Source organism: Ixodes scapularis, unplaced genomic scaffold, assembly GCF_016920785.2.
Source record: "Ixodes scapularis isolate PalLabHiFi unplaced genomic scaffold, ASM1692078v2 PGA_scaffold0__279_contigs__length_252992795, whole genome shotgun sequence".
Classification (NCBI taxonomy): Eukaryota; Metazoa; Arthropoda; class Arachnida; order Ixodida; family Ixodidae; genus Ixodes; species Ixodes scapularis.
Genome location: NW_024609835.1, coordinates 47,996,908 through 48,068,996, shown reverse-complemented (window position 1 = coordinate 48,068,996; position 72,089 = coordinate 47,996,908). Strand labels below are relative to the sequence as shown.

Below are 72,089 nucleotides of genomic sequence, written 5' to 3'. Positions count from 1 at the left end.
GCACTTGTGTATCGCTATTACATGCATTGTGATCGTTGAAGACTCCAAGCTAGCACTAGTACTGCACTGGCTACATTTCTCACCTCCTAAACCTGAACAAAGAATCACGTCAGAAAAAGACTGAGTGCACGCTGTCTAAGCACGAACGTCTAATTTGCTTTTACAAAACTTGTTTTCTCGGGGTTTATTTTCTTCTATATTGAGGGGACCGCTCTGTCGCACCAAAACAGTGCCCTACGTACAAATAGATTTTCAAATCGTCTGGTCAGCAAAAAATAGGGGAACCGTTCTTTGTAAGAAAATCTCACATTTCGTTTCAATAAGATTGAACTCAGTTTCACATCAACAAACCCAGCATCCGTGATAGTAACCGCTTGACGGCAGCATCAGTGATTCGCTGAACGTAAAAACATTATTGTATATACTGATGAATTATAACCTGGCCTGGTTGGGTGTCTGTGCGTTTTTTTTTTCCTTCTCTATTTTTAGGGGTACTAAGTTAATCGTGCTCCAGCGATGGAAGTCTCACATGATTAATAGCGGCGTAGGCACGACGTGCTCGCCCTGCGAGATAGATGGACGCGACTGTGCTCTACCCGCGCCCATGTATACACAGACAGGCCTCGTCGATACGATTGAAATCCAATTCCCGCAGCACGAGTGCTACCGTCCGGCCATCCAGCATGTATCCTACCAGGTCGGCAGTATAAATGGGGTGAGCCGGTGACCCGGTCAGTCTTGTTGGCTCGGAGAATTGGGAGGCAGAAAACTAGCGCAGGTCACGCATAATACGCTCAGCTTCGCGACCGTCTTTAAATATTTAATTCTCTTCGCATTCGCGTCGCTGGACTATATGACAAAGCTGCGAGTTTCACCAAAAAGGGATGAAAAAAAAAAAATAGAAACAAAAGCAAAAAAAAAAAAAGCGCAAGAAAAAAAAAGAACGATGAATAGCGTCTCCGCCGCGCCGAACATGTAAACACTGGTCGCCTAGGGACGCGAAACACACGCACAAACACGACACGTATGCGCCGGCCGCACTAATGATGACTGCCGCTCGCGAAAGCGCGACATGTATTTCGGCGGCGCTGTCTCCCGACGATCAGAAGGGCCGATAAAGGAAATAGGGACGGACGGGGAAGAAACCGCCGCCGCTAGTTTCGCCCGACTCATCTTGTATCGGCGGTTGCAGCGGCTCCGCTTTTTATCTCGACGACGAAAAGCGACTAAATGCGCCTTATCGACGATTGGGCCTTCCGCGACAGCTCTCGGTCTTGACGGTGCGGTGTATTTTTTAGCTGCGCCGCGCGGTTCGTAGTCGTCCAGACCGCGGTGATCTATGTTCGTGCTTCGTGGAAGGTTTGTTTGGGCCGTTGCTCGTGAACTGCGGCGGCGTTTCTTATCTGTTCCGTTGTTCGGTCGACGACAAGCCTGCGTATAGAGGTAGTCGGGTACTTTAGATTGCCTAAACGGGAACAGAGCGACGAGAAGTCGCAGCGATTTGGCTGCTGACTGAAAGGGCCCTGTTCTCGGGGGAAGGAACCTGTTCTCACCGTGCCGTTTGCTGTGGCTGTTATGGGAGAGAAGAATCAAGCGTAATCAGGAATAGTAACCGGAGCTTAACATTACAGACGCAGTGTTTTGAAGCAGTATACATGCCTAGTATACACGCTGCTATTTTTTGTTGCGCGTTTTTAGTGTAGGCATTGTCGGCCTAAGCGCGAGAAACTATATTTGAAATCACGAGATGCGCGACCAACAGCACAGTAACATGGATATCCAGTGCGCTTTTTGGGGGTCAGAACTCGCTCCCCTGTCTTTAATACTGCTGCGTAGCATTCTTAAAACATGCAAGATATATATATATATATATATTTAAACCAAGGAGCAGCTTTAGGACCCGATTTGTAACAGCTTGTTGCATTTTGATATTCAAAATAGTGTGCACTTTGCTGTGGTTTGTTTCGCGTATTAAAAACACACGCACACACACACACACACGCACACACTGCATGCAGTTACAGCGAGATACATAAAGATAATGAAATCACTCGAAAAGATACGTTTATGAATTACTTATTCGGTTTTAGGGATTTGTCGTTTCTCTGTCGTATACGTCACAGGTAGGCGAGCCGGTAGATGTGGCGTCTCTCGCGACTGGTAATCTCTCGCTAATCTGTTACATGTGTTATGTAAAAGCTGTCGTGCTCCCAAAAGATTCCCAGTGGCAGACAGATAAATATACAAACTAAAACGTGAGACCGCACATTCTCCGTGCCGACGCGCCCTGGCTGCTCGGTAGAACCAGAAATCGCAACGACGAGAAAACACAAACACAAAAACAAACAAAAATAGAACTGAAGTAATCAGCACAGCAACGAAAAGTGCAGGCTCGCTCGCTGCATGCATGCATGCAGCGTGGCCAAGCAAGCAAGCAGGCAGGCAAGCCGACGCCAAAAAAGTACCCGCACAAAAGACGAGGCACATAATATGCCCTTGCACTTTCAGGTTTTTGCGACGTCCAAAGCTGCGCTCACACGCAGCAGCTAGGAACACACACACGCACGCACGCAGGCTCATGCACACATATCCGCGCAGCGCAGCACACACACACGAAGCAACACAAACGCACAGGCACGGGCACAATGTCTGTCGAAGCTCCGCCTCCGAAAAGCCATTTATCATCGGCGAGACAGTCTCCGACAGGGCCTGGGAGGAGAGCGTCGGGGAAGCAGCGAGGGCGATCGTGTGGGCGAGGGTGGACTGCACTTTTGTTTGTATCCGGGCCCTGCGGCAAGCAGGCAGGCCCCACCGCTGCGCAAGCCCGACGCTGGGGCTCCGGTCGGCCCGCCTGCACACGCGCCCGAGGTTCGAGCCCTTTTCCCCGAGCGACGCCGCGGCTTGTGGAGCGGATGCCTGCGGCGTGGGCTAGGCTCCATAGAGCAGGGGGTCTCTGAACGTTTTGGCACAGGGGCCGGATCGGGAATATGCCGCGCTATCGAGGATCAGAAAATAAATAAGTAAATGCATATAAGAAAACGCTATAATAATCTTAGATAATCATTTAAAAACGGAACTGAAAGTTAGGGTAACCGTAAAAAAGTGTCAGCGACGTTCACCTTCAAAGTCTAATGCATGAAATGCATTATAAGGAATCGGTGTTGGAATTCGTGTGTCACGTGACGCATATTTTCCCGCTGAATTTAGCGGGGAAACTGGATTGCTGTCTAGGTCAGAAGTCGTGAATTTTCCCGCTAAATTCAGCGGGTTACTGAATTGGTGCATAGTTCACGTGACGTCGATTTTCCGCAAAATGTAGCGGGGAAATTAAATTGATGTGTCGGCCTCAAGACATGAATCTTCCGGCTAAATTTAGCGGGGAAACTAAATTAACGTATAGGTCACGTGGCGTCAATTCTCCCAAGGTGTATAGGTCATGTGACGTCAGGTGACGTCACGTGGCGCCCTTTCTTCCCAAATGTTGAGGGCAAACCGAATTGATCTTTATGTCCGGTGACCTCAGGTCACGTGACACCAATTTTTCCGCTAAATTTAGCTGAGAAACTGAATTCGTGTATATGTCTGGTGATATCTATTTCATCGCTAACTTTAGCAGGAAATGCACGGACAAACAGACAGACCAAGAAAATTTTTGGAGGATGAATAATGAATGCATGTACTCTAAAATTCGAGATCTGGCTAAGTATAACTTCACACAATATATGGGACACAGGAAACTCGCCATGAATAAATCAAAGCGCATGGAAACTTTGGTATGTCTGCAACGGGAAGAGGCAGAACACCAATGAGAATGGTAGAACTGACGCTGAGAATGTATACAATAGTCACGACACAAGACATTATGCACAATACACTTGGAAACACAAAGGAATTGTAGCATACGTATTTACACGGATCTGCGTCATGGGAGTAGGAATAGTGATGCTGGTGATAACAATGTCCAATGAATAATATGGGGAGAGGACCTGCGTTACGATCTAGGCAGATTGCTCTCGTTCTTTGTTGTATCTTGGGCGCGGTTGGTGGCGCGGCGCGGCGCTCGTTTCTTTAACTCGCACTGTTCCACCGGTAGCAGCGGGCCTGCTGGACTCGGATTACGGGACGGGCTTCATTGAAAAGGTAGCGGCCACCCACGGGCCCATCGAAAATCCCCGCGGGCTGGAATTGGGAGACCCCTGGGCTAGTCTCTGGACCACTACCACATAGTAGACGAGACCTGCGCAGGGGATCGTCATCATCCACGCTGGAATGAGCCGCCTCATTCGAATCTTGTCACTGCACCGCCCAAACACACAAAAAAAAAGAAAAAAAAAAAGAAACAGAAACAACTCAATTTGAAAATGAAATATTTACACTATTCTTTATATCTACGATTCTCTCTAAATTACAAAAGCCCTATGAGCGCTGAAATGTTTTACCGTAAATAGAACAGCGATCCCTCCTCCTAAAATGCATAAATGCACACCAGTATATAAAGAAAGGCTTTTACTTTTCTCAGTAATTTCTAACTGAAAACTCGACCGGCAAACCGGTTAAAAAGTTTGATCGCGATTATAACATTCATCAATTGAACGGTTAATTGAAAAAGTGTCCAGCTCTAATTAAAACGTGTCCCTTCTTGACATTAAGAAAACGAAAAAAAATAAAAGTAAAAAAGTAACAGTGTTCCCTGAAGAGCAGAGGAACGAGCAACGTGTCTTGTTACCTTTCGAGTTTGTTAAATACCGAAAAGTGACGTCTTCAAAGTCAATGACGAGTTCAAGCTTCACGTGGCCAACCGTGTCTCAAAACGTATTTGGTGAATCGTTGATGGTTAAGACATAAATTTACCAGTGCTACCTTTTTTATATTTTATATTTTAATTTAATGTTGTTGCTAGGAACAGGCACATGTTTTACTTGAGCGGTTCTTGACCCTATTAAACCCTATTCAATTTGAGATGCATGTTCATGCAGCTCAAAAAACTAAATTAATTGTCCCGTTTTTTAAGAGAGCACGTTTAAATTAATACTGTTGTACCATGCTTCCTAAACTGGGGAAGTGTGACTGCGTGACCTGTATCTGAATACAAACTTGCCGTGTACTCTACTAACATTTTGAAGATACAATAAACTCGTTTTTGTCGGTAGGCCTGAATGACGATAACTCGCTGAAAACCGTCACCCAATGTTGTTAAGAAAAATGTGAAGTATTAATGCTATACTGGATATTAGTTTGGCTGCGGGCAGCATACTCTCACTTTTTTTATTGGGGACACCCGTATGTCGGTGCATGTATGTGCGTGGGCATGTGCGTGTTTGCGTGTGTGTGCGTGTGTGTGTGTGCGTGTGTGCCTGGCGCGAGCGTACATGAATAAAAACAAGTAATTTTTTACGTATTTTTTACTCTTAGGTAAACGGTACAATAAGAAATTGTGGACGCTAATTGGGTTCATTTCGTAAATAAATACTCCCCAATATCACTACGTTTCGGGCGCCGAGCTCCACTGAGCGCTTCGACTTTTTTGTGATCTCCACTAGGGGCACATTTTAAATTAATTGCACTTTTAATGTTCAATTGAGAAATTAAAAAGATCTCTAATGACGGTTATCAGCAGTGCACCTCGGCTTAAGCTCCCTGGTTTGTCTTATGTACGGAGCTGTTTATTCATAAGCTTTAGGTTAACGGAACGATGTTTTGTGCAATTTACTCACACACACCGACATATATATATAGAGAGAAATTGAGCTGAATGGGGAAAATAATGAGGTATCAAGTTTTTGTTTTGATGCCATGAAACTCGCTGTTTGCGTTATCTGTTTGCATTCATTAACTGAATGGTCATTCCTACATGTACTTTACGTATTTAGTTTGTATTGTTTTAATCGTATTAATATATCTTATGGTATGTGAAGACGCCAATCATGGTGCTTGTAGCTTTCAGATGAATGTATGTTTCCTGCCATTTAGGTACTTATGTACACTGTAAAGGACCACTGACAGTGACTGACTCGACAAAGTTGTTAGCCTTTCGCACTCACCCTTTATTCGGACGCTGCCCAAAAGAAAACAACACAAAATAAAAAAAACGTGTGTATGCACTATGAAAGCTAAAAAAAGGGTAAAAGCAACAACTCACTTCATAATTGAGAAATACACGCTGTCGTAAAGCTGTTAAGTAAATTTCCTTAATTCAATCTGAATTCACGTCGGTTAGGGTAAATTTTTTAGAAAAAGAATAACTTACATAATTGGATGTATTTCCTGCTCAACAAAACTGCCGCTATGAGAGAGGTAATTGTTTTGATGATACACCACCTGTGCTGTTTTATGGATAATTGAGATGTTTCGGTGCCTGCTCTTTTGCCGCCATGCAGCTATGTCAATCTGCCGAGTTTTCGTGTGATATAGATCCTCGTCCGATATAGAAGGCCGAAGGACGAATCACGAGGCAGGAAGCGGGAACGTAACCTGCGTTTCTTGAGCAGGCAAACCAGGCCCACTGAAACTTCGACGTCATGACACTACAATCAAGCACGGGGCATCGAGGGGACGCAAGTGCTGTGTCAGCAGCATTAGGGTGGGGGCTCGCGTTCGGTCGATGCATCGAACGACGCTCGACGTCGGAATCCTGTTGAGTCACCGAGTTGACCGCCAGTCGCTGAAGTAGTGGGAAAAGAGGTGACAGTTCACGGGCTTTAAATATTATATAAACGGCGTTGCTCGGGCGCAGAAACGAGTAAGCACACTCCGCGATTTATGAGCACAGGTGTCTGCATCAGTGACTCCGCATAATTAACGTTCTGATTCATAATGAAACGCGTTATCTGTTGACGCCGTAAATTTTACTCATCCGACAAGTTCGTTAACATCCAGAGAAGCGATTTTTAATTTTTCCGTCCATTCTTATAGCGTTGCGATTTCGCAAACGAGCTCGAAGCCGGGCTTTTGAAAAAAAAACAAAAAAACCAAACATATCCAAAACAAAACATGGAAAGTGCTCTTTGCCAAACGGCAGGTGATCATTTAGAAGTACGTGTTTTTCGATAAGGCGGTATCGGTGTTTGGTGTTCTTCCGGCTTTCGACCGTCCTCATTACCAACAAAAAGGTGAGTTGCAGAAACATGAACAAGAAAGGGGGAGTGGGGGTTCTTGATTTCGTATGCAATAAACGCTCCACTGGAAGAGCCCCCGGGCGATATATATGTGCGGCACACCTAGCCTCGAAGCTGAAAAAGCTTGAAATGGCAGGGTGTGGGCTTATGAAATCTTGAGCTGCACAGATGGTGTCGTTTTCATTGAAGCACACGTGTCAATCGTTGGGCTAAATCAGAGGTCTCCAAACCCCGGCCCGCGGGCCAAATCCGGTCCGCGGAAGTCTTCTCGGCCAGTGACTTGCCGTGGACCTCCCAATGATGCCCAGCCCGCGGCCTTCTTTTAGCAGGCCCGCTGCTAACAGGGCAAAAATAAGCGTGCGCAAGGAAAAGGGGGCGCGATGCGGTACCAAGCGCGCAAACCAAGATACCAGAAAAAACGAAAAGAAAACTGCCTCGAAAGGTGTCATTCTAAGCCATGGCTCCGAAACAACCTCCTTTTGTTTTGTCTTTCTTTTTACAATACACTAATCAGAAAACTGCCTGTCGTAAAGCGGGCCCTCTCGCCATATTAATAGTTGTATATTGTCAACACCAGCATCACCATCCTTAGTCTCAGTTGTATATCTAGCAACGTATGCGAAAATTCCTTTGCTTTCTCACTATATTGTGCTTTTAGTGTCCTGTGTCGTAACTATTGCGTATTGTTAGCATCGGTTCTACCATTCTTATTGGTCATCTGAATTGTGTAAGTATGCCAAATTTTCATTGCGCTTTGTTTTTTTTATGCTTCGTGAGTTTCAGGGGTCCCAATTATTCTGTAGTATCACAATTAGCTTAACATTTCATTTCAAAACAAAGTACACGTATTATCTGCCTTAAATTCCTTTTTATTTATTAGTGCTTTAAAGTTATATAATAATTTAAATGCTTATATGGGATTATCTATTTGCTAGTTCCTCATTTATATATATGTAATTATATACATTTTTTTTCCGTCCTTCGAAAATGCGAAAGAGCCACAATTAGTCCCATTTGTTAAGAACTTTTGAGATCCCTGGGCTAAATGATTTGTTGCTCTCTGTATTTAAGGTTACGAGATCAGTGCGCTCAGCTTTGTCTTTTCTAGAAGTGTCATCGTGGCAAACTATAGGCTGGTGAACATAGATTAGAACTCAGCGAACCAATAACTGTATTTTAACAACATCGCAAATAGGTTTTTAGGTTGCTATAGGAATCGTTTACAGCCTCCCTTTGCTTAGGTACTTTTCTGCATCTCCATCCCCATCTACCAAGCACTCGGGTCCCTCGCCTCGTTAAACCAACAAAAATGCTTTTTTTGTGTGTGGCTTCGGCATCTGTGTTTACGCAGATGCGAATAAAATTATTTGATTAGATTTGATTTATGTTTAAAATAAAAGTTGTCAGCGTAGAATCAAAACACGTTTTATACACAGATTCGGTTTTGCAGAAATCTTTCCGAGTATATGTATATCTAATATATCTAAACCCTAGAACTAAATTCTAAAAAAGCCTGGTCGTCAAGGCAGTCTTAGGGATTCTTCCGGTTGTCTATATTTTTCACTTTAAAAAGCTCTTTTAAACAGCCCCTAAAAGGGATCTTCATGAAAAATCTATATGAGGTTCTTTTAAGCTCTTATTTTGAGGCGAAATTGTTCTTCATCACCCATAGAAAAATATCGTAAGGGTGCAGGCGAGCTGGTGAATATTAACCATGTTGAATTAACCTGAGACTGGGGTAGAGAAGATGTTTCTTCTCTACCCCAGTATCAGGTTAATTCAACATGGTTCATGACCCAGTTGCCTTTCTAGTGCGCCAGGGGGGATAGTGCTTGAGGCGAAAACGTTCTTCATGAGCTGAAAGAAGTCTTGGAGCGTCGAGGAAACTTTCAAGGCGGATTTTTTTATAGTGATGAACGTCACGAAGGTACCAAATATCTAGTGTATGTATGGATATTTAAAACATACTGAAGCCGTCTGGTGTAAAAGCGGCTGTAGGCCTCTATCGGATTGTCTTGGGGATGGATAGAGGGTGGTACCTTTAAAACACGTACGTATTTTCGAACTACATTCAGAAATACGCTGCGAATATATCCACGAGTGCTAGTCTAAGAATATTAAACACGCCTTAGTTGAAAGGAGGATTAAGCAGTTCACGGTAGAAGGACTGCTTTCAAAGTAAGTCTATCAAGCTCTGGTTCACTTTACTGAAGATTGTATTCTTGTGTGTTTTAATTAGCTTTTTGCGGTTTTATAATTACTTATTGGAGTAATGGGGTACAACTCAAGCGGATGACGACCTCGCTTTCCCTTAAAAATTATCCTAATCTTTTTTTCTTTTGGGGAGGGGGGGGGGAAATCAATTGGAGTATGGAGCTGCGTTTTGGGCATGAAAATGTCTTCCAATGAACCATGCAAATAACGTAAGCAATGAAAGGAACAAAGCGTTATGGTGCGAATGCCTGATGAAGGTGGCAATAATTGACCTACTTGTGACTGCGGCACTAATTTGTTTTCCTTTAATATAGTGAAAGAAGAAAAGACGCTGTGAACCGTGATACTGAATTGATTTGTTTCATGATGTAATTAAAATCGGATTACCAGATTTATTTTCTAATAAAACCAGATCGATGCCCCGAAATGTTCTTAAATGTAGATATGACTTACTGTTCCTGAAGAAACGTCACCCAGTTAGTAAAACCCTCTGCAAAAGCACGTGTCTCTTACCGTGGTAGAGATCAGACTCAGTAGTAAGCTATCATTACTGAATGTGAAACAAGGCGACCTATTGAGGGGAATAGATATTTCAATATTGTAAATTGCTTTCCTCTCTTTCTGAAAACCGGACACCAAACTGGCGCAGCAGTCGATGTTTATTTCATGGCAGATTTGAGAGATTTTCTTAACATGCCTAAAATATATCACCAGTTTATTCTTTGGTCCTTCTTGAAAGGCTGAATGTTTATTTATTTCACACGTGTTTTCAATCGCCGCACAAAAAGGTTCACATTAGGCCCATACATGTGACATATAAGATTAATCAAATTAAGAAGTTCAAGAAGAACTAAATCAAATCTACTTTCGACAAAATGTAAACATGTAGCCAGGTAGCATTGCCGTTGGAATAAATTAGAGCTCTGGAAAGGAAAAATTAGAGAAAACATTAATCTAGTATCAGATGCCAGTAAAATATTGTGCGTGTTCTCATAGTGCGAACTTCTAGTTCTGTGTGTAGTTAATTGTTTTGTATCAGGGAAGAGCAGGTCACGGCATGTCTATTTTGCGTGAAAAAGCAACAAATACGAGAAAATAGAGGGAGACAAATGTTTCTTTGACGAGAAGCTTTTTTTTATTGGCATTCCTTCCAAATGATCTCGTTTCGTTTGTACAACATTCACAGCGAAAAGTGAAAGAAACATGTTTCTAATAACATTGCTACAACACGTACATTATACATAATACCACAAGCACTCGATGCCGGCCAGAAGGCTCGTGCTCATTCGCTCTGTCCAAATACATTATAAAATGCCCGCCCAGACAAAATATACGTCCGACGTACCGATTGCTGTGCATCGCTTTGATAATCTTGAACCTTCCGCGATTTCTCTCTCTATCCATTTACAACGAATAATGTTCAGCTTTGTCCCATTCCCTGATCATTTTAGTTTTATTTCTCTCCTGCGTGTTCTCCTCCTACACTCCTGCAGAATGACATGTCAATGTCATGTTTCATTAAAATAATTTGCATCGTTCCGGTGGTATATAGTTTGCTCGACTGACGCATTTCATTTATTGGCGCATACCAAAGCCATTTTCATTGTTTGTCTGACTCTCCTCATGTTAATCCATATCGGACCCTTTCTATTTGAGTTAACAGAAAACCGTTTGTGCCGCATGACTTTGATTGCGATTATTTAGGTAGGCTCTCTTGTACCACTTGAACCTAACCACAACAATGCGTAAGGACAGCAACATTCCCAGAAGGAGTGTAACTTTACTTTTGAGACGTCGTCCTGTCTATTTTCTGTCCCTTCTACGCTTTGATGCTTCTTCTCTACGCCAATCTCAGGTTATTTCAACATGGTTACTAAAATAGTTAATTAAAAGTGCCCTTTATGGGACACTTGCATGTGCCGTCAATATTTTTTGTTTTTAAACAAGGCTCTTCATGAAGCTTTTGTCGATCATGTATAATTTTTGTCTCAGGTAGAAAAATTGAGAATAAATGTCCTGTCATCGCCTCTTGCGTGCACTGCGCTTTACTTGGGATCTGTTGTCGTTCAGTGCTAATCTCTGTTTGAGCGGTTAGGAATTAGTCCCTCTTTATATCTGATAAATTATACACAAAACAAGGAACAGAATTCTCAGTGTTTTTCGTATAAGCACTGCTCGTAATTTACTTTGTTACTGCCTATGAAGTTATGTCGCTGTTTAATCTCTATAAAAATCGGCTAAGCGCACGATGCTGAAGCGAATATTACCAAAAGCGCTAAAATTTTAAAGTTCTAACCTGTTCACTTATTGATTCTAGTCGGAAACTTCAATGGTGACTATTCCAGTCTCAGTTTGAGTTTATCGCAACAATAAAAATTGAAAATATGTTAGCGTTCCCCTAATAGAAAATACGTACTATTAGCTTGGGTATCGTAGACCTCTGCGTTAAAAATAAGCTCCACTTTGGTTTCCACGAGGTAAAGTTTTAAAGGTGATAAAGGTTCAATAAGTGTTTCTGATCATTTACGCAAGACAAAACGAGGTTTGAGAAAATTTACAAAAATGTGTTAACGATGTAATTTTTTAAAATAAAATTGAAGGGCGGTACAGTTGTCCTCACATTAACGTTGATACCCCTCCTCAGTGTGATACACACACTTCTCTGATACAAATGGAAAGCATATGCACGTAAAATAGAACTTTAGACTTAAGGATGCACGCCCGATGAAATTTAATTTCTAGCATTCTGCCCGAAGGCACAAAGACTGACTCGACCAAGGTTTTTATTGTTGTTGTGTTTTGGCTGCAGTAATGCTCACTTGGGGTCATTCAAACAAAGATACTATAAGCAAAATTACTACTTGACCAGTGAACGACGAAAAAAGTTCACGCCGTGCTATCAGCTTGATAGTGGGGCAGTGTATGCATCCTGAAGATTTAATAATTCAAATGTCTTTACTCGTCAGCGTTTATTGAAATTATCGTCGTAATACACCATCACCTGGTGGTTCGCCAATAATTTCACATGTCGGGCACACTCCAATCACGGCAAACGGCTCAAAGATATAACTGCTTCCCGAGTACCACTTCTTCATACGTAATGCCTGACAGCGCACGCCAGCTACGCCAAAGTATAGCTATGATGTCGGACAGCCCGAGTCGTCGGCCCGTAATTTCACTCAGGCTCCCAAGCAATTTTCATGAATCTTGTGCCATCAGCCATAAGCGAGTTAGGTCCGCCTCCTTCGTGTCAAAAAATAGGATGGAAGCATCCGATGGCTCAGATAATTGTAATAATAAAACCCAGAAGGCTAGAACGGTCTTGCTCCGCTCAACGGCTGCAGATAGTGCTTTCTTATCAAGCACAATTAATCAGTGGTATTGGAGCTACCAATGTAAGAAACTCATTTGCAAGTTCTCAGCGTAACGAGAGCTGCGACCATTATGTCTCAAGAATGCAAAATGTAGGTCCGCCTATTGCGAGTCCAAATCCTAACCGTTCGTACGCAGGATGGTGATGCACGCTCAAAATAGTATTTAAGCAGCAACACATTACCAGGTAATCGTCCGATGGCGCTATACTTCCTTATTTTTCTACAACATATACCTTTCTGAACTGCTGCGTAGGACGTTTCCTGTGAACCATATTTGCGCCCAAGAAAAAAATAAAAAATAAAAAGCGCGAAAAACACTTCGAAAGAAGTCTTCGCAAAATGAAAACTTATTTTTCATGTGGGACATGCGAAATGTACAATCCTAACATGTACGAAGACACACAAAAAGGGAAACAAAGATAACAATGAACACGATGTAAAATATCACAGCTTTCCCAAAAAGGAGAACACTCGGTAAACCTAACACGTGTTTTATGTACGTATGTGTGTGTATTTTGCCTGCTAGTTGTACTTCGCCTTAAGTTAGTAGGTTTTGATATCTTGATACTCTCGTTTGTAGAACTGTGCCATTATCACAAACCGCAACCAAAAGGAAAAAAAAAGTAGAAAGAGGCGCTTTATTTTCACATGTGGGATCGAGAGATTTCAAAGGTCGCTACCAAAAACTGAACTTGGCCACCATGAATTTCGTCTGATTGTTACGCGAAACTACGCCCTGCAAATTATTTGTTCCCGAATAAGTCTCCGACGCTTAGGTCGCCTTTTTTCTTTTCCCCAGTCGCTTACAGTAGTTGATTTATACCTGTGGTTGCACCGAATCGTCTTCCAATCAAAAATAAGCGTACAAAGGACAAAGTCAGTATGTATACCATCATCCGGTTTATTCCTGCCGAGAAGTGTACGTCATGTCAGAAATCGAAACGCGTTGTCATGAGCTTTCCACAAGTTCTGTACATCTTACTCGTTGTGGCTTTTGTGTTGCGAGAGCATGCATGAGCGCGCCCGCGAGACTGTGCAAGGTACACGCGAGCGAGTTCTTCTTTTGTTGTTTTTTTGCGGGGATACGATCAACTGATTTACAAAATAGGTTGGGCTACGTTACCAGAACAGGCTAGATGCTTCTTCTTCCTTCTTCTTTGCTGAGGCCACCGGAGGCAAAGAGGGTTTGTGCGCGCACACAAGAGTCCCTCGGACAAGCGTCGCAGTTCAGATAAATAATTCCTCGGGAATGCAAGCAGTCACCCCACGCTCGAGTCTTCTCGCGTCATTCACTGCACTCGATTGAGAAGTCGGAGAGGAGCCTCGGCCGGTTCTTGTCGGTGGAGCCCCGTCCGAATCCGAGGAGAGCCTTCCGGCCAGCCTTTTGAGTAGGCACCCACTTGCGCGAAATGCCCCTGAGTATCAAATCACTTGATCCGTTTAAGAGGAGAATTCCTTCCGTCAGTGAGTCGGGCGTTTGAAGGCATTTCGATGGCTGCTCGGAGCCTGAGAATCGTGCCGAGCTCCTTTTTTTTATTTTTTGTCGCGACAAGTGATAGTGGTGAAACCGGCTGGCACGCGGATGTTTATCTCTCAGACCTGAGTATATTTACATGAACTACATGACACACTAACGGCGCTACCTATCGTAGAACAGTTCGCGCGCGCACACACACACACACACGCATCCACACACACACACCCGCACACACAGACACACATGCGCGCGCGAGTGCGCGCACGTGGCGGAACCCCCCCGGGCATGCAACGGCTCGGCGTGAGTCAGCAGTTCCTCGAGCTCCGGAGTCCATGACGCCTGCCGTGCCGGGGGGGCCTAACCCACAGGAGGAACTTTTTAGCGGAGGTGCCCGCGGGGCAGTGTCCACGGCACTCTGTCTGCGGTCGGACCGCGGGCACTCACAACACAGCACGCACTAGGGCACCACGCGCCTCACAGTTCCGTGAGTCCATAGTCCCCTTTGGTGTCGATGGAGGGAGGCGGTGGCAGCGGCGACATGATGTGCGTCTGAGGTGGGTGACTCAGCGGGTGGCTGTTCAGCAGGTGCGCGTGTTGGTGCGGCGTCAGCGCCAGGGGGTTCGACACCTGGAGCGACGGCGGCGTCTGTTGGTGCGGCGGAGGGTGCGAGTCCTGCGACGTGTTTTGTGACTGGGGCGGTTGCTGCTGCTGTTGCTGCTGTTGCTGTTGCTGCTGCTGAGCGGCGCGATTGGGATTGTTCTTCTTGACGTTTTTGGTGTTTGGTAATTTGTTGTCCTTCTTCCACTTCATGCGTCGATTTTGGAACCAAATCTTGATTTGTCGCTCGGAAAGGCAGAGCGAGTGGGCGATCTCGATTCGCCGCCGTCGCGTGAGGTAGCGGTTGAAGTGGAACTCTTTCTCCAGCTCAAGGATCTGGTGTCGGGTGTACGCTGTCCGCTGCCGCTTTGGTTCCATCCCCGTGAAGGTGCCATTCGCAGGATCGGAGGCGAACAGGAAGGACCGACCTGCGCAAAAAAACAAACATGGGAACTTCTATCAGTTACTGCTGACATTCACAAACGACACGTTCAAATAACTGCGCATACACGTTCAATGGAGGAGGAAACTCGGCGAATGAGGAAGCTAAAAAAAAATTATACTTAAAAAACAAAAACAAACTGCGCTGTCACGTTGACCATGACGTTTCACCACACGTAGGGCAACAGCGCAGTTTTTTTTTTATGTACAAACATATTTATGTTTTCTTCATTCGCCAAGTTTTTGTAGATTGTAGCGATTGGCTCCGCCAAGTGTGCAGTAAAGAAAACACTCCAGATTTTTAAGTCTTCACTGAACTCAAGGTAGAAGCGCACATAAGGAGGGTATGAGGCTGGCGTGTATGTTTTCGTCCTGGCGTCTCGATGAAATAACTGTGACCCGGAAGTGGTCACTGTTTTCATCCCTTTCCAACCAGGGCTCCCTAAGTACAGCCGCGCACGATATACCGTATTTACTCGAGTAGTAGCCGCACTATTTATGAAAAAAACATGAGGGTTCGCTTTTCCGCGGAGCACGCAGATTGCCAATCACCGCGATCGACACCATCATTCCAGCTGTCAGGGCAGAGATAACGTCTTTGAGCGAAGGTACCATCTGTGAAGATGCAAAATTGTGCTCTCGATTGGGTTATTCGCTGTGTAATTTACGCGTGACGCAATGATTGTCTGTATATATGTTCAATGGGAAAGTGGACGCAAGGGACTTGTTGATAAATGGTGCGGCTATTTTCGAGTAAATGTTAAAACCTTCGTTGTCAGTTCGCGACGATGAAACTCGCACGCGTGTTGAAGCGTATACTAGCTGAATGCGGAAGCACCACCTCCAATTCAGCATGGCTGATAGCACCTGGCTTTTACGTACATGTCGTCCTCGTTTAAACCCAAAATCTACGTGTCGCTGACCACGATGCATCGCTGCGCAATTGAAATAAGCTTGCCTCACGAGATTGATTTGAGACAAGCAAGTGTTGTGAGTCGGTGTCATAACCTTAACATATGCGGTGCAGCATTTGCTGATTTAAAGTCAATTTCGCAATAGTAGATTGTTTCCCTCATTGAATACCATATTGATCACTTCTCTAACTAACGACTGATGGCTTTAAACTGTTAGGGAATATAGGATTTTACTCATTGAGACGTCTGAACCTCGTGAGCATCGCAGATTCCTCGCAAAATCTGAATCAATTACATTAATCAATTTTAGTTTACTACATGTACTGTTACTAACACAAACACGAGAGACGTGCGATGGAGCATTCGGACCAGCTGTCACGTTCTGTATACAGAACGTGACAGCTGGTAAGCTTCATTTTAGCCCGATGTCTATAGACATCGGGCTAAAATGAAGCTTACCTCTTCTTTTTTCCTTTTTCGTGGTAAACGGTTTTTAAAATGGATATGCAGACTAACCGTCGGAGCGCGGGTAGACCAACGCTTAAAAAGTAAACAATCATTTTGTTAATAGGTAGGTGACAATTAAGTGTTAATTATGCAAAAAGTAATGAAAATGTGGTTAGGTTCTTTTCGAACAACTTCCTAGCGAGGACGGAAGCTTGGACCGATCATTATGTCGGGACTAAAAATAGTCTCCCTTTGTATGCGTTGAAAATTAACTCGCTGCAAAGAATGTCATAGAATTAGAGATCTCTTAATGACCTAAATGTTTCGTGATTGATACCCGGTGCTTTCATTATCTCAGCGTTTGGGCATACTTTCGGTCTTATGTTTCTGTCTTTACGGTTTATCACCAAGCTATATGTAGAAGCGAACCAAACAAGTAAGAATTCCCCTTATTGATTAAAGAAGTAAAATACACCGCGTGGGGAATGTATACCGCAGTCTGTGTGGGTTTCGAAGTAGCACAGATCTTTAAAGCAAAATTTGACTTTTGCCTTAAAATTAAGGCCTTCGAAAGCCTGAAGGAACGCAAGGTAGCGGGAAACTAGACCTTCTTTGACCAGTATGGGTATATCTTGACCCTAATTCGCGAAACAAGTGCAATAGTTAGGCTACACTTGTGGTTGTTCGGACGTTCTTGTAGTAATTTTGGCCTAAAACTATTAAAAACTGACAGGTTTAAGCTTAACTGCCGGCTGTTCGTTTCCTACACTGCACCTTTCACTCAATTTGGGCACTTTGGCAATTATGTGGCGAATCAGAGTAAGAATCATAGAAATGCCAAAGGAAAAGTACTCTGGCAGTGCACTAAATGACGCCTCGGAGCAAGAACTGTATTCGTCCCGAGTTAGGCCCCTATAGGATATGGCCAACTTTGTGCCAAGTCGGGCGTTTTTCTGGCGTGTTATCCTGAGTTTGTAGCCAGAGACTGACGTGAGATTAGCACTAAGCTGTCTATTTTTCATCTCTAAAGGTTTTATGACGTCCTCCAATGTCGGATTTTATAAACTTCCGGAGGACTGTCTTCGCAAAAAAAACTATCTACGTGCCCTTGATTTGATACTACTATACCACACAGAATTGCACGCTACACGTCAACAGTATATTTCCGGTAGTGAAAACCAGGGACCGTTTCAATCCTAAAAATAAAATTGGGGCGAGTAAGTAAAAATGAGGCGTGACTAATAATATTTTTTTCCTGGAATGGGGAGAGATGCGTGGAGCAGGACGACACACAAAGCAGGCTGGAAGCAGGTTCACGAACGATTGCAAAAGGTTTCACAATTATCGGGTGCAGATAGAGTGACATGTGTATTTTAAAATTGCCGATATGTTTTCCTTTCTGACACTTCCCCAAGCTAGATAAGCAAGTTAAAACAAGATAAGTCATACACTTAAAAAAAAAAAAATCTGCTCTTGAAAGGTTTTTTGTCGTCCCTAAAAACTCTTTCAGCAAGTGAGGAGCGGTTTCCCCTCAAACACTAATAACCCCTGGCGCACTAGAAAAGCAACTGGGTAATGAAGAGGTTATTCGCATAAATATGATCTTAAAATAACCCCTTATAGGCTTTTCACGAAGAACAATTTTGGGGGGTGCTTAAAGGCCGACGACCAGACACAAGATTCTGCAAGGCAGAAGATCCTTCTCACTCTGGGGGAGGAGAAAACAGGCAGCGGTGGACAAGGTGGAAGGAGGGAGAGGAGAAAGCGGTGAAAAAGTGGAAGGCGCGAACTGGTCGTCGGTCTTTAAAATAACTTTCTAGGGTGCAAAACATGGACAAGCCGAAGAAACTCTAGAAGTTTTTTTACGACCAGATTTTTTTAAGGTACACTGAAAAGAAAGAGAAAGAAAACAAAATCCGTTCCTGAAAGGTTTTTTTGACTCCTCAAGCACTCTTTCAGCTCGTGAAGCACGGTTTCGCCTCAAGCATTATCGCCCGCTGGTATACTAGCAAGGCAACTGGGCGATGAAGTACTCTTTCGCGTCAAAAAAGGAGCTTAGAAGAACCCCCATAACTTTTTTACGAGGAAACTTTTCAGGGGGTGCTTAACAGAACTTTTTAGGGTGCAATATATGGACAAGGCGAAGATCCCTTAAAAATTCGTTCAGAAACAAACTTTTTTTAAAGTATATGATGGCTTTAACGGTGGTGGAATTTTGTTATGACAAGTTCAGTACATAATACATAAAACAATTTTACGGCTGCGCAGATATACGTTAAAAGGAAATTGTGTTACGCCTTTTGTAAAAAGGAAGCTTCTTTCCTATGGCACTTTTTGCGGGGGTCTGAAGATATTTAATTGTATAATGTGAGAATTGGTAATAAAAAACGCTGTCAAAAATAACTTTTCCTATTATCTAACCGTGCATGTTACAATTTACTCGAAACTTACTAGTCGTTTTGTGTTAGTCGAACTTCTTAAATTTATTTAGCTTCGATTCTTCCTGGGAGGGTCAAGAAACACATGATTAATTTCCTGTAAAATGCTAAGATGAGCACGTTTCTTTTTAAGCGATTGACACGCTATACCTTGCTATCTTGACGTGCTAATGCAATTTTTATAAATACCGTTCGTCAATTAATGTTGTTCAGTGGCGCGCATATTGAGCTTAATTTCGCAGTTGTTATTCGTGCGCGCACTAAGTTATACGCGGGGTATGTAACCATGCACCGTGAAATCGGACAGCCTCCTGGGGTGTTCATGCCAATCATTCATTGTTCTACATTTTCGTATAAAAGTTGGCTGAATTTATTTAATTAAAAAAAACAGAAAACACAAATATACAGTTTCTGTACGCGAAATGCGAGTTCATAATAAAGCAGCGCGGCTGATGGTGCGCCGATACTCATAGAGTATGCGCATGCACTGGTCTTGAACATAAAATATGCTCAAAGAATTCAGGCTTTCAATATTAACGAGTCCTGAACGCTTTGCGCCGAGAAACTGACGGCGGAGACGGGAGCGCGCGAGGACTTCACAACACCGAGCTCTGATTGGAAGGATTAGTGGGTAGGCCTAAAGCTACTAGCCTTTGTCTCCACTGCACTCGTTGACCGCGTTGGAACGCGGAGCGCCGGCGTCCGGCGTTGGGCTTTCGGATTCGAACTCGCTCGATGAGTGCAGTGGAGATAAAGGCAGCTAGCTTTTGGGTCTACCCACTGACCGTTCGAATCAGAGTTCGGTGTTCTGACGCCCCCACGCGCTCGTGTGTCCTCCTCTTCCTCACTTTCTCGGCGCATAGCCATGCGATTATTTTGTTCGGGTACATCCGATGCAGAAACGAATTGTTCGACCTTCATATCTGCTTTTGTCGCCCATTTTATTGGCTGCAGAGCAAGAGTGAGGTGCTCGGAAAGCGCCCACACCCTGGCATTTCTTTAATTGACTGTGGCGAATTCCGATACCCCATACTGGATGAGGTGCCTGCATGCACACTATCAGGGTGTTTTCTAAGCTCTACGAGGCCGTAAATCAACCAGTGATCAGTGTGCACTGGCGCTTTTCACAGAGGCGTCTTTAGGTCGTGTATTTGTCATACACAAAGTTTGGGGGTGTTAGGTTTCGGGGGAACTCTTTAAGCCTGTACAAACTTATCTATTTGTAGACAAAAAAAAAACCATAAAAAAAACTGTTGACGCTTGAATACTCACAGATGGCGACACGCATGTTCGAATCTGATAGGTATGCGTTTGTGTGTTCATCTCAAAGGAGCTATTATGATTTTGCTTTAAGTTGTGCCATCCGTGAATCGGCAGCGTCAACAAGGGGGGCTATGTTCGACAAATCTTTCGTTTCTCCTAAAAAGAAACGGAAGTGACGCAACTGACGATACCGCGTCTGGTTCGTTAGAGGCTCAAATAACGGAAGTTCCCTCTTTCGTCATTTGGGCCTCTATCCAATCAGACGCAATATCGTCACTTCCGTAACTTCCGTTTCTTTTTAGGAGAAACGAAACATTTGCCGAACATAGCCCACGAGACGATTTTTTCAGTTTTTCCAGCTGTGTATATGGGAGAAAAAGAAATATTTTTATGCATATATTTGTTAACTTAAACCTACACTCATAAGCTTTGAGTATAATAAATGAGCCACATAAAGACTCGTTCGTGAAAAGTTTCATGGTACTCGGTTCATCGGCATATTTATACGAATTTTGTGTACACCAGAAGAGCACTTCGAAACACCCTGTATAATATTAGCCGTTACATTTTTTTTTATTGTTATTAAAGTTAAAGCAAGTTGCCAGGCGAGCTGATTAAGGATAGACATAAGATTGAGGGGATAAATAATGAACGGAAAGAAACGACGCTCCCAACTTTTGGACCCCTCGCTCTAGGGTTGCCATGTCTATTTTTGTTCCCGCTCTAAAATGCAGCATTGTTTTAAAGACGCGTCCTCACCGGGAAAGTTGTCGATAAAAACTCCACACACCCGCGCACCCGTGAAAAAAATGCACGTGTCCCTGCGGTTTTACACGCTCACATACACCTAATCGCAAGCGCGTGCGCGCGTACGCACACGAAACTTTATGCTGCCATCAGAAGAGGCGCCGACGTGTGAAGCGAACTGTCCAACTCCGGTGGGACTATTCATGCCGAATCATTTTTTCCCATGAGAGCGGCAGTGCTGAAAGGAATGTATCTGAATGCAGGTGCGTGCTGCGTGATTATGACGTGGCAATCACGGAATGTGGGACGCTCGGCGTGTACTCTCAATTGCTATGCACCTTGATGTCTTTTCGTTTTGCTGAAGGGCGAGACTGCGTTCTGCTGTAACCGCGATGGACCAGAGATTTAGGTGTACTTCCTCACTAAATATTTTGCTAAGTCTTTCGAAGTGGACACGCTTTGAACATTTTAAAAGTAAACAATACTTATATGGTACCAGTATGCAATCTTTGTTTAGGAAACGAAAGCACAAAATAGTGACGAGGACGTACATGCATATCCTGTGCACTCTTTGCTTCGTGCCTTTTGGTTCAGTGCTTTCAATGCACGCATGAAGAAATGTATTTTTATGCTAATAGATGGATCGTTATTGAAGTGCGTGACTTTTCATGATATCTCTTTGAACACACCAGAAACCAAAGGTCCCTATCCGAGGTAGCGACTATTGTTCACTTCTTTTTGTGACCGTCCTTCAACGCTTTCAGCAATTTTCAGCACACTTTTTGTTTTGCCATTTCACTGTGCTCTGGTTTATCGGCTGGGTCGCTTCTGTGGACACACCGCGTTCACCCCGCATTCCAAGAGAAGCAATTCATCATCAATCGATATCAAGTGTTATTTACGCTACCATTTTCGTGTTTCACTATCGCTCAGCGGAAGCGAAACATTTCCTCTTAGAGGGAAAGTAATAGGCTAGAAACACGCAAGTGAAAATGGTCCAAAATATTTTCTTATCATTCGCATACATAATTTTGTGCGCGCTCGATGAAAACGAACGTCAACACCTGCGAAATAAACGGCCCTTGTTATCGTTAACCAACATAGACGGCAACCAACTTTTGTTTGTTTGTTTGCTGTTGCTTTTCGCAAAGAGTTGGGGTACCTGCGCAATTCTTTGTGTAATATTTAAGGGTGAACGAAAGATGATAAGATGCGTATCGTTCGTCCTGATCGCAGTAGAGCATATACGGAACACGTGCTTTCCATAGCAAGCGCAGCGTTTAAAACATCTGGTCCCTTCGACATAAAACACACACACAAAAAAAGGAGCAGCACACCGCGCAACGCAATCCTGAATTCGAAAACGTGCAATGAATATTCGCGCGTTTGCACGAAATCATTATGTAAGATGCAATCGTCATGCACAGTGCGTTTACGAAAATCACGGACTGGCTCATTTCGCGCTTGTGAATTTTTCCGTTCTAGATAAAGCCCCGTTGCTTTTGGTCGCAATCTCTGCCTTTTCTAGAACGTGGTCGAAGTGAGAGCTCAGAATTAATTAGGCACAATTTCTCAAGACTGAAAGTGACAGTATTTTTTTTTATAGGATCTCTTACGTGCTCCTTTTGCTAGAATACGAAAGAAGCTCTTGCCTGGCTCTTGGTGGGTGTCCCTGAATACAGCGCTTCCATTGTTCTTCCCGTTCTTCAAGATGTTCTACTTTAGAAATAAATCTAGACCGGCGGAAATTTCTATTGCATCGAGTTTCTTGGATCTGCTGGCCCTTGCATCCAGCCGTTTCATATCAGAAAATAATGATGTAATGGGATATATGTAAAAACAAATAACACAATAAAGGTTAAAACGCAATGCAGGCAGGCTGGTGAACTATCTCCATAATCAAAAACCGGAGACTAGGAGCAGATAGAAAGACATCCAAACACATACACTCTCTGAAAATGCATCTACTTACTTTATTTCACATCGTCAGATCAATGGTTGTATGCTTGTCCGTTTTTTTTTATGCATTTTCAGATTCGGGTTCTCTATTATGAAATAAAGGCATCATTTTTGCTGTTACACTGACAAAACTAGACCAGTAACTTGATGCAGTTTTAGTCACCCAATATTTTAATTGTCACTTTACGGTTATTGACGAATTGTTGAATGCTAATCGAAAGCCGGAGGAAATATCAGTAAACGCGAAGCATGTCATCTTAGAAGAAAGAAACAAAATATGCAGTAGTTGCAGGCTGTTCTTTTGTCCCAAAGAAGCCTCGCTCTTGAGTAACCTTGACAACGTGTTCAACCATGCAAATTAAATAAATATTTTCATTCATACCTAGAAAAATATTTTTCCGTTATTTTCTCACTTCAAGATATAGCGTAAGTAGCGCTATGAAATTAATCATTTAAGCTAATGATAAATTTAAAGAAGCATTGATCGCAGTATAATGGCTTAAACGATCAATCAGTCAGAAGCGTGGAAAATGGAGTTGTCATTTGCATCACCTTCATCACTAACAAGCTCAAACATCCAGCAAATGATAATAAATTGATTTGCTTACGTCGCCGGGGAAACCAAAACCAAACTCAAATCAAATTGTTTGCAGAAATAAATGTCAGGCCTTTGCCTACGCTTTAATATAAAAAAGAGCTCAGTGACTTTGTGGAAGCCGAACGTTTGAAACTTTGTTTTTTGTTTTTTTTTCAGCTCCCTTTTTTTCTCGTTGGCGGACCCTTTAAAAATTAAGTATAAAATACCTTTCCGAATTTTTCACTTTATTGCTGTTTAACTCCCCGCTGAAGATGATTGCTTGTTATTGGCATTATGATTGGTTGTTTATGGTGCTGTTTACTGTGAGGAGGGTGACTGATCAGCAATGAGCTGTACTGTTTTTTCTTCTTTTCAAGGTCACTTGATGATATATCATAATCAATTAAATATGTTCTGTCAAATAACATACATTTGACACTGTTTAATTACCTCAATAACACTGAGCATATGGCAGACCAATGTCAAGAAATTGTGTATATCTCTTACTGGCTTCTTTACGTTTGCAATAAATTCATCGTATTTGAATGTACGCCAACTAAACCAAGAAATGAAATGGCTTCATTTGAACATGCTATGGACATGAGTCGCAAATGATATGCAAATCACAGATATAAACCCTCTCCGAAATTTCTGCTGGAAACCTTGAGACATAACGCGCGACATGTTTGAGGCTACGACTGACAACAGTGTTTACGATGGGTGACACGTCGCCCTGGTCATGTCCGCCGTCCCCGTAGCGAGTGTTGGTGACACCGCTGGCGACCATTTCCTATCGAGCAGGAGTTATGGCTGCAATTTTCGATCATTTCATGATGAACAAAATTTTCGAATACTATGTCTGCCCAAGACAACGTAAACGGCGACGCAGCTACAAATGGATTGGTCACCAAAAGCTATCCTCGTAACGCCATCGGTTGAAAGGGCGATATTTCGCTGTCGGTAAAATAGAAAGTTCTCGTTACCAATTATGGGAACTTACGCACTCTACGCCAACTGTTTTTATAGCATGTGTATTGTGTACTTACAATTTACTGTATTTTGTAACGGAAGCGTCTATCTTCGTTATGTTTCACGGCAATCACCAAATATATATTTTTGCTCAGAACCCGATTTCATGGAAGGCAAACAAGAATACCTGGAAAGAGAAATGTACCATACATCATAGTTCGTCAGAATAAAGCTTACGCAGAAGTTTTCTCGCGCTGATGGCATTCATTGGCCTGATAGCATTGTTTTGTAACACAGCAATGGTATAGTTAGGACCGCGTGTGTGCAAGAAGCTTTCGAAGGTTCTGCTGCGGCAGAACTGGTAGACACCCACACTTCAGAACATTTTTAAATCACGTACGACAGCAGCTGTACATTTTTTTCCTGAAATGTAGTGCATTCTAAAGTCCCGTTTGCAAGTGCAGCATCGTGTGCGTCTTTCCTCGCTCCTCAAAGTGGTAGGATCGCGCTCTTTAGACGGTTCGCAAAACATGCTTCTCTGCGTTATTACCATTCATACTTCTCCGCTCAGAGAGTGACGTGGCACGAAGCAACGACAAGGCACCTGGCGATCAGCATCGGGACCGCGGTAGGAACACAAGTGCTTGAAAAACACTTGAGATATCATTAGTAACTGACATTGGCCAGCCTCAGCGCAGGAGTGTAGCTTTGAGCAGCCCCCGCTAGATGTTACAGAATTCGTGAAAGGGTTTGCTTTGTTCCCAAATCGTGAAATTTATATTTATAAATCTTATAACTTTACCCTTTCACAATAAACTGATTAACCTCTTAAGGGACAGATTAAAGTTAATGGAATAATAGGCCAATATTCTTAATTGGTACATAGCCTCCTGAACCTCTAAACAATTTTCCCGTTCCTCGAAAATTTGTACGGCGATTTTATCTCAAGGGATTTCTTCTGCGCTAGTTCCACTAATCTTGATAGCCGTCTATCAATCGTGCTGCGAAGCTGTTGAATACCCAAGGTATGCTATAGCGGTACTTTTTACCTTTTCTTTACTCTCTTGTGCACGACTATCAGACCTTGACTTTAAATGTGCCGTTGCGGTTGCTGAACTCAAGAACTTTTTTCTTTCTGTTTAGGTAGACTATGCGCCACATGCTTTCACTCTTAGATTGTATCACGCCAACTTGCATAAAAAAACAGCAACCCGGACATTAAGCACCAATATATCAAACAACCGCGACAAGTTACTAGCAAGTCTAATAAAATGTTACTTTCTTAGAAGTTTGCTAAAAGTACCCATTAGAGTAAGAAAGCGAGATGGAGAAAAATAGCACTTTAGAAACTAAGGCGGTGACAAACACCAAGAGGCGCATGAAGCGACGCGCCACCATAGCCGTCATCAGCAAAGGGTTACCCTCTTTCAAGCCAAAAAGAGGGACTCTGCCATATCAGTGTGCACTTGGGTAACTGCAATAAACACGCACTTAAACAAAGTAAAGGGAAGGGCATCTCCCCCTCTCAGTGGTCGTCGCCTCGGCGCTCCCAGGCAAAGCGCCGGCTTAACAGATCTTTAGGGGTCAGGTTCGAATCCCGGCCCACAATCTGACGGCGGCCTATTGCGGATAATATGCCGTGTAACTGAGATTTCGATTACACCTCATAATATTCCAAGGTAATAAAAATTATTCCTCACTCCTCCGCTGGGGCGCGCCAAACGCCCTTCGTTGGTTTGACACGTAAAACCCCCAAAATTGACTGACTTGGGCTCTCACGTGACTAGAAGACTTTGGTGGCTTTTTCATACTGCTGCGCATAGTCGTGTCAGATTAATTTTGTTTTGCTCGATGAGATTTATTTATTTATAAATAAATCTTCATCAAATGCAAAACGTCACGCCCTTTCATTGCTTAATATCACAACTCAAACTGCGTTTTCTGGTCTAAACGTATGTTTCGGCGTTGTCATTCGGTGAGCTGTCTCCGTAAGGTGCGGTGATTGGCTCTCCGAGTGTTGTGCGGGAAAGTAGACGCACGGGCTTTTTTTAGAGTGTAACTGATCCTATCATAGTATAGTATGGCTAAAAACTAAAGGCTTATTCACACGATGCTATTTTTCAAAGCACAATGGTTTAGCGAAACCTGAATTTCGCGGAATCGGCCTGCTCACAGTAGTTTGAAGAGTGAAACCCGCGACGTATTGGCTCACAAGGATTTCGCCAAACCTTGTCATCTGCATCGGGAATATCAAGCCTTTCGCATCCAAATAATATGAAGTGCTCACAGTATAAAGAGACAGTCTGCTTTTTTAATATCACTCGATATATTTCGTCTGATTTGGATCTATGGGTTTAGTAGGTCTGGCAAACCTGAGAAAACCGCGAACGTCAAAGAGCAGGCGGATGATCTCTAAGAATTTCGGATATTTTTGCAGCTGTAAAGATCAGTTATACCGATAATCGCCCGTATACGCACCGCTCCTCCGCCTGTCCCTCGCTGCCATGTCTGTTTTCTAATTTCAACGTTGGTTATTTTGGTGACTTGGGCTTGAATACGGGATCGGTCAAAACTCATGGTGAATTCCGCTTGCAGATCTTTAGCGCTCCAAAAGCGCTCCATTTGGAGCGCGAATATTCCGCTCGCAGATCTGGCTCGAGCTGGTCATCTTCAGCTCGTAGATCTCTGGCAGCGCCCGCTCCACGGAGCGCATCAAACCTAGGGGTGTCGCGAACTTTTGTCGGACCGGATTTTTGGACCGAACTTTTGGGGTTCGACGAACCTTCGAACTTTTCACCAGATTCGACCGGTTCGTCTTTGCGGACAGTGTGGCCAGACCTTGATACAAGCATGTCTAGGTTTGGAGAATTTCTTTTTATGCACCGGGTTATTTTATTTTATGAACAGTTGCAATTAAAAGAAACCAATTCTAGTCACTGAAAAAGTTAATAACCTAAATTGTTTTGTACTGTATTAACTGAAATAACCAATCAGCGGTGCCCTTAATTCATGCCTTAGCCATCACCATCCAATCCGAAGCCAACTGGACAGCCTTTCGCGCATGCGCACAGGAGTCGAACATCAATACAAGGTTCGTCGAAATTTTCACTAAAAGTTCGAAAAAGTCGAACCTGGTCTAACTCGAACCTCGGCCGGTTCGCGACCCCCCTAATCAAACCCCGCCGAACTTGCTCTGCGGGATTTCACAGATCTCTCCGGAAGTTGACAGAGCGGCCCACGTGATTTCCGCCTAAATCGGCAGTGCGCATGCGCGGCAAGGTTGGAGAGGTCGGCGGGCCGGTCGGGCCGTCGAGTTAAATCTCTGCGGGTGCGTCGGTTGTTTACGCGGGATTGTGACGGCTCCAACGCTTCTACCTCGCGTAGATCAGAAATACAAAGTCGGGAAGCTTGGTAAATCGCAAGCGCTGATATCTGTGATCGTGAGAGGAAGAACGACAGAAAAGCCGGAGGCAGACGCAAGGTTAGACCTGTTCATTCTGCAGCCAATGATTGTTTACCTTTTTACACGGCATTCTGCCTGCGTTATCCCATGAAATAAAGCAAGAAGCGATTAGGCAACGACCGCGCAAGTGATGGTTTGTTACCTCCGTGTTTATTAAAGTCGTACCAGAAATCTGAACTCCACCGCAGGCTATCGCTGTCCGTGCCCCGCCGCTTCGAGGCGGCCGAAAGGTATGTGACGGTGCCGAACGCGGAGGTATTCGTGATTTGTAATATGGGCGTCGTAATGTGTATAATTTCGGCCGGCCCGTGTCGCGTGTTATTTCTGCAGCTAAGCATTGACAGTCGTCACTGGTCGTCGGAAAGATCAGTCGGCTGAGGCGTTGGTGGGCTTGTAAAGTTCGAGCAGCGGCCATTTTGAACGGTGGTGGGGAGGGGTGTAGTGGAGATCGCTTCAAAAATGCAAGTTTATCTTCCCCTCGTCTATTCGGACCGGGTCCCACGGAGCGGAATTCCGCCTCCCTCGCGGATTTCGGAAAGCGCTCCGGATCTACGAGTGAAATTCACCATCAGCCTGCTTCAAAATCTCGCCCACCTCGAAGGTGGCACGTTATAGTGATGTCGAGCGGCCATTGGCAGCGTCCCCGCGTTTCTCCTTCGGGTGATTGACAGGCAGTGGTTTCCCCAGGAATTGAAATTAGGGGGAGGGGGGGGGGGGTGTTTACATTTTTAGGGAGGGGGGGGGGGGTTACGTTTTTAGGGAGGGGGGGGCATAGATAATAGACGAGTCGTTGCGAATTAAGGGGGTGCTTCAGAAGGACAAAGGTTGGGGGTGTAAAGGGTGGGGGTGTACTTCCCACTTCTTGGCGAGGAGCGCGCACAACCTTTTTCGGAGGCGCGCCACTTTTCGGTCGCATTCACACCGCCCATCTGCTTCCAGAATCCTAGTTTCGCGATATAAGATTCTCCAACAAGATGCATCGTGTGAATAAACTTCTAGAAGTGTCGAAATCGCCAAGCCCCCATTTCTGTGCCTCAAAACAAATTAAAAATAAAACACTTTTATGAGCACCACCAGACTTAAAGGGCCATGAAATGATCGTTCAACTTCTTCCTCGTTAGCTTTGATCACCCCTCCAAAACAAAATCACAAAGGACGATGACTCCATGCTTCCACCGTGCTTTCTAAGCACACCATAGCACTTGTAATTCGCGAGTGATGAAAAGTGCCGTAACGGCACTTTGTTTGTTGGCCAGGAACGCGAATCTAAATACTCCTTGACGGACTGATTGTCGACGTGCGCATACAGTGACGCAGTGCTTGTGTCCAATGCGTAAGCTGCAGGGTCGGCTGACGTACTTTGGGTAACGCGGGTATATCGCAGTGAAAAGGCAGAGAGTTTCGGAGGAAAGAACGTACGAAACAGACCACACTATTTTCAAATTTCTGTAGCGAAAAGCAGGCATTTTACTTTCTGTCCCCTTCTTTGGGTCCGCTAAACGATATTCGAGCGCCTACTAAAATCCTTATCTAAAGTAATTTACGCCCGACCAAAATTGATTTCATGGCCCTATTAAGCGCGTGCGAACGTTTTTTTGTTTAAGTTATAAATCCTCGTATTCTGTGTCTGCGAAACAAAACAAAACAAAAAAGCATACGCGTCTACTTTCCACCAAAGCACTTGGGAGGACCAATCACTGCAATGTATGGAGGGAACTCGGTGAATAACGAGGCTTAAAACTATGTCTAGACCTAAATGAAAACAGTCTCCGTTGAGACACCATGCATGGCAAAGCATTTTTCGAAACGCCATGCTCACTGTCAAACATTATACCGTATTTTTTAATGTCTAAACATGTTTTCAGTTTTTTCATTCATCATCTCTAAGTTCCAGTGATTGGATCTCCCTAGAGCTTTGTGTCTAAGGAGACGCAGAAATTTCTTAAGGGGCACACTTTTACATCTACGACATGCCTAAGGAAAGAAAACCCACAACGTACAAGCCGCAACAAAGCAGAAGAAGCCTCAAGTGGCTTCGTCGTTTTCAAGTGTATACACTACGAGGAGACTCATTTCGATGCTCCAGAGTGGGGGAACTTGTGCCAGCATGAGTTTCCGTACATCATCCTTGTAGCGCAGTTCGTGAATGCCACCCCAGCGTCAAATGCACCAAAAAAGATAGACATCTCATTAGCAGGCATTAATTTAAGAAAGGTGAACCAGTCTGAATCCGTCCGTGTTGACAATATTCAGTTCCTTCTACACAGCAATCTCGAGAAATAAAACTTTGTGTGTGTGTGTGCGTTTTCTTTTTCTCGTCAGTTGGCACAGAGTTACTTTTATGTATATGGTAAAAACATGCAGTTGAGGGTTCGTGTTTAAAACTGAAACCGGCGTGGAGGTGTGGCCATTATTGAATATTGTGACATTTTCCAATTGGTGTACTTGTTCCTCTCCCACTTTATTACTGTCGGGCCTCAAAAAAATGAAACAATGTTATTAGTCTGTCATTCGTCAATTTTCATGTTTATAATATATGCGTCTCCTTGAAGTGGGTTTTATAAAGCAAAAAATAGAAAATATATATAAATGAAATTTTCTTCCTTTTCAGCACACCTTTTAGACAAAATCTAAGTGTCACGGATTCCCAAGACGATCTCTCAACTGGGATAACCTTATGAGCAATGCGATGTTTCTCTGGAAGAATGATCGCTTCTTTCTTAAATACGATAAAACAAAATACGAAACAATGACTTTCAGAGTATTCTGTCACAAAGAGTTCTTTGTAGAAAGGTAAGCAGACGGCTCTAAATACCACCCTAATGTTTATTTGTTTTCTATTTTCATTTTTATTGATGCTTGATTTTCTGATGTAAAATTAATGCGCTGACTGAGGGTCGGATGCCGTTCCGAATTTTGTGGATGCGGATTATCAACCTGTTATCCGCGCAGTGCTCTAGCCGCAGCTCCGCGACAGGTGTAAAGTTCAAGGAAAGCTCCTCCCACCCTTTTGGACTTTAGCAGAGGAGGGTACCTCCTCTCCAGCGTTCGCACTCCTGAAGTGGAAAGGGGTAGGAGAAGTTTTCCCTGAACTCTTAATTTGTCACGAGTATAGTAAATCGAGTTAGCCGAATTCGACGAAATTTATCGAGTGTTCCTAATAAACCAGACTGGCTGTTCACAGTGTGCGTACTTTTAATTATTTATTATTTATTGATACTACATCTGCGATTGGAGATTTTGTAGGGCTGGGCAGCGAACAATCACAACTGACAATATCATTTTGATGTGAAACGCTTGATATTCCCGGTGCAGGTGACAAAGTTTGGCGAAATTCTCGTTAGTCAATACGCCACAGGTTTCGCGCGTTGAACTCTACGTGTGAACAGGCCGATTTCGCGAAATCTCCGTTTGGCTAAATTGTTGCGCGTTGAAAGGATGAATCATGTGAATAAACCTTAAGACTCTGTGGAAAGCTGGCCGAAGGTGACTTATTCTGTGAATCCAAATTAAAAAAAAAAAAAAAAAAAAAAACATGAGCTTGCATGAGTAAAGAGACATTGCCAGCTGCTAGGTTTCCAGCAAGTCGAAGAACGGAACTCACAAGCTCTCATGTATGAGCTCGGGCTGTGCTGAAGAAGACGACGGTCGTCTTGTGCAGGTACGACAAAAAACGAAACAAAAAAACACCTGATATTGCTGGTGAGAGAAGTTATATGATTGGGAAAACAGCCGACAGATGAAGGCAGGTAAGGGCAAGAGCGCAGACACTGATCTTTCAAAGTAGGCGATGCTCTCGAGTGAAATCCGGTGCAGACTTCTTAGGTGCAAGGCATCATTTTGCAATTTTTACCGCCAACCAGATGTCTTTCAGAAGTGGGCTGTCGAGGGTATACGTGTATTCTGGCTCTTAATGGTTACCCTTTGCTCGGGTAAACTCGTCCTTCGAGAGTTTTCTACCCAAAATGCACCTTTTCTGGCACTTTTGTACGAAAGTTCAGGTTGGTACGGGAAAAATTGTTTATGCTGTTCCTCGAAATTGTCAACCATCTGTGGTAGATAAGCATGATTGTGCGTCCCAATAAAACACCTTCCACATATAGTTTGATATTCTGCACTTTGCAGAAAATTGTTCCCCGTTCAAATGCTAATCATGTATTAGATTGACCTAATGTGTAACGATGAAACTATCACACAAAATGTTAGATTATGTGCGTTACAGAAAATTTATATGTCAGTTCTCTTCTAACAGTCGTTCTTTAAAATTATCGGTCATATTCAGCTATGTGGTGATTTACCAGGGTGTCGAACCGGAACCGAACCGAACCGAAAACCGGAACCGAACCGGTATTTTTTCCGGAACTGAACCCGAACCCGAACCGTTATATTGTTATCGCGATGAACCCGAACCGGAACTGAACCGGAAAAAAAAATAACGGTTACAGGCTCATGTCAAAACGGTTAGGCCACGCGCTGTTGACAATGAATGTGCTACCAATGCCATTTGTTTTTTAAGTGCCGTCAACTGACACACACCTCGCTTACATATTTTTCTTCTCCACTCAGTCTTGGGAATACAAACGCTGCATCCATGAATCTTGACAAACGCTGCATCCATGAATCTTGACATAGGAACCAGTATTGCGCTGGTCGCGGCTTGCACGGAAGAAAAAGAATTAAAAGGCTGTGCAAAAAAAAAAAAAAAATCGCGTCACGAGATTTTATTTTTTTACAATTTCGTAAATCCTAAACGCTGCTGTGTGCTCAGTTCATAACACGTTTCTAGAACGCGCGAGGTCTTGAAGCTTGCTTCCATCGGAATTAGAAAAGAAAAGGCTGTGAAGTTTGATAATAATGCATCCGGTTTCGTATAGGCACTTAGAAGCTAACATATATGTGAGACAGCGAACTCTTCTATTTTAATATTTATCCGATTACGTCCTTCTGGCGTTGCGTTCGGCGAAGTGTTTTTCATATTCCGTATCTTGTTTAATGAAAACTTCTTTAAGAGTCTAATTTGAGTTACCGAAGGCTAGTTCAAATAAAGAAAGCTGTATTTTCTCCCCACTGTTCCTTCAATTGCTTACAGGCCGAGGTGGCGGGATAGTTAGCGAGTTCTACTTGTAAGTGGGTTTGTAAGGAGGTCGCGGATTTTACAGCTACTGCGTCGGACCTAATTAGATGAAGTCCGAATGCGTAAACGTCGGTGAGGTAACCTTTGAGTGCACATAAAGAAACCATTCCTGGTAGAAATCCCTGAGCCTTACACTACGATGTATCCCGTTTCGTATGTGCCGATTTCAGATGTTTTATTTGTAATTTATTTTGATGTTGCAATTTGCCATTTATAATTTCCGAACCGGTTCGCGAACCGGTTCAGCGCCCCGAACCGGTTCGCGAACCGGTTCGCGGATCGAATTAATCAAACCGGAACTGAACCGGAACAAAATAAATTTACCTGAACCTGAACCGTAACCGCACCCGTATTTTTTTGGGTTCGACACACTGTGATTTACAAATGTGCTAAATGCAATGTAGAGCACAGCGATAAGCTTTCTCAGTCTGCTGAGAAAAAGTAGACGGTCAGAAAGTTTTCTAAGCGTAACATAGGTAGATATGAGTAGCGTAATACGAATGAAATATTATTTCTTCCCATTTAACTACATCCCGGTACAAATATGTTCTTACTTTATATTGGGCAACAAACAGGCACCTTGAGCCTATATTCTCCACCAAAAAAGGATCTAGTTGGGGAAAGAGCGAAAAAGAAAACATAATTAAAAAAGGATTATGACGAAAATTTGCTGTTCACATTCATTTTGTGACTGATATTACAAACGACAAGCTGACCAGGAATAGTTGAGGCAGTATAGGGATTTTTCACTCAGATATTAATGACGGGGCTGCGCGTAGGAGCATTTTCAGTAACCAGTTGGCAGAATTACACATCATTCTTAGGCGTACATAATAAACAAGTGTTTCGCAGTACAGTTTCTCGATTAGTCTAGAGGTTTATGTAAAGGTATCGCGAAAACGTTGATGTGCACTTGGGCGAAATAAGAGCCGCCTGTGTATGTTCCGAAAGGCCTAAAATAGATACCAACATTTCGTTCCAATAATGTTCTGGTTTTAACAATAGCTTGTCTTGGCGAACGTTTTATCAAGCTCATGACAAAGCATTCCTTATTAAAACGGCCGATTTTGTAAAGTTTCGCTTGCTTCTTGTGGGTGGGTTTCGGTGTCGCGATTGAATGTTTGAAATATCTACAAGTATTCACGATTTATTGCTCACAAATGTGAGAAGTATATCGGCCACGGGGTAGCAACTTTTTTTTAGTTGACAATTTTTAAGGATGGGTTGTATGTACTCAAACCCTTACAGCCTCCCATTTGTAACATACGTTCCATAAACATTTTATAGACCAACACGCGGCTCTGACGTCATACCACTAAGGTGGCGTTAATCATGACGTTTAAAACCCGAGGCTGTAGGGAGGGAAGAAAATAGGGAACATTGAAGTCGAAGAAAAAGGCAGAGGAGAAGACGTCTCAATAAACGTCATGTTTAGCTATCACAGCTCGCCTGCACGCTCACTGTCTTTTTTAAAAAGAAACGCGTGTCTAGTCTGGTTATTTAGCCTGCAGTTTCAAAGGAAGGTAACTCAAAGAAAAGGTTTATAGAATCTCCCTCTTTTTATATGGTGCCAGGTTAAGAATGCAATACAAGCTCCGCCTCCAGCTCGCGCTTGTTGTCTTCCGTCGTGCTTTGACTGCGCATACTCACGATACTCCAAAAACTTATTGAAGGCAGAAAGCTCGCATCTGAGGAGGCGCAGCTTCCACTGCATTCTTAAGCTGCCATCGACTATGGTGTCTGTTTTCATCCTCTGTAAAAGTGCAGAAAAACACTGTCGCCTTGTAGTCGAATATACCGCGCAACATATAGTCTTCAACAACCAAAAATTAGGAGTACCTTTGAATTTATTTTTGCATGGATTAGTTTCAAATACTGTTCTTTACTCAGTTATATTTGTTTCTGCGACACATTTCAAGTGTAATGCACGGCGCCTGACGCTGGCGAGCCCCCGAAAAATCCACATGTACCAAAAGAAAAAGAAGAAAGAAATAGCCCGTTTTGTTTTCAGCAGTAAGTGATAGATAGAGATATGAACCAATGATTTATTTTTAATTACCTTCACTAAGTTGATTCTTCTAAATAAACAGGGGACCGAAAAAAAAAACGATAAAGCGAAATAGATTTGAACCGAAAGAATTACCCCCCTTCAATCAATTCTCCAAGGCAAAAAAAAAAAATACTCCAAAACATTAGTCTTTATTAGAGTCACTAAGAGCTGAAGAGGCGAACAGCGTGGTCGGGCATCTCATTATCGCTATGCCGCCAATGAGGTTGCTGCATTAGCCTTTGAGAAACCCGAAAAGCCAATCACGAAGCAGGAAGTGTGAATTAATATAATACGCCACGCCCTGCGTTTCTTAAGCTATCAGTGGCTGTAGCGCATTTTGACGGCTGGTTAAATTAAACGATTCCCCCCTACCCCGATCCTTTGACGACCAGGTTATTCTAAAGATTTGAGCGGAGAGTTTACTGATTCTTTATGTTGGGTTGTTTTCGTCAAGTTCATAATGTTGAACCCTGTTCAACTCCATCGTTCCTTTGCCATGGCCACTGTATGACACCGTATTCTTTGCTAGCTGGAAGTAGAAAGTATGAAATACAAAATGTTGTTTAGGGTTTGTTGATTTAGTAACAAACCCTAAACGTCTAAGCGTCTTGTTGTTGTAAGGTATGTGTGGTCTCAAGGACATTCGTTTGTTGTTTTTTTGTTGCGGGAGAGGGGGGGTAGCAAACCCTAAACGTGTAAGCGTGTTGTCGTTAAGGTCTGCGTGGTACCACAAACATGCATTTGTTTTTGTTGTTGATTTTTTTTTTTTTTTTGGGGGGGGGGATGTTGGCATGTGATCCAGAGGAAATAAAACGTATTAAGATTGAGCATATAGTTAAGGAAACACCCCAAGACTGGGAAAAAAAAAGGACGGTCAAAGAGAGAGATCCTTTTTTTTTTCTAGTCTCGGGGAGCTTTTACTATGTTCAACGGTCACCAGCTCATTTGCGCCCGAACCTTCTGTATATAATGTTATTGAACCCCAATTCTGTGAAACCTATGAAGTGGCTATCCCCAATAAAAAATATTGCACTTCCTACATTTACGCTGATAGAGACGATAGTCACTTACAGGATAGGAACGGCAGGGCGTACCCTGAAATATAGACACCCCCAGTCTATCAAGCTGGATTGTCTGACTTTGCAACCAATAAAAATGCGTAATCTTCCAGAAAAATGTTAAACTTTAAAATTTGGTTGGTAACTTTCCTCCGCCCAACACGCTTGGATTCACCCCTTTTTGATGACATCAGCCCTCCGCCGGCTTTGATGACCCATAAGTTGCTGTTTCTTGAAATAATATAAAGACAAGTTGCAAAAGACCTCACCCACTAAATTATGAGAAAAAAAGAATACGGCATCAAATAAATAAATATTATATGCTCGTCTTTTTTAAAGTAAAATGTGAACAACCAAAACGTGGCTCAGCGAATGCCGAGAATAATACTGTGTTTACGTTCGTTTAACGTCGCGTTCAAGGTTCGCAAAAAGCCAGCGGTCGCGGAGCTTCAGCGATCCTATTCGAAAACTATAATCGCCTGCCGTGTTCTCATACTTTTATACTTTCGCCTTCGTGACGTTAGTGAGCTTTAAGTTGCGGTATATCTCATAGCCCCTGTTCATCAAAATAATGAGTGACCCGTGCGTAGAGAGTAAATAATTAATACGAATGTTGTGAGCCCCGTGAGCCAATCGGAAGGATATGGGTAGGGCCCACAAAGACACCTCCTTGCCGTTCTGATCCTGTCTGTAACTTTTGGGGTAATAGAGTGATACAAGGTGCTCAAACAAGAGCTCAATGCTTCATTAATTATGTAATACAACGCATTATTTATTTGAGAATGCTATTATTCATATCATTATAATAGACACACTGCGACTCATTGTAGAATACAATATCAAGCAAATGTCCCCATTACCTCCGCTCCCACATTACGTTTACGACAACACTCTCGATGGAATCTTCGCATAACTGCTACTCAATTTCGCCAATGACACTTCGAGTGTCAGCCTTGAGTTTGAGCAGCTAGATCATTTGCATAGAAATAAAAAAAAAGTTCACAAACCCCCGAAGAAAGAGGTCATACAGTGTAAAATCATTAGGGTTGCGCGAATATTCAAAATTTCGAATAATAATTCTAAATAATACACTATTCGATATTCGCTCCGAGAAGAACTGCACTATTCGCGCTTTTCGAAGTGTTGATTGCGGCGGATTGGCCCCGTTGAATGCGCTTCTTGCCAAGCACCGGTGCGCTGCAAAGAAGCAATATTCGCGGAAGCGAGCTCCGCGGGTGTTGCTTCTCCGCAGCGCACCGGTGCTTGGTAAGAAGCGCACTCAACGGAGTAACACGCCGCGAAAAACACTTGGAAAAGTATGAATATCGTAATAGCGTGCTTGGAAGTAAATCATACATTCAAAGCGGAACGACTGCATGTGTGAATAAATTAAAACTTTGTGAATGTTTACATCTACATTGCAGTAAAACTGTTATGCAAGAGTGTACTATGTTAGGCAGGGATGCCCTTACAACCTGCGTTCATCATGCTCGATTAATGCTTTTTTAACTCGAGATTAATGAAAGAACATTTTATATAGCAAGATTTGTAAATTAACACCATTGGGTATACTTGGCCGTCTCTACATGATTCATTTTATGTCAAATCCGTCGTTTACTTGCCACCCGAAGACACCAGACCTTCTGAAGTCACAGTTCATAAATATAGATAGATGAAACTTAGCTCATAAATGCACAAGTGAAACAACCTTCACAAGTTTAGCTGGGTTTTTGTCTAAGCATTATGCAATTGGAGTGAAAGGCGTGGAAAAACTATTCGATATTCGAATCGAAAATATGCGGCCAAAGCCACTATTCGCTTCGAATTCGCTTCGAACTCAAAATCTACTATTCGCACAAGACTAAAAATCATACAACCTCGGTGGTCATTTCTTGGCGTTCATGAGTGAGGTAACACGGCCAGAAAATGTTTTTCGCAACAAGAAAGCAACTCCGCCATCAAAGTCGTGGGGACATTTGTGGGATAATCTGTTCTACATTCATTGGCATTGTGCATACCTTTACAGAAATAAAAATATTTGCGATTTTTAAGAATGTGTGTTATTACAATTTGTGTTCGTGTTGGGATACTTATAAATTGACGGTAGGCTATTGGCCGTATAAAAAAAAAAATAGGTGCCTAATGGGGAGATAGAATATACCGTTGGACTTCGTTCTGTCTAGAGCTTTCTAATAAACTTCCTACTTGTACGAACTTGCCTTTCCGCGGAATCGTCTACTACAGTATCGTGCATGTTGCGGAAACTACCAGAGGCTACGTTAATACAACCCTATCAAAACTATCGCGTCACTTAGTTTTACTGCTTGAACAGCTAAAGCTCCTTCCCATATACGCCGCGAATTATCCAGGCTAAAATTTCGTTTCGTGCTTTCACGGAACTCTTTCAATACTGACACTTCTCGTTTTCTAAAACCACTTATTATAAAAACATCCAAGAGGTGAGCACAATAAGGTTTCTCAAATTTCGCGACGGAATAATAATAGCTACAGATATTTTATTTTTTAGAACAGTAGAAACTTGGAGCAGGCTTTCTGAAAATGTGGCAAATTATGATGCAATAAAATTGTTTGAAAAATATTGTAATGGAATTCCAGTAAGTTATTGCGTTATAGTAGCTATTTTCATAGCAACATTTTCTGCAGTTGTTGTGTGTGGCCCGATGCGAGCCAGTGCTGTTGTAGCTTGTGATCTATGTTCGTTCCAATGCTTATGATCGCTCGCGTCTTTTCTTAAAGCGGTTCGTCTTTCTTGGTTAGATTCAAAGTACACATCAGTGTCGCTAATTGATGGACATAGCAATTCATGAGAACCAACCACACCCGAAAGGGAAGATGAGGATGATAGTTTTCCCAATGTTAGGCCACTGCAGGATCGGCAACCGGAAGAAAATTATTATAGTTGCACAAGAAGTTTGCAACTTAAAGCCGTCCTTTCTGGACGACTCTTTCTAAAAGTTTGAAACGTACATAGCACAGCAACGTATCGGGAATCAAATCTTACATTCAACTCCAGATGTTTCCTTCGCATGCCCCATCGCTATTTTGAAGAAGGCAGGATTCAACCATCATATTCTGTTATTTTGGCTTGACAAAAATGCCATCAGAAACGTTTTAAGTATTCAACTGCCAGGTTCATCATACTCAAACTCCTCTGGTTTCGAAGTATTTAATACTGGGTTATCTTAAATTATCCTACCACTGCCAAGATGAGAGACATTTCTTTAGAAAGGGTATTGCTCGTTGTCTGCAGTACTTTATCAGCGAAAAGTGCGCACCATCTTGGAGCTATGAGAGCAGGAACAACCATACTGATCAGAAGCTTGGTGCGCATGCGAGAATAGAAACAGAACGACAGCATTTGATCTTTACAAGGAAACGAATAGTGTATCACTGCCTTTTTGATACGTGAAAGCATTCAAATTTACAAACAACAATGCAAGTTACACTTCCGTACTTCGTGAAGAAATCAATTAAGGCATCAATTGCCGACTAACTTTTTTTTTTTTTTACCGATGAATCGGCGAAAAGTGGGCCCCGTTATCCGGCTGTCATAGGCCTAATATTCGTCCTTGTGGAGCTCAACATCGAGAATTGAATCATTAGCGACACCTCCTTATTCACTACAAATATGAAAAATTACACGCCCAAAGGCTATAAAATCCTTTCAGGTTACATTCCTGCAGTACTCTGCTTTAGCATACAATGACGCACAGAGGACGCTACAAGCCACCGAAGCCAATCAAATGTCATGTTAGTATTACGTAAACTTGGAGAAGCACGTCCCGACGCCCAGGGCGCGCAGTCATGTAATAAGTTCAGAGTATAGGATTGGGTGGAATGGTTGTAGCATCCAATGCGGTAAGTCGCAAGGAGAAACCGAATAGAATATTCCCTTCCATTGGCGTTGTGTTTTTTTTTTTCGTGTTACCAGTGCCTACGGTAAAAACAAGTAAACTACCAATATACTTAATTTAAAATAGTTAATTTCTATTTGCTTTTTCCCAAAAAGCAGGAGCAAGTCGGTATTACTCGGCCGGGCGAACTTTTCCTTTCTAACCAAAATACACTTTTTTTATTTTTCGACCTAACTCAGATGTCATTCACTTACATATTACGTTTGCTATGCATTAAAACTGCATTCAAGTGCTTTTTAGACGCTTGTTTTTAATGAAATATGGTTTGTTGGGCATTAGTCAAGTTCAAAGACGCAAGGGACGCTACTACGACGGCACCAGCGACTACACTGTGACCTTGCCCAAGAATTGGTAAACGGCGGAGGATGTTGGTTCCGCGCGCATGGTTTTCGCTAGACGAGTTAGCCACAGTGTGTGCGTGTGGTCCATCCACTCGGTTTTAAGAGTTGAACTACCGTACATTTCAGGGGATTTACCCAGAGGCATGGTGAGTATCTTGTAATATATTTTTGGCTGCAAATAACTCCGTTGCCGCTACTTGTTCTCATAGCTTCTGTCAAAAGCTACTTGCGTCGGGGTTGACTACACGTTGGTTTTTATCGCCTTTCTGAGTTTCAACATGCATGTAAAACTCAATGTCTAAAAAAATTTACACCAATGTCTTAAACAACCGCACTTTTGGTTCATGGTTCACAGTCATTTGTGCGTCTAAAGGGTTGAAAGGCTAACGGGGCCTGAAAGGCTGGAAGGTCTCAAAGGCTGAATGGTCGAAAGGGCTGGTAAGGTTTGAGGAGCTAAAGATTCTGATGTTCTGAAGGGTTTTAAGCTATATCTAACACATGAGAGCTGAAGAGTTATTTTACATAGGGTATTGTTCTTGTTAGGCCCGTTGTGCCTTATATTTTGACAAAAAAAAAGTCAAATCGTTTTGGGTGGAGGAGACGTAATAAAGCAATTATTGTTTAAAAACGCCGTCTAGCGGCGCCCTAAATGTCTGTTCCAAGGCGCAAAAAGAGGGACGTGTTACGATATTCGATTAGATTTTAATAAAGAAATCGGCCGCTCATAAGAGTAACCTTGGTTTTTTTAAGATGCTTAAAGCACCGCAGATTGAGTTATCACCATAAATATACGATCTGTAAATTTTTTTGAGTGCCCCTTTAGCAGTAGTATGGGCCCTCAGATTACTCTTAGTGATCCGTAAAATATTTGAATAAATTTCAGTGTGTAATCGAGTAAAAAGGTTTAGTCGGTGCACGGCAGTAATGTTCGTGTATTGCCGGGACAGTGGCGCATAGCAAAGGTTGGTATAATAGAAATCAAACACCTAATCACCTAATTGCATCAGGCGTAGTATTTTCCTTAAATGATGTGTGTGTATTTTGGGCTAGAAACATTAGTTGGTAGCGTTTTTTTATCTCTGTGGCTTTATAAGAATATGCATTCGACAATGCTTGAACGCTTTTCTACGTGTACTTTTCGAACTTCATGTATACACTTTATTTAGCACTTCTGTTCATTTTTAGGTAAATGAAAGCAACAAGGACAGTTATATAAATCTATTTGGGCCGCACAAATAATAAGAAAAAACTTGTTCTTTTCAAGTTACTTTATTTTGTCAAATCGATTGGTCCTGCTCAGTTATTTGCCAAAGTTATTACGCGAAACTTATTTTCTGTCGTTTGTCACCAGCACTATCTCTATGCTAGTGAAACAGAGTGATTAGTTCTTAGTTGTAGCCAACTGGTCTCGAACTTCTAATCACTATTCTAGCTGCCTCTCCTTTCATACGGTGTATCCATTGTTGTATACCGGTCTGCCAGGTTACTACTGTGTGTAGTAATTTCTCGGTGTTTTGCATATACTTGTACAAGGCTCAGGAATCACAATGCCTAATAACCACATACGGATTTACGATTCAATACTCTGTCTCCAAGTTTCTTTCACAAAAGTAGGTTACCGCTTGGTGCTACATGGTTTGCATCTAATAAAACTGTTCCTCCCCTGAGTTTCTTCAGTTACAAACTGGTGTCGACCATTTCACTAAACATTCTCAAGTGCCGTTTTTGAGCGCAAATCGGAATTAATTGCTCGAGAAATTCAAAGTTTAAAAAAATTTAGGAGAACATATTTAGTATAATTTTTATAAGCAGAACATTTCCAATGGTTGCTTCTTGTTAAGAAGCATTCAATAACTGAAAATTCGTGCTTCAAGAAGGGAGTTAGGAAGCTGCTATTCCTCAATCCATACACTCTGAAGAATTCCCGTGCATCTACTTTTCCCCCAGTGCAATCGGAGAGTCAAGAACTGCGATCTACGAAAAGAGCTCGGCGAACGAAGGGTGCATAAAAAAGAAGTCTGCGAAAGGACAACGAGCATGATGTTCCACGTACTCCATGTTCAGTGATACTGTGGGTAACGGCTTTAACTGTAACGTAGGAACGTACGCTTTGAATTTAAAAAAAAAATGCAACTGGTGCCATGCCATCTTTACGTCAACATTTTAAGCAACATTCAGAATTGCGTTACTCGTTTAGTTTATTTACAGGACTACCATAAATTCAAATAAAATAAAAAATTAATTATGTTTTATTTTTCTATTCGCCGACAGCTAATCATAAGTTATTCAGACCAATGGGTTGTATTTTATACCAATCGCTTTCAGTCATTCTGCATATTTTCTGGAAACCGGAAACGGTGTAGGTCGGTTTACTTTCCGTAGTCACATCCGCAATATCTGTAATTTCCCAGAGGACTGTTTCCTTCGAGCTCTATACTTTACGTTCGTTTATGTATGGCAGCTTTGGTGTATAAGCAGTGAGTACCCTGTACTTCGCTTCAGTTCCGTCCGCTCCGAGCGCAGCCAAAGGCTGAGTGACGATTCGCCACTTCGAGAAGAGCACTCCTACGCACCACAAAGTAGTCCACAAAAGTAATTCTTTTAAAATAACTGTTTTGTGTGTAAAGATTGCACAAATATTCCAGATGTGTACTGCTGAGAATGATTTGCAACTAAAGGAATAAAATATCTGAAGTTTATGTAAATGCATGTGGTTTGGTGAAAACACGCACATCCGTTGGTAACACGGCTGCAGCGCTCGGTTTTTCTGTGTGATTTCATTCCCGTAATGGCCGAATCATGTGCTTCGCTGCGTTCCTCATCGAGTCGCTTCAAAACGTTCTTTCGCAAAGCACGTTTGGGCGTCGGGCGCGAGAAGTCGTGATGAATGTCTACTTTCAAATTCAGCAGGAGACTCCGATTACATCGTACCGCGAATGAGTTGTAAATAAGAAAAGCGTCCGGGCCACTACAATTCACTGATACGTGGCGAAATTACGGCAGCCCTTTACCTGCCGATCGCTTTGAAGACCGAGAAGCTAGTGGAAAGGACTGGGCCTCCAGCCCCGGTATATCCAGACAATACAAGGAAGCATCAACGGCCGGGTCATCGGGCACCTTGCAACGGGCACTTACATCTCGAAACTATGCCGAAATGCCGAACAGGTGGAAAGTTCGGACACAGTCGCCATCGGCCAGCCTATGTACTGACATCCCCTGTGAATAAATTTCAGAACGTGAAAGGTCACTGTTTAACCCTATAGCAGACGATACCGTTGATACACCCGTAGCAGACGAAATACTCGGCGAGCGCGGGCGGCGCGGACGACCAGCGGCGCAGCGGAGTGATACAAAAGTGCAGGCGAGATCGCGTGACTTTTCGCCGGCGTGTGATTGGATCCAGCCACACGTAGCTTTGGCTGCGCTCGGACGGAAGCTGAAACGAAGTATAGAAACAAAATTCACCAACAGCTAACGTTTGTTTACGAATATCGTACACTATTAGCTGCCGTCCCTTATCTTTTACAAATGAATTACTGGACTTTTGGCTAAGTTATAATTAGACGGGGCGTAACTTTCCTTACCAGGCGTCAGCTATAACTATAAGTAACTGTCATATCTGCACCATAGTTTTCTAAAAAAGAACTCCCTTCACAAATAAGAAATACAGGAGGTACAACGGGAGCTTTTTTTCAAATACTTACGGACAGAAAATATTGTGTTGCTTGTATATTTGGACAGCCTTGAAGTTGGTACATCTCAACGGGTGACCTCTCTCAGCTATAGATGAGAAATCTAGGCAGTGTCGCAAAACCGCTAACCTGGGGTCTTTATCGTGCACCACGCAGTAGTGATAACACGTACACGAGCCAGTACGGAGCTCATACAGATCCAAACGGGCAGGGCTAGGGATTGAGCCCAGAGAAGGTCTGCTGCCCAAGCATTCGCTCCACGCTCCGAGCTAAGACGCGTTAGCCGTCTTCCGGACAGGTTAATTTCTCCCACACTTTGATCAACACTCATCTTATCAGTTGCATTTATATACAACACAACGAGCGGAAATTTTGCGCTCAGTTTGCTGCGGTCTACGCATCTGATCATTTTGTAGCTTTATGAGGGTGAGACATCCTGCCAAAGAGGATTGAAGAACTGGAGAGTATTTTAAATATCGGTGACAATGGATGCGATCTTACAAAGAATGCTTTTCTCGAAGGAGATTGCGCGATGATTTATTTGATCCAGAAATGACTATTGAAGAATCGCATTTTTTCGGCGAACGGCGCGACATGTTGAGATAAATCGTCGCATTGTTTTATTGTCCATGAGACATTTAATACAATTTATAATACATGATATCTCACTGTACACGAAAACAGGTGCACTAGACCAAAGAATAAAAATAAACGTAGAAGAATGTAGCATTATTTCAAATTTGTTTCTCGTTTGCTTGTGCGCCTATGAGTTTATACAGTTCCAGCAAGATAAGCGTATTTAGTGGTCCCATTTACCTTCTCAATGGGGCATGTGGTACTTCATTCAGTGGAAAAACTGGGACCGCTTCGATAGCGTAGTACTACAAACCTTCCACGCGGCCTACGATGCACCATCTGTTCGTTTCCATTTCGATTCTCCAGTTGGCCGGTCGACGCCTACACTTCAATCGCGCGTTCCACGTCCCTGTGTGTAGGCTCCTCTTTTTGGTAGACATTGAAAGGGACACATATGTTGCGTGCGTGTTTCATAGTGTGCCAATTTATTTTACTTTTGTTTCTTGAGTGCCGAGAATGCAATGGCGCTTGGTTATGAGTCAGATTGTCTGCTTCAGAAACTTTCAGGTGCTTCGACCGGATAATACCCTCCCCTCCGCCCCCCCCCCCCCCCCCCCCCACACACAAACACAAAAAAAAAAAAAGAAAATTGACCGGGACAGGATTTACGGAACACAACGGGCCCCAGATAATTCTCAATTCCACTTCAACATTTAATCTTGGCTAAGACAATGTTGGAGGCATTTTTGTATTGCCTCTTTGACTGCGCAGATTGCCTATTCGGGGCAATGTGTATTTAGAAATACTTAATGCGAAGTCAAGCAGCCATTTCTCCGTTTTAGCTCACAGTATCCGCGTAATAATAATATTTCGGCAATGATTTTTGTCGAACCTCTTATACCATCGGCTGAAGTTACTTACACCAGGCTTGCGTGGCCGGCAATAAACATTTGGAGGATTTATGAACCTGTATTGCAGCACGAGAGTGCAAAAGCATGCGCGTAGTTTAATACGGCAAATGCCGCCATGGTAAGCATTCAAAGCTCAACTTACTCAGTGATCAGTAACGGCCGGAAGGACATATACACCATTCATCATAGGTATAAAAATGCTATCCACAGGTTCAAATATTATTTAAGATTACCAACGGACGTTCAGGTCATATGACACTCCTATTCAAAGCACATAAGGAGGTGACTGTTGTTCAGTCTGATTTTATGGATTTTTAGTTCGCCACAATCACCAATAAAGGTTTTTCCTTTGGAAAAAATGATCGGCTTATAGCGGAAATGTTAAAATGGCAGTTTAATAAAGCAAATATACATATACGAAGAAAAAAAATTAATAACTCAACCCAGATGACGTTTTTCTGTTGTTTTTTGGCGTTCGTTTTACATTGTGAACTCTCTTTCTAGGCATGCTGCACGAACGTTTTTTGTGGTTTTTGATTTAATAAACCGACTCAAGAAAGTTGCGAATGTACGCAGGGGTATTTAGAAAAAAAAAAGACCGAAGACAACTTTTCGAAAAAAGCTCAACGGACTTCACAAAGCACATTAATGTAATAAAATAACATTTAGATGTCAACGACTCTTGATTCTGATTTCGTGTCGAACGTTTTAGAGTGTGCATGCTAAAATGAAAGCAGAGAATGGCAATTCAAGTTGTATCACACACCACAAACATAATGAGCAAGATTTCCGCAGATTACGGGAATCACATCATCAGTATATTCTTATTGCCGGGAGTTTTAATTGAACTGAATTCTGATACATTCTCAAAATGTGAATTGTTTTCGCGTGTATATATTACAAAAGCCGTTCAGACTACATGACCACATAATCGAACGGTAGCGAACCACTGTTAATTTTGTAAGGTCATTTTTGCTCACTAACAGTCTGTATTTATAAAGCATAAGTGAATTCGATCAATAAAGCATGATTGAACTTCTGGCAAACCCCAAATCGACGTCATTACGCCGTTCTGTATAATTTTGCAATTGTCTCATTAGTGCACACACCAATTAAGTGAAGATATAACGATTAAGACGTATAGGTGCTCGGCATATTACTTAAAGATTAGTTCATCGCCACTCAACCATTCCTCTTATGGCAGATCTCTTTCATTTTCCCCCCTTTTTATCCTTAAGCGGCGACCATTTGACTTTAACTTACACATACAAGCGAGTGAGGCTCATGTGTGAACTCAAGCTTCTACGCAGAGCGAAAACGAAAAAATCCTCAGCTGAGTAGAAACGTATATTCTAAATTGTAAAAAGGAGCTCCTGCGCCCCTCACTTGGTTATAGTGACAAATGCATTGCTAAGTAGCGCTATTGGCCGAAAGCATCACACTTAGTTTTGGGGGCAGCGTATTTTGTCTAGTATTTGTTAATTTCCACAAAATGCGGTGTGGATCTATTGTGCTCATGGAGCGGATACATCCTAACGAGAGTAAGTTCCCCCCTACTTATCTCACATCACACAATTTTAGCATTCTAAAGATATAAAAGAGCAATCATAACATGCCAAAATGATTTTTTTTTTTGTAATATTACTGCAAGCATTGCTCTCGCCACAGTGATGACTCTGGCGTACGTCGCGAAGCAATCTTCTTCGTCTGGGGAACACTCGTTTAGTGTCTGCCAAGTCAGACGTATGATGGCGTAGCTTCTGACCGCATGGACACAGCGAGAGCGTATACGCAGTCGACCGCATGCCAGAAAGCCCGTTCTTCGTGTATAGAATAATTCCAAGGACACATGACGCCATCACTCATAGCGCGTTGAGATGAGCTCACTGACCAAGTGCTGATCATTTTATTTATGTTTTCATGGCGAGAACAAAAACGAAGAAATCTGCGCGATTCACATTACTTCTCTAGGCGCAAGGCTTTCAAATTCCAAGTACCATTTAGAAAAAGCATGCAATTCTGCATTTGGTAGGTAGCTCTGATTCATGCATATTTAGATAGCCCACGTACTCGCAGAGGCAGCCTTGTGTGGAGAAAATATGAGCGGAATAGGTTCAGCAGAGCAGTACTATGCAGTTTTGCATTGTGCACAGTGCACGAGGTATTCAAGTGCTTGATGCCTCCAAGTGGAGTCAATATGCAAAGAGCGCTGTTCATTTAAACTGGGCGGTTTATTTCACCCATATTCACGCCCCCATGGAGATGACAAAGTGTAATGTCCAGTATAGCCTCATGGCTCTTGACAGGGGCTGTGTGTATATACGATGTCCCCTGATTAAACAGTTCAAAGTTAGCGCTCTGTGCTGTCTCTTTTTCCACTGTCCTTGTCCTAAAGCGAAATTATATTTTCTAATGCTCCTTTCATTGCTTTACAAACTGGCCCGATTAAGATAATTGTCTGTTGCAAATGGACTGTCGTGGAAATTACTGCGTCTAATTATTGGATTAGCACCATGATACTGAGTGCTTTTAAGAAGTTGCCTGTAACTTCTATTTTTACGACGAAAAAGAATATTTCTAGGAAGACAGCACTTCGCAGTTAAGGGAGACGCGGTGCCACATCTTTAAGATGCTTAATACAGAAACACAAATAAGACTATTTGAAGCATGATTTATTGCTGTAAGCATTCGTAATTGAGAACTTGTGAAGCAAAAATGTAACATATTTGTCGTTCGCCTTTCTTTTTTTCCTTTTTTTTTTATTGGCAAACAAATACATGTCGAGTAATTCCGGGGACATTGAGTCCAATTGTTAATTCAAGTGGCTAACCTGTGCAATTCTTTTGAACTTTTTAATTCTTGTTGAAATCACACATTAACAATCTCCCTTCACGAAAGGGACTTTTTTTAGACCCATACATCTTCGTGTTTTTCCAAGTGTGCCTGCTTTTATATTTTTAAAAATATGTTATCGAGATAAACCATTCAGTTGAAAGTTACGACGCGTCCTGTCCAGTTCTCCCTTCGTTTTCGTCCGTGTTGTTTTGGCGTATTACACCGTGATGCAAAACCAACCAGCCCAAGTAGCCATCCGTCTTTCTTTTCGGCTATGACAGTTCGGTAAAAACGATGATTGTTCCTCTCCAACGCCAATATTAAGAAGCGAAGACAAATTTTTTTGCAACCTTTAGCGCCAAATATTGCAAACCAGTTCGCATTATATTTCAATTTTCAGGCAGTGTCCACTGGTCAAGCACCGAATTCCCACAATAAAAAAAAAACTTTTTTTTTTAATAGTGATTGTACAGGAACGGGGAAAATATACAGAATGTTTGATCCCGTATCTCTTGCATTTTGTACAACATAGCAGATTACGTAATAATTGTGTCATTTATCTATTTCACAACTTTGTTCGGAGGATCACCTGGTACGAAGTAGAAGCATTTTCACTGAGGTTGGGAATTTTTGAGATGAGGGTTGCAAAACGTAACAGTAAGAGCGTATGCTCATCTAATTCACAAGCAGTGCGTAAATCTATCCTGCTCATACGTATAGCTTCGTCAACGTCAATGTCCGGATTATCCTGTCATGTGATGTAAGGTGCTGTCAACCTGGCGGCACTCATCATACATCATCTCTAAACAAACTCCCCAGTTAAGAAGAAAAAAAAGAACGCCGTCATCTTCGAGTTTTGCTATGTTAGACGCAATGTATTGCAACATGCGCATGACAATTAGGCACGCGCCGATTTGTAATAATTAGATTAGAAGTATTGAAACCAATGCATCTTCTTTTTTTCACAATAAATTGGCTCATCCACCTTGTATCCCATTCGCTTCGACCAGTGTTTAGTAGCAAAGCAAAGTTTCCACCTTAATATTTGATTGTGAGAATAAAAAGACCCGCGATCACACAACCTGGCATGTGTCAAGATAAAGCGAAATCATTAGTTAAACTCATCGACATCGCCTCTGTTTTCCCTTTCATCAACAACAGATGGCATAATCACGAGCAGTGAGCTTTAATGTTACATAACACAGATTTCCCGCTCCCTCGACGCCAACGCAATCAAAACGAATCGTTCCAGATTAAATAATTATGTCATCGAGTGTCAACCAGGCGTGAAAGTAACGACCGCCGAAACGACTGACCGATTACGAGCAGATAAAAAAAGACCATTTGCCCCAGGCACGTGCCTTTCACCCCTCCTCTGTCCGGACAAAACCGGCACTAAACCTAACCGCTACACGTGTTTCCAGCCAGCCAAAAAGACGCACGGCAATGTGCCTCTCCGCCAAACGGGCCATAAATATCCCGAGCCCCCCCCCCCCCCCCCCCCCCTTACTGCAACAGTCGGGGGGGGGGGGGGGGGTGCTCCCGGCGTTGCCAGCACACGCTTCCCGCCCCCTCACCCCAAGAATATCCGTTTTAGAACCTCGGAGCTTACTTACTAGCTCGCCAAGCGCGGCCGTTTCCTCGCACCAAATCTTCCAGAAAACCCAATAGTACACAAGACGACTCCCCCCAGCTTCTTCCGATCGTAAACTACACCGCCCGACAAAAGAAAAACGAAAACGACGTCGAAATGGACACTATACACTCACTTCAGCGAGCGGCGGCGGTCAAAGCGAAAAGACGGAGTGGCAAGACAAGCCGCCCGCGGTTCGCAATAATTTATGTGTCACCTCCGCCGAGTACATCCAGAGCGGCACCAACTGTTTACGGTAGTTCTTTATGGCCTGCGAAGTGATTACTGCCCGGCCGATTTCGGATCGAGGGGTGCAGAACCTCCCCCCCCCCCCTCCTCCCTTCACCCCCTCCCTCTTGCTCCTCCATTCGAACCCGCGTCGTTTAGAAATCGGGCGTACGATGGAGAGGCACCAAGATCCGCAGGTGTCTATGGTTACCGAGTTTTGATATTCGTGTCGGTCGCCTAAAACTCATTAATCGGCGAGGCGCGCGCGAGCGGGCGCGCGCGTCTACTCCAGTGCCCTGCGCGCACTCTCCCGCCAGCGATAAGACTAATGTGGGAAAGCCCCGGCCGGGGCGGCGCTTAGGGTCGAGATTTATTGTTATGGCCCTCTTTGTAATGCGCGCATGCAGGGAGAAGAAGACGGGGGCCGACCACGTCGCCGCGCTCACGTGGCTGCGACCACGTGCTTCGTGTTGATGTCGAAGACGACGTGCACGAACGTGAGTTGACGGGGACGCCCTGGTGTTCCCTCGATAAGGTTATCTAGGTAATATAGGATAACGCGGTAGAGTTTGTCATGACGTTCGCTGGCTGCGGCGGTTCCTTAACTAGACTTCTCGGAAGTTTGTACAGATAAGACAGCCGTTCGGATTTATTTTTTGCTTCTTCTCTTTTCTCTGATGACGTGTATTTTTACAGCAATTGTGATTTCCCTCGTTCAATCGGGACGGCTTTTCGATCGCTATCTCGCTGTCTCGAGGCAGTTGCAGAACTTCCTGTATAATTCTATATATTTAGAGAGAGAGAAAAGAAAAAAATATTATATAGATTGAAATTCACTATCAAGTTTCAAGGATTCAGCCTGTCATATTGAATAAAAACCTCCAACAATATGTAAAATAAATTGAAAATCAAGGTATATAATATGCCTGATATATCTGGTGAACGGCAAAGTTTAATTGCTCCATGGAAGGTTTGCCGTCCAAATTGAAACTACACGGACTCTATCGCTTGCTTGCTTTTAAAGAGCTGTATTCGAGCACAATTGTTCAATATTTTTCACGTAGTTAATGGCGGTTCTTCTGCACCCTTCTGCGCGGTTTTTTAAGCTGTCAGTCGTCCGGTATATACCCAAGATCGCCAAAAAATGCGCACAGACGGAAGGAACTCGCAGTTACACAGGTTGCAGGCCCGGGGCGCCTTAATCTCATCGATAAAAGCCATCGCTCGCCAAATCGCTTTACTGCTCCTCAACATCGAACGGAAGAAGCAGAAAAGCCCCTGAAGTTTATTTTTGAAGCGTCACTTTTATAGACGGACTCGCGTTGTTCGTGAGCGACACCGTCGAAAAGCGGGTGCAGGCTGGTCGCCCTGCCAGCGAGCTGGGCGGCTCGTTTTAACGACGCATTTAAATTTAGATGGGGGAACTCTCCCTATCACGGGGCCCAGGCGGGAGACTGTTTTCCTCGAAGGCCTCGGACGCATCGAACGTCGTAGTCGCATGGTCGACCGTGTGTAAACGCGGTATCAGCTGCTGAGCTAAATAAAAGTGCCAAGACGACCGACGCTCATAATACCGATTCGTAACCTTACACGCTCCACACATCTCCCGAGAGCCCTAAGGCTGTCAAAGCTGCCACTGAGATGTGGACACGAAGTGAGTTTGCGTTCGGTGCATTGTCACGATAAGGCCGAACCTTGGGATAGTGTTCAGCCTTAACATACTATGTCTGGCGTTCTTGCGTTGTGTATGATGTTTGAATGGTAAATTTAGCGTTCATTCGATGTATCACCTGGCAAACATGGCAACTAGAAACTTCCAAGCATCGTCAACTTGCCCGCTCGGCGTTATACGGTGCAATGTTATGTCATTTCCAACTCGGGAAAAAAAAAACCGAAAACCAGAGTGTGACTTCCTTGCGTATCCGCTTCAGCACCCGCCGTCTCGTGAAGACCGATTCTGCCCGGTGCTAGTTTTCCTTCTTTTTCTTTTTTTGTTACTTCAGAAACGTTTTATCCACGCTCTACGCCTCTAGACTAATTTTGCGCGCTCATTTCACGGGAGCATTACCTCTGGAAACCGTTGCGACTTCCAAGGTCTCGGGGAGGTTGTCTGCTCGGAACTACCCGAATGACGGCTCTAGCGAAATACGTATGGTACGTGTGTCATGTCGCAGCGAAAGTTTTGTTAACTGTAACGCACTTGCCCCATCGAGTGAGAACCTGCGCGAGGCTACACCCCGTCCCGGCGACATGCCCCACCTCGAGGAGCATACCCTCGCGCACATGTTTGGTCGTGGTCTGTACGCAGCACACTTTCCGAGCGGCAGCCGAACCAAAGAGCCGAGTGGCAATGGGTGGTTGCGTACCCTGCGAGGACAATGGGTGCTCACCGGCGTTGACGTGCGCCTTCTTCATCCAGGGGTAGATGACGGGTTGCCCCGTCTGCGAACAGTCCGACGCCGGCACGGCGCCCCCGGGGCTGTGCATGGGTCCCACGTGGGGCGACTGCGGCGAAGGCCGAGGCATGGGCGCCGAGGCCGGCGGGGGCGACGGCGACCGCTGCAACGGCACGGTGGGCTGCGGTCCCCCGACGTACGGCGGGCTGTGGCTGCCGGCGCCCGCATGTTCGAGGGCCTGCGGCCTGGACAGCGGACTGAGCGTCGTCTGCGTCACCGAGCATGAGTGCTGGTAGTAGTGCGGCGAGGCGCTGGACACGTAGCCGCCGTTCTCGGCGCCGTACGGCGGAGCGGCGGCTCCGCCGAAGGCGTACGGGTGCGCGGCCGGGTGGTGGTGCGCCGGGGCCCCGTAGTAGTCACCGGCGCCGTGGCTCGGAATGTAGTTTCCCTGCGAGTACTCCTCCGAAGGTGGGAACTTGGGGTCCACGTAGGACGGCGAGTTCATCAAAAACGAACTCATGGTCATTAATTTTTGCCGCCGCTGGCTGAATCGGAGCGGGATGATAGTTTTTCTTTGGGCTTGTTGTCGCCGCCGAGCTGCGCCATGGCTCCGCCCCGCCGCCGGAGATTAGCATATCACGTGACGGAAGCCATCCAATGGCGGAAGGGGCGCGCGCGGCGCTGACCCCGCGGCTCCCGCGTCGGCCTCGATGATGGATGGCGGCGCGCTGGCTCGAGGTGCTCGCACGGCCGACGCACACGCGGCCCAAGATGGACGACGCCGGCTACCTGTCCCCGGTCCGCGCCCGACGTCCGACGCACTGGTCGAGCACCACACAGAACTGCACAGGCCGGCCGCGAGTAATCCACGCCGTGGGCCGACGCCGGTTGCCTGGCGGTCGGGTCGCGAGTGCCGCTCTGCCGTGCCAGGGCGTACGCGCAAAACTTGCCGACTATAGCGCTGCAGCCGGCGGCCCGAGTGTTTGTTGGGGAAAGGGGCGGGCGGGGGAGGGCGCACGGCGAGGAGGACGCCCCGTGGGAGGGCGCTACGGCGACGCGCGCGCGCCGCTCGGGGAAGGGGCAACAAGTTGGGCCCAACTCTCGGCGGCGGCGGTGGCGCTGGCGCCCACAGTGGGGCTCTTTCTCTCTAACTTCTGCAAAAACATTTGGAAAGAAAAATCACACGGCATTACAGATGTTTGTCATTAATTACTCGACAAGTCCGATTTGTTACTTCGGATTATTGAAACATTGAAGTATCACTTAACTCGTACACAGCACAAGCTAATTAGATAAATCAACTCTAAAGTGTGAAAAGCAGTCTCTAGATTTTTATGCCCAAACTTGTTTCAAGCTAATATTTCTAAAAGTTGCTTCCAGCTAAAACGGAAAACAAAATAGCATGTATGAAAAGTAGTTCACTTGAGAGACAGAAATAACAGCCCGGACTTCCTCATTTTTTTTTCTGAGTCCGCTATTTTAGTTACACAGCCAAAAAACAGATGTAATTGAAAAGTTGTGTACTACTTTCTCTTGTTTTCTTTGCTTGTGATTACATTTTCCGCTAAGAAAACACATTTGTTAGAGCTAGAAAATATATATGTTAGAGATTTGCTAGACATTTGAGAGGTAGCATAAGCAGCAACCCCAAAAATGTTTACTAAAAACGGTGTCCAAGGCGAGGTGCCCACTGTAGTTCCCAGTTTGGTGCCAGGGAACGTAACCTGCTATAAAAGGCCATCCAATTTCAAAGTTGTTCCCATGAGAGCGTGGGATGACCATAATATTATGTCGACTGAGACTTCAAAGGTGCGTTCAACACGGTTGTGCCCAATATGTCGACCCAACAGATGGTACCAAGAAACTGCTTGTGGGAGCCAAACCGTTTACTAAGCTTTTCCAATGAAAGCCTGTGACGACAAATTGATGCGTTCAATCCTCGATTCCACTAAAGAGCGAAAAGGTGTCACATTCTTATTGCCCAAGACGTTGAGCCTTACATAAAGCCGCCAGATATTTCGCAAACGCAGTGCGAGAAAACTCGTTTGAGATCAATCCTTGACTAAATGGTTTCCATAAGAGCCAACCGTGTCCAATTTGCGACTCAGACAAGAGAGGTGTGATGCATATCACCAAGAAGATGCATTCAGCACAGCTGTTCTGAGTATGTCGCCCTAGATATTAGCAAGGGACAGTCTATGTATTAATTTGTTCGCAAGAGAAAAATTATGTTACAATAATTTTAGTCAAAGGAGTATTTAATACATTTTTAAAAGTGAGTCTGGCAAGGTGAGGCCCATTCTTCGCAGCATGGTGCTAAGGAACTTCCTGAAAAAATACAACCTATTACTTAGCTTCTTTCCATGAGATCATGTTATAACACTATGATATGCCCACTAAGACTGAGCCGGAAGTACTACCATATATATTGCCAAAACTGGGGTGTTCAACATGAGGCCGCCAATGTGCCGCCAACGTAGTCCTCGGGAACTGTCTCGAGCCCAAACGATGAATAAATGATTTTGGATGGAAGCCTGATGAAAAATTGATGTGTAAAATGAGATACAATTTAGCAAGAAATATATATATTACCAAAAAGGTTCATCAAGCACGATGGTTCTGAATATTTTGCCACTCTGATGCCACGGAACGGCTTACAGAGGACAAAAAAGTTGTCGAAATTTTCATGAAAGCCTGTGATGCAAAAATTTCATGCCCAACAAGAATCAGCCAAAAGGGGTACCCCAGGCAGCGCAGTCCTTTAGGCTAAAAAGTTTTGTTTTGCTTGGGAATTTAGGGGCTTAGCAAACCCCGAAGAAGTCAACAAGTATGCAGCAAGACTTGATGTTCTTTGGCCAGTGTCTGGATATCTAGGCCATTATTTGCAAGACCGGTGCCAAAAGTAGGGTTCGCTGCTAGTAGTTTGTCTGTTCTCCGACATCTTTGGGCCTAAATAGCCAAACAAGTGCAAGATTCAGGCTTCACTGCTCGTTCTTCGGTTAATACGTGGCATCTTCGGCTCACGTCTGGCACATTGGCAATTATGTGGCGAGTCAAAGAAAAGGCACAAAATCGAAAATAAACTCTGGCACTAACAAATTCTTTGGAGTAAACCTGTATTAATCCCAAGTTAGGCCCCCATTATTGCCAAGCTTATGCCAAGTTAGGCGTCTCTTTGGCGTGCCCCCTGGTACCGTACATATTTTCAGAAAGAGGCATGGAAAGTACCATACTATATCCACCAGTTATGAAAGGATTTCCACGAATGCCTGCGATGCCAAAATTGCGTGCCCAACGAGGATCACCAGAGAGGGGCACCGTGCTTATTTTCAAAAATGTAAAACAAACTTTATGCTACTCAATATTTTGCCAACACAATGCCAGGATAGTGCCCATAGGAGATTTAGCTATTATCAAAGGGTTTCCTCAGACGCTTGTGATACGAAATTTGCATGTCCAATAGAATCAGCCAAAGGGAGTGATAAATAGATTTTCAGAAAAGTGCATTAAACATACTGCTGCCTAATATTTTGCCAACAAGGTGCCAAAGAACTGTCCACAGGAGCCCTACCTATTACCAAAGGGTCTTTACGAACACCTGTGATGCAAAACTTCAATGTCCAACGAGACTGTGTCACCACCAAAGCAATTGCATTCATAACGGTAATTTAAAATATTACGCCCACCATAGCCCCCAGGAAACTACCAAAGCCAGCCAGAGTGATTAACTCGTGGTTACTACGAGTGCCTTTGACGTCAATGTAGTGCTCAATAAGAATTAATCGAAAAGGGCGAAACCTATATTACCAAAGGCGTGCATCCTACAGGGTGGTGAATAAAGTAATGCCCAGTATGGTGCCAGTGAAATGTTAATGGAAGCTCAATCAATTACCAGATGAATTTTATGAGCTTCGTATGGCAGAATTATGTACTATGCGACTTAACCGGAAGGGGTGTCATGCGTATTACCAAAGAGGAGCGTCCAGCATGGTGGTCCCCGATATGTCACTCAACATGGTACCAAGGAGCTGCTCACATGAGCCCAACGGACTAGTCAGCGGTTTACGAGTTGCACTGCGATGCTGACCAGGCATTTGTAATGAAAAAGTTAGCCGAATGGGGCACCGTACATATCACCAAAAAGGAGCGTCCAATTCAGTGTTGTGCACAATGGCACCAAGTATTCTACCAGAGCATACACAGCCTACGGAGTCCAAAACGATTACAAAAAGACTTTGATGTAATTTCAAAACGGTCTGCCTAATTCAGTGCTACTCACTTGAGCTCCAAACGAATCCACTAAACAAATTATGCATTTCAGAGCCCAGTGTAGAACCGTCATGACACTGCAATTCATTCATCCGACTAGGTGTCAGTGGATGCCTGTAAAGCTGTGAGCGGTACATACATAACGCACCCACCAACCCAGAGCCGAAAAGTACGTCCGGAACCGTGGTGCCCGATTTGATGTGCAACGAGGTACCGGTATTTGTGAAGAGCTCCACCGGTTACAAGTCTTGAAATAAGGTCAATGGTTGCCGTCACCAAACCTCCGCCTGATATGAAGACGCTACCTTTAATATAGCGTCGGATAGAAGGGTGCCAGATGTGCTACCAAAAAGGCCCCTCGACTTTCTAGTGCCCAAGGTGGTAAACCATTCTATAGAGTGAACAGGAAGGAATCCGTGCCTAGTTTACGGAGCGGTGTTGAGTCCTGGATAGAAACAAATATTTTGAAAAATGTGCCAGGCACCAATGCGGTGCTAGCACAATTTGCGAATTTGCAGTATGGTAGCCCACGTGCTACCAAATTGCATTGACCTTGCATGATGCAGATCAATGCTTTACTACCATCTAGTGGTTTATTGTGGATTGGCTCGTCGGTCGGCTCCTCTGGCAGAGGGAGCGATGGATCCAAGGTCTGGCGTTCGTGCGCCGATCGCCGGCGTCGCCTGCCTGTAGTCGTATAGCATCTTACCTTTTCAACGGCTTCCTGAAGTGTATAGCTTTTTACAGATGAAGATGTAGCCTTTGAGAAAGGGGAGAGGAAATGCCTCGAAGGGTACGTTGTTTTTGCCGACCAACAACTACCAGACGCGTTCCAACGATCGAGGAACCCAAGGCCGAGATGCCGTCGGCTCTGAACCTATACAGCAGCGGCGAGGACGGAGCTACGTTGCCCAAGTGAAATTCTCCCTTTCACAGCGCTTCGTCTGCCCCTCTCCCTCAATTGCGCGCCATATAACATTAACACATCTGACGTGGAACTGGAGGTGGTGCCATTAGAGGTGCAAAATGTTGCACGGCCTGATATTAGGATCTATTTTGTTTTTCTTTTCATGTGATAACCAAGTTTGTAGTTTAAATTACGCTCATTACAACACTAAGATAAAAACAAAATGATACCAACTCGGGAACCCAAATGTGTTGCGCTTTCTAAAGGTGCTGAAGTTCACGTCTCGTTATGTGTGACCAAGACAGGCGACTGTAGTTTGATGGCCGCATACTTCGGAGCTCTAACGTCGAATAACCGGCGTTACCGCGCGAATATAATCCCCCGTGGGCCCCATTCTGTACCTCGGTGATGATGATGCCAGAAGAAGACGAAATGGACTCACCCCCAAGTTGGTTCGTCACAATATGCAAACCTCCGTTCTCCAGAGAGATCGTTCATAATGTGAGGCGTCCATAATAACAAATCAGGGCCAAGATCATAAATATTAGACAACAAGCGCACACTCCAAGAAACCAAAAACGAAAATAGACGTTTTTGGTTTCCTTTCGTTCTAAGACACGAGGGTTCCGCATCTGGTGTGCGGGACGCAAAAATAATAACACATTTCAACCTGGAATGTGCCAGAAAATAAAGGAGAGGCAAACAAGAACGTGTGACAATCAAGCATTTTGTGTGAACACCTTCTAGCGGCGTGGAGATGTCAAAACGGTGTTTTAACGCGTATCAGAAGTTACGAAATTAAGATGACTGAACCCTTGCGGAAAAGGTGTATACTTTCCCGTCAAAGGACTGGGGAGAACCAATTGTTGCAAGCTATGGAGGGCGCTCGGCGATAGACATGGCTGAAAATATGTTTAGAGCTAATACAGTCTGCGTTACGACAATAAGTATGAAGCTCCGCATGCTTACGTCACGCTCAATGTCACAGTGCACAATGCTTTTATTATTTTTTTCTTGTCTAAACATATTTTAGCCTCGTCATCCGCTGGGCACCCTTCCCCTCCCGTCGATTGCAGCGATTGGTTCTGTCAACTGGTTTGCGGTAATGTAGACGCAACAGAAGTTGAGATCGTAGCCACGAAACCCGTCATTCTACGGCCTCTGGCCACGTGGCATCAAGCCGGACATAGTTTTCCTTGATATGGCCACGGAAATATTCCCCCTTTATACTATGCGCAAGGAGTATACACATCACCAGAGTGTGTTATTCAGACTTTTCAGGCACGGCCATGACACGCAGAGGGAGAGGAGGACAAGCGACTCACAAAGCCTGTAATGCCAACCAAAATTGAACCATTGTTCGGTGCTCGGGTGTTTACTCTTGTTCATAAATGGCAACCAGCAAAAGACAATAGTGAAGATCTCTGTCATCCCAAAGTTTCACTGACCTCTTTTTCGTTTTCGACAACATTCGGGATTTTTTTTTTGTCCATAATAACGAGACAAGAATTCGCATGTATTTGCCTAGTTTGATTTTATACCAAATTAGCTCTCCGCAGGTGGGACTGCAAGCTTATATATATTAAGGATGCAGAATTATATCGGGACGAACTAGTCCCTTGACATTTTATTTATATAGCGAGCGTTTACATTAGCGAACACACGAAACAACTATGCATGGCTGTATTACATAGCTTATCTACACACGTCCAGACAGGGACCCAATGAAACAAATATTGATTACTATATTTTCCACAATGGTCAGAGAAAAGACAAACTCCAGGCGGTCGCACCAGCATGCATAATTCTGAAGTTAATGTATGCTTACAATGATCAATAAAAGATACGTATGTCGCGAATCGCATTTCGTCTTTGGCATGCCTAAATCCAACTCTCCTCGGCGAGAAATATCAGTCATGGGTCTGGAATCACAAATTTCTTAGCGTGAAATCTCTTTGTCATGTGTCTAAAACCATATTTGCTTTGGCTAAAGTGTGGAACATTTTCGAATAAACCACTGTGTTGTTTTCCAAAAAATTGTGATTTCGCCTCTCATTTTGTCGTGAAAAACATTTCACGTGTTGTGTGTAGAGTTTCCAAGGACCACCTGTGACGCAGAGTAAAAATATTACCATTATTACGGCTCGTGTGACCTATGACGCCAGCAATGTCTCTATGGGTGTTAACATGACGAGATCTAAAGCTGCTATTCGCAAAAAGCAAACGACTTCCCCGAGAGGCTTGAGATGCGACAAAAAGAATTCTTTTAAAATTGCCCCTCATGGGGAAATGGGCAGAAGGAAAAGCTAACACACTTATGGTTCATAGTGGCTTCAACACGGCAACTTTTCGACTCCAGGCTTTTAAAGTTAGACATGAGCAGATTCCATGTCCTCTTCGAATGTCTTTTCCTAAACCGTAATTCGGTGGAACGGCATTGCTAACTACGCGACAGTTCCGGCACCAACAAAAATAATAGGAAAAATGAGATCAATTTGGGAAGATTATCCTGATCAAAAGAACATGAATCTTTCATTTCGACTCGACCCACTTGAAGGCCATCCATCAAACGCGAAAGGGTTTTTGGTCGAAGAAGTGATATCATTAATCTAATGACGTCACAGAAGCGCTAGCAGCAGGAGTCGAGAAAGGGGAGAAATCAGCTGCTGCTCAAGATATCAAGCACAGGCGTCGAGTTTCCGCACTTGGTATAGCAGGCTTACACGCTATGCCTTATTATTGATCCCATTACGAGTAACAAATTTCTTCGATGAATAATTTTAAAACTATTTTATTACACTCTTATGCGAGAAAATCGCTACCGACTCCTTCCAGTATAGGGATTAAGGAAAATATTCTTGCGCCAATATTAAGGTTTTATAATTCCTTAAATTTTAAACTGCCTACTTTACTACAATAATTAGATAGAAAAAATAATAGCCAAAACAAAACAACAAGATATGTTAACTAATTTAATAAGTTAGTGTTAGCCGTATGTTTCATCCTTTATATACATAATTTATCAAAATAAATGTGTCTCCTCATCTAAGAAAACTATCAGAAACATAACTTGCCATGGAAGTAATTATTCGGTATTCTTTTTATTTTTATCAATACACTTCGCGCTAGAATGTTTGAATATCCAATATTTTCGCCACCTGTTCAAGCCGCAGAAGGATATGAGAGAGTATTTTTAGTATACAAAATGTGTTTTTAGAGAGACCAGAGTTTTATTTAAGAAAACAAGTTTCAGGCTTTTCTTAAAATTTTAGCCCTCTGGCTAAGTTGGGGGCCATGAGGGCCACTGAAAAAGAAGAGGGTAAATAGTTTGACATCCAATAAACTTAAATGTTTACAATAACATATTTTAATTTGTATTTTTGAGCATATTGTATTTGGAGAATCGATGCTCAATCTCATCAAGGTCTAACCGTGACGTAAATTTTTTATTAAAAAAGAAATCGCAGTGGGAGCTACGGAGAAAGAAAGATCCCCCTTGAACACGGCATAAAAACGAAACTGAACCGGCATAGAGCACCATTGTTCCGCTCTGCGCCGGCTCAACAACTCACGCACGTGTCCGCGCCGCAGACCACATCGACTGTGCGACGCAAGCGGAGAGGTGAGGAATGAACGTCACGGGTGTATTTTGTCGGCACAGTTTTGGCTTGAAGCCCAGTACAAGAATGACATTTCACTCCCCGTAGCTCCCACTACTGATTTTGAGACTAAAATACCGCACACCTAACGTGCAGACACAACGGTTAGGAGAAGCACGAACCATAAAAGAAAAAGCTACAGGAATAATGAACACTTAACAAAGCCGAATATACATTCGTGTTTTTTTTTTTATGCCATACGGTATTTTAATTGTGTAAGGAGACCTAAAACAGACATTGCAGTAACGCAACACGCTATGCTTCGATAATTTTGAGGAATTCAGTCTGGCTAATGCAACTTCCAGAAACCCATTTCGGCATATATTTCTTACATCGTATGCAGAACAGAGCAAAGTACAAAAAAAAAAAGATTACATTTTCATAGAAGCGAGTTGACTATGGCTATGGTGATTACTTTTGTATAAATTACTTTGTCTCCTCTTACAAAAATTATCAATGAGGTTCAATTGAGTTTTCCAATCTATTCCGTAAGAATACATTAGAAACCCAATTGAAACTGATACATAATTTTTGTACAGGATAAGGAAAAGTGCGGCTTTAAAATCCGTCCTAAAAGTATTTTATGATAGCCACCTTTTTCTATTGCATTATGTGTGGGATTTAATGCACGGTTTGTGTCTTAAATGTGTTTCTTAGCAGTTTCTGAAATTTACTTCTACTATTGTTATCGGGTTGTTTAACGGAAGTTCACTTCGTATCTCGTCAAAAGGGACTGCTTGCGAGAAAGTGTATGCACTGTACCTTCGTAATGTAAAGCGCGCCTAAACGGATGGTAATCCACAAGGTAGGATATTTTAATTCAAATGCGATGGTAGATTGAAAAGTTTCCAGAATGAAAATTAAAACAATATATATCTGGTTTAAGTTATACTTTATTTTTCGACATAATTCCCCCGAACCTCGACACACTTGATCCAGCGTTTCTGCAGCTTTTCGATTATCTCCCGGGAGTGACTTTCTTGGGATCTCCAAAACAACTTTTCACTGCCTCCATCACCTCTTCATTCGACAGAACTTTCTCTCTAGCCAGGAGGGTCTTGAGCTTCGGGAATGGGTTGAAGTCCGAGGATGCCAAATCAGGTGAATACGGTGGATATGGAAGGATTTTGAACTTCAGTTCTGTCAGTTTTTGCGGAGCGACCGCACTTGAATGGGCGGGTGCATCGCCGTGGAGAAACAACACCTGTTTCTTGAGTCTTCCCGGGCGTTTTTCTTGAATTATTAGTTTCACCTTGCCCAGAAGTTTTATGCATTATTGGCCAGTAACAGTTTTCCCATTTTCAAGATAATTAATGAACAAAATTCCTTTGTCTTCTCAAAAAACTGATGCCATCACCTTGCCTGCCGACTGAATAGTTTTTGACTTCTTCGGAGCCGATTCATTGGGCCCAGTGCATCGTTTCTATTTACTTATTGTTTATCGAGTGTTAATGGTGGCCTCAACTCTAGTCCATATATAGCTACAAATCGTCGCTTGAATTCCGTTGGATTTGCCTCAAACACGTGATAACTGTCGGCTGACATTCGGGTTTGAATGCGTTTTTGCTCCATATTGAGCACGTGCAACACCCATATTGAAGAAAGTTTCTTTAATCCAAATTCATTGTCGAAAATATGAAAAACTCAGTCAGAAGATATTTCTACTGCTTCTTCACTATCACGCACATTAATGAGGTGGTCTTCTGAAATCCACTGATGGACTTTATACGCAATTCCTGGTGTGGTTGCTGTTTTTGGACGTCTTGAACGTGGTTTATCACTTGTGTCCGTACGACTAAGCTTGAATTCGGACATTCAGAAACTCACGGTGGAAACCGAAGGTGACGATTCCCTAAGAACCGCATTCAACCTGGACGTGATATCGGTCGCAGTTGTTGCCGATTTAAATAAAAATATTGGATGACCGCTCGTGTTTCGTTTTTATTAACCATTGAAAATGTTCATGGTTGCTCGTCTAGAATGCTTGTCAGTCAAAGCCAAACTTTTTTAGATGTCGATGTGACATGTGTGGTCAATTCATACGAAAGGGTTGCCAACACAGTGACATACAAATATTTTGAAACAAAAAGACCCCTTGCGGCGATTTGGGATACATTTCAATCTAAGCTCGTATAGAAACCTTTAGAGACTATACCAGATTTGGGGTTACCAAGCTGTTTTATAAGCTTCCTCTTACACCAAGATGTTCCTCACGTATAATAGGATTCAAAATGCAAATAACTGGAATAAATGTTCTCATTTGCATATCATTTTGGAAGGAAAGTACAGAATTCCTGGTCTGTAATTTGCGAAATAGAGATATTTATAAGTTGAAATTTTTTTCGGAGCGGTGTATTTACAGGCGCGGACAATACAATAATTTTTTATACTGTTCAATATGATGAGCAAGCAATGGAATATAATGACAGAGTATAAAAATTGTGATTTACGTATGATTCAAGTTCTTTTTGCAGCTGATAAAACGGGCATTTGTCAAGGTGTATGCATATGATAATTGTATACGTGCGTAATATATACCCGTGCGTATCATTTAAGAACGGCTTTTCTTAAGCAATATTGGGCCCTCCAGAATATATATCAGGAGCTGACTATAGTCCACAAAATAACGTAGGTAGCTGTCCAGTTCATCATTTAAAGAAAAGACCCAGGGTTATCTGGTAAAAAGAAGGATGTTCCAAGTTTTTCCAAAGATCATACATCGAAGGCACGTTTCCTTTAGATATGCGATTGTTGAACACTAAATAGCAACCCCTAAATTGTAGCCTTTAACGTGCACTTTCGTCCCCAGTAGTTTTGATGACTGCGCCTTGTTTATAAAAGAAACCCGCAAAAACCCAGAAAAAATATTCTATTAAAAAAAACAAAAAAAAAAAACGTGAGTTTCCTTTTCTTTTTAGCTCACTGACCTTTAATAAATAGTTTCAAAAACAAAATCTTAGCGAATGGTGGAATGTGACCTTTGAACAAAAAAAGTGGACCGCGCTGAAGCACCGGAGCAGGCGTCGCATGCTCAGAATCACTACGTATAGATCGCACTTTCCAGTACCAACGACATCAGAACATCTTGATTGAATACTTTTTCTGTAAATGTCAACGAATACTTGGCTCCCTCACGCTCTGCAGGAAAGACGACGCGTGGTTCTATTTATAGAAAGCTCGCTATATGTGCCAAACCCTCTGGTATGCTGAAAGAATAAGTGCACATAACATTAAACAAAAAATAAAATAAAAAAGGAGCTGCTCTTGTTCCAGCCAATCAACTACAATAACTTGCTTTATTCAAATGTCTCACGTGATCGGACGCGCTCAATGTAAGAAACTGGCCAGTCAATTAAATATTGTTTGTTTCCAGGAAATCAAGCTCTGTTTTACCTGTATTACACGCTGTCGTATACTATAGTATTTTCGGGTTTATACTGGCTTCTTGGTTTCGTTTCTTACTTATTTGAGAGCGCAGCTCTTAGGCGCCCGTTTCCGGGTTGAACGGCGTTGCCGTCGGCGTCAGCGTAACCACGCGCGTTGCATTATGGGACGTCACAATTTCCCCGCTAAATTTAATGGAGAAACTGAATTGGTGCTGAGGTCACATGACGTCAGTTTCACCGCGAAATTGAGCGGGGAAATTGCCGTCACGTGACTTCATCATCAAATCAGTTTCCCCGCTAAATTTAGCGGAGAAAAGGACGTCACATGACGTCGTCTCACGTCACCCATGAACAAATTCAGCGGGAGAAAGAGAGGTGGAGGGGAGGAGGAAGGAAGAGGAGGAGAGGAGGATGAGGGTAGGAAGAAGAGAAGGTTCAGGAAAGGAGGAGGATGAGGAAGGGAAGAGGAAGAGAGGATAAGCGTAGTAGGAGGAGGAGAGCGAGAGAGAAATACCCTCCCCTCCGTACGCTCCCCTCGTCCTCTTCAAGAGCTACGCTCTAGTTTCGCATTAGAGATTTGTACACGTCTTTCATTTTTTTAAAGCAATTTATTCTGCGCAGAAATAAATGATCAATATGGGTTTACGTCATGAGCCATGCATATTTTTTGGAACACTTTAACATTTTTCTTTAATGCTTCTTGAGATTCATGAATGCCAAGCACGAATAAACATATTTATTTTACAAAACATTAATATTATAACATTCAAAGACACATATTGGAATTCATGCTGGTGTGCGTAAAAAGTAGGTAAAGTACGGTCTCGAAAGAAGTATTATATAATAAAATCGATCATATATATATATATTTTTGTGGTTAGCAAGTCGTATGGTTAAATGGGTTTTCGAAAAGTGGTTGTGTTTCGTGATGCTACAACATCTGCTTTGTAGGGTATCTTGCCCGGCAGTGGCAAATCAATATCATATCTGCCGTGTAACGTTGCTTTTAAATGCACAATTTTAGAGCAGAAAACTAGAAAAATTGCGTTTCGTACCTATTTCTCACGAGCATGACTTATTTATATTCCATTCAAGAATAACGTTGAAATGTGGAAATATAAAACTTCTTTTGCCGACCCACACGAGCATGGTTTATTCATACTATAATCAGTTGTAATGCAAACATATTAAAATATAATTAAGAAAGGAGTCTTCCTCATTCTGAGTCTCAAGCTTCCATATCTAAGTGGCCTCGGTCCGCATTATGCTGTCTTAAAATGCTCATTATTAATATTGAAAGAAAATCCCATTAATTACATGCTGCCTATGCATCTGAGTGCGAATTTCGTAGGCGTTCATTGCTATAAATTGCACGTACCGCCAATTATCGGAGACAGCGGTACGTTGCATCAAGTATAATTTCCAAGTAATTGCAAATGACATTCAGACTTTTTCTTTTCGTTGCTACATTCGGCAGCCTGCGTTGTATCTGGAAGTCTCACAACCAGTGGCGTTATTCTTCTTTTACACTCACACGTTACGTGGAAAATAAGTTTTACTTTTACCGTTGAGGCTTCTTCGCAGTACTTATTAAACACCTCCAGGTGTTCTTCTCCATGTGTATATAGTAATGAGTCATGCGCATGGTGCCTGTAAAAACAAAACAAAAACGCCTCTACATAATATTCGTAAATCGTTGATAGGTGTGAAATCAGATGACACTATTAATCACTAATGGCCGTATATATCAATGCCATAAGGTCACTGAATGTCAAGTTGAGTATGATAAAAAAATGAGCAGCGCTGTTTTAATGGAAAAAAATAGAGGAGTCATTATGGGGATTTAGAGATTTAGTGCATTTCTTTAGAAACATTGATTCAGTATAACATTTGTTCAAAGGCAACATCTCGTATCTAAAAAAAATGCAAAATGTTTATTCACGGAAAAAGATTCGGCATAATCTTAGCGTCTACGTATTTCTAAGAAAAAAGAGATGCGCCACACATGCCGCAGCTATAATGCGTCATATTTTGATTAAAAAAATTGCAACCTTACGCTTTTTTTTTCTTTTTTTAAAGCTGAACGTTGCACCGATTCATAGATCAGGTGCTGAAAACAACGTTACTAACTATAGGCCAAATTTTCTCGCCAGGGAAGGCTGCAAAACCATTGAACCTATTGTTTACTCCAGTATCATTAGACATCTTGAAATAAACTAGTATTTCACACCTCAGCAACACGGTTTTAGATCTGGTTTTTCATGTGTCACATAGCTAAGTCAGTTCTCCCGCGATATTTTGTATTCGTACAACGAAGGCTTCCAGGAAGATTCTGTTTTTATTTTATTTTTTTCAAGAAGCTTCTGATGCTGTTTCGCTTGCCCAATTCATGCATAAATTATCGCCTCTGGGGCTACCGACCGGCGTCCTTAAATGGCTAGAAAGTTATCTGTTTAATAGAAAACATTGTGCCATTGTCAATGGTGCTTCTTTTCATTACGTCGACGTAACTTCCGGAGTTCCTCAAGGCTCGGTCTTGGGACCGTTGATCTTCTTGGTATGCATTAACGAAATCACGAAATGAATTTCATAAAACATAAAGTTATACGCGGGTGATTGCGCTATGTATCGAAAGGTACAGGGTGTATCAGATGTCGCTACTTCGCAGCCAAACTTAGATCTGGTATTATCATGGTGTGAAACACGGAAAGTGAGCGTAAAAATAAAAAGTGCTGTTATATTCGCTTCACCAAAAAGAAAAAAAAACTGTTTTGTCACTGTTATATGAATGGTCACGGGCTTGATACAGTTGATCATTTTTAGTACCTAGGAGTTTATTTTTCTTCTAATTTGACTTGGAATAAACACACAGATTAGTGGACCAATAAAGCTAATGGTATAATAAATTTCAATAAACGTAACTTCAAAATTGAACCAGTGCCTGCAAATGAAGTAGTTTATGACACAAACTTTCGACCAATTCTCGAGTATGCATGTGCAATATGGGACCATACACAAAGTTTAATTTATAAGTTGGAACGTAATCAAAATTGTACAGTTTGTTTTGTCAATGGTAACTGTAATTTAAAATTTCCTAAGCCAACGAAGGAAATTTTTACGTTTCAAGTTATCGCACAATATTTTTTCGTTATCAAACCGGCAATAATAAAAACCGCTTATCTGCGTTTTTATCCACATTATATCTAAAAAATAACTGATCACGATATGAAAATTTGTAGAATTACCCGCCACACAGATGTTTTTGCTCATTCTTTCTTCCCCCTTACCGTTAGAGAATGGAACCGCCTGGTCAGTGCAATTATCAGACCACCTGCTAACAATTGCGTTTCTTGGTTTTACAGGAGGCTTGCTATCGTTAAGTGTCCGATATTTTGTGTTATTATTCTGAGCGTACATTATGTTGTCTGTTTTTTGGGGAGACGTTGTAACCCCCTCCTCCCCCCCCCCCCTTACAATAAGGTCCCCTGGGCTATATAGCTATGTTCATAACTAAATAAATAAATATAGCACCTGAGCGTCGCTGCTGAAATATTGATTTAGTGGCATTAATTTCAAACGAAAATCCTTCACCCTCACGAATTCGTGATTGCTCTTATATCAACATCGAATTTTTAAATATTCCGGTTGTCTCTATCTTGAAATGTGACGTATTTTTATAACTGCCAGATTAAAGAAACTTTGCAGCAGTACTTTGGTCGTACCTGGTTAAATTGTCACACATCAACGCGTTTTCTGGGTTCGGCAAATGTCGGTGCAATCGTTTATATATGTACCGAAACTTACACCACGAATTTGATCGAGGACACTATTAGTTGTCGCTATGGTCACATGATTTCTTACGCCAACTAACGGGAATTAGGCGCCGCCCGCGAAGGTACCCTGCTGCAGCGGTGATATAGGCCTATTGTTCTCTCGGTCGAAGTAACGCTTTTGCATCTCGCTTTTCCGTCTGGTATTTGATTCTTACGTATTCGTTAGGTTGGCTTTCCAAAAATGCATTCTACGTTAAAGACATACCCCTATTCCACCGTACGAATTAAACGAACGCAATAGACTGTAAGGTTGAGATTTCTCTATAAATCACACCATCTGAAACTTTCACCAAGCGGCAGGTTATTCTACGAAACACTATAGTATAAACCAGATATTGTGAATATAGATATAGGCGCATGAATGAAATGTCAGATTGCCGAGTCGGGTCCATGCAGGAAGTGCGCGATGAAATCTCTTTTTCAGGGAGAACCGGAAGCTTCGTGCATTCAAGTCAAACAAAGGACATGAAAGCACGCTTGGACAAGAGGAACTAGACATATATTTGTGTACCATACCATTTTCCACGAGTAGCTGGAAAAATTTGTTATTCTATTGTTGGTGTCAACTTGTTTATATTAGGCACTCTTAATTCATCGTGTGTTCACTCCCATGCACGACAGTTAGGAAATTTTACCGATGGTCAATAACATAAACAGATATTCCTGACGGAAGCATCCCTGCAAATTAGTTAATACGCGAACGTCCTAACTTTTTTGTTTTGTCAAATACGATTTGGAATTTGGGTAAATCTTGTTGCGGGGATCGACATCGAACTAAATGCCCATTAAATCTCTCAGAACAATGACCTATCTTGACAACATAATACTTCCCCACTTTCTCGCGTTCAAACATCACATTGTTGCAGTATCGTTTTTCCTCACGTCGACAACCCTGTACGATATATTTGTACCGCTACCAACTGGACAAGTTTGTGGTCTCCTCCTCATAAGTTTAGCCTTTTTTTATCATGTTGCTTAAGTTGTGTTAAGGGTTTTTTTGTAGTGTCTCTGTGTTTGCTGCATTATTTGTATGTGTAAGGAATACATGACGTGGTGGTTCGGGAGCTTCACAAAAATAAATGCTATCAATATCATTGAATCGGTATACTTTAAGGGCATTAATGTACCCTATATATAATTAGGGGAAGGATTGTCTTGAATTTAACGTTATACGGCTGCTCTGATCTAGCTTTCGGATGTTTAATAATTAAGTTAAAATCTTCACACACCGCAGTCTCACAAATACACATATATACAAAACAAGCACAGACTCATTCATAAACACACACACACACACGCACGCACACACACAGACATATATATTAGGTCTCGGCGTCGTATCATATTTTTAACGTGATTAATGGCCACCCTTTAATTGATTAATTCACCGGTTATCCTGCCTCGTTCATTTTCATGCATAATATATAAAACATCAAATTTAATTCTTTTTTCCGTTTGAATATGTTATAACCAGCGCAGCATAAAATTACCATTATAAATCAATCTCGATGTGTAATTCAGAACAGTTCAAGAACACTCACACTCACAGATTCTTACTTCAGCTGCATGAGGCAAATACGTTCGCTGATATTCTCCGGCAAGATGTGACCTCCTTTGATTGTGCACAATAGTCACTGCTGCGCTAAACGAACACTCACACGGCGTTGAAGTCGCCGGGACACGTGTAACGTTCTGCACCCCTTATCCGAATCTGCAAAGATCGCCCCTACAGTTTAGTATAGGTGGAAGCGTTTAAATGTTTTTTCCCACAAACTTTTTTTAGTTAACAGGGTAGAACAATTAATCGCGATTAAGGCATTTATCGATTAATTTGTAGGTTAATTGATCCATTTCCCAGCACTGGTTCTTCGGTGTCTGACACGATGCTCATTGGGAAAAAGGTCGAAAATTCATTCAAGAAATCCCAAGAAAGTGTTTTAACGAAAAAGATTTCGTCACCACTAGAACTTCATTTTTTATGGGACAAATTATTCCAATAAACTGAAGAACATTTTACACAACTGCCCAGATCAATATGAAATGTCTTACTAAATAATATTTCAAAGCATTCGCACCCGGGATTAAGTTTTAGCAAAGTATGCGATAGAGCAAGCAAGTTTGATTGGCATCGACGTTTGAAAATTTAATTAGTGGTATGAAAAAGAATGCTAACAAAAGCCGCTACGTGTCTAAACCAAATACCGGCGAGCCAATTAACCTCCCCTCGATAAACTCGAGGAAAATTAAATACAACGAGAGCTGAAAAAAATATCTCCAAGGAATATGAGACATTAACACGTAAAGTATCATGCTCCGCGTATGAGCGCAGATCAGATTTTTCAGTCGGAACCATTTTTATGGCCTCTTAATTTTCTGGGCTCACTCCATTGAGCGCTGTGATTGGTTCAGTATGCTTTGTGGGACATTAGCGCGCAGAAGACTTTAAGATGCACCACAATCCGGCAGCTGCAAATCGTAAATAAATATGTCCAGCTTTGTCCCATTTAAAGCTTCTGGAGAAGCCAGCGGAGGACCCTCACTCTACAAATTGGCAATCTTTCCAAGTCGCGTTCCCACGCCTACAAAGAATGGCATAAACCGACACGGCCGAGCAATGCGGCACGGCCACCAAGCTCGCCCGACGCGCACACAAAGGCGCGAAAGCGGGCGCTAAAATGTGTACACCACTAACCAAACACCCGGACCTTAAGTGCGCCGTACCACGCACACCCATATGGGCAAGCAGAACCAACATGCACTGCGGCCTGGCACTGGCCAGGATGTTGCTAAACGAAAACCACCATGTACATATAAGTTCTGGACTTTTACAGCGTACCACTCACACTTTAGCAAAAAAAATATCAAAGGCGGAAAGATGTACAAAATAAGTACAAAAACACCGACAGAAAGAGGCACGCGAGAACCGAATGTTTATTTTCGTTTTGGACATTCGTTCAATTTCGGCCGCACGCTTGGCCAGTTCCGAGTGTCCGCGCGGCTGCGGTGAGGCCGCTGCCGTTGAGCTGCAGCAGCGTGCGCGAGGGGTCCAGACTTCGGCGGCTAATGAAAGGCCCCGCTGACGCGTTTCGCTTCCCGGAACTCGCGGCAGCAGCGCTGGTCCGTCGCCGAAGCAAGGCGGCCGAGCGGCCGGCCGAGTCATTTCCGAAAACCATAAACAGCGGCGCCTCTGGAAGTGCTCACTTCCGCAACAACCGTGCGAGGTTCCGAAGCGGAAATGGAACCGAGCATAT

The 72,089-nt window shown here is 43.1% G+C and overlaps 1 protein-coding gene across 2 annotated transcripts; it reads right to left on the bottom strand.

Annotated features, from left to right (window-relative positions):
* Nucleotides 1–12,019: 12,019 nt before the first annotated feature.
* LOC8038086 (homeobox protein Hox-D4) lies at nt 12,020–53,798 on the bottom strand. 2 transcript variants are annotated; one of them, XM_029976259.4, is made up of 2 exons: nt 52,755–53,798; nt 12,020–15,205 (listed from the first exon to the last, which is right to left on the bottom strand). In XM_029976259.4, exons 1-2 carry the CDS (start codon nt 53,308–53,310, stop codon nt 14,655–14,657), a joined length of 1,107 nt encoding a protein of 368 aa, XP_029832119.2. In that variant the 5' UTR covers nt 53,311–53,798; the 3' UTR covers nt 12,020–14,654. The 2 variants fall into 2 exon arrangements, with proteins under 2 accessions (XP_029832119.2, XP_040078238.1); XM_040222304.3 differs by having other exon boundaries at nt 52,779–53,772.
* Between the last annotated feature and the right edge of the window lie 18,291 nt (nt 53,799–72,089).

Bases quoted from the DNA above. Each gene is read 5' to 3' on its own strand.
- LOC8038086 (XM_029976259.4), bottom strand. From the start codon at position 53,310: ATGACCATGAGTTCGTTTTTGATGAACTCGCCGTCCTACGTGGACCCC. The intron at 15,206-52,754 runs GTACGCAACCAC...TTTTTTGCGCAG, and splicing joins GCACCCATTGTCCTCGCAGG to GTCGGTCCTTCCTGTTCGCC.